This window comes from Drosophila biarmipes, unplaced genomic scaffold (assembly GCF_025231255.1).
Source record: "Drosophila biarmipes strain raj3 unplaced genomic scaffold, RU_DBia_V1.1 ptg000012l, whole genome shotgun sequence".
NCBI classification, from domain to species: domain Eukaryota; kingdom Metazoa; phylum Arthropoda; class Insecta; order Diptera; family Drosophilidae; genus Drosophila; species Drosophila biarmipes.
Window position 1 is genome coordinate 669,809 of NW_026114531.1, and position 71,331 is coordinate 741,139.

A 71,331-nucleotide genomic window follows, 5' to 3' on the forward strand; every position below is an offset into this window, starting at 1 on the left:
AATTTTGGACAGTTGTAAGGCTTTGTTGTAGGATGCATATCATAGCTTTTAGGTAGCTTTTTGGCTGCTCCGGCGATTGATGCCGGTGAGCCGAGTTATGCTCTTGGTATGCTGATTGCAGAAATGATCTTTTTGAGGCAGGGGTAGCTAGTCCTGATTTTAAAAGGGCTTGTGTTTGTCACTATTTTTTCAGAGTTTATGGGTCCTATTAAGAATCTGGCTGCAGTAGAGAATAAGACTTCAGGGATTGATCTGGAGGCTGTCAACTGTTTATTTTGGGTGCGGGCGGTAATTCCTCTCTGGTGTATGCATCTTTTTAGCTCCTCATAAAGTGGGCGCAGTTGCCGCACTTTTTGAGTTGCAGTCATCTTTGCTCGCTGTGCAGTGTATGGAGTCGTGAAGCTCTGCACAAACTACACATACCGGGCGCAGTTGACAGTTGGACGCACACTGTACCGGTCCATTGCGTTTCTGCGGTTCCTCAACTGTAACTGAAGATTGCATATAGGGTGTACTTCGTATTTTTTCAGGGGCTTATTTTGTGGTTCGAGCTCAACCTTAAGGAGTGGTTGCGTCATTCTATCCCTATTAAGGATATTGAAGACTGCCTTTGCGCTTAATCCCTTCTGTTGTAGCGCCTTTGTTATCTGTGCAGGCTTTACTTCGGACGCTATGCCCTGAAGTAAGGTTTGCAGGACCTTGCTGCATTTTAGCTGATACATGTAAAAGTTATTTGTAATTTCTGTAAAACATTTCGATAATACTCTGTAATTATCTTAAGACGTCATTTGGACTTGTGTGCCCTTTACAAGGGGATTATGTAGAAGGTATCCTTGCAAATAAGCTTTTTGACGAACAAATATTGTAATCGATAAGTAGAATAGGTATTGTAAAGAAAATCTAGTATTTGGAAAGCTATTCGATCTCGTACGGATTTCTTAAGCCTTGAAGTGTGTGCCTACTTATATCGGTATAGTGAATGCCGCTTAAAATGTGAATTGTCTTGTGAATTGTAGTAGGCTCACAGCGGTAAGATTAGGTTAGTTTGAAATTATGGGGCTGTTCATAAAATAAAACGGACCGGCCACCGCACCCACATGCTCGTACGCACGCAGACAAAGTTCAATAATTTTGTTGACAAGAACATTGGAACTATGTTCTCTTTCTTAAATAGGCAGAGGCTTTGGTTTCCATTTCTCGACTTCAGTAGATTCGGCTGCCTCAGCCTCATAGGCGTCTGCCAACATTTTAAATTGGTTTGAGTATATGGGCCTTTCTTTTGCAGCTGGGATTTCATTGCCTCGGGCTATTTTGCGTTGTGAATTTATGGGACTCAGCTTCCTTTTGATTTGGATATAGCGATCCATACGAGTCTGCACAGCCAGCTTAATATGTTCATTGTTTTTGTTCTGTTTTTCTGGCAGCGCAGCGGCAAACGTATTAACATTTGCGCTGCTAGCTGATGATATCGTTAAAAGCGCTGTCGATATGGTGGTTTTTGTCACGGTTGACGTTGTCAAAGAAATTGCGGTGCTAGTTACTGCGCTCTTTGGCTGCAGAGACATCGATGGTAGCGAGGGGGAGCAAGAACACGCCTTCTCGCTCTCTACGTTTAAGAGTTCGGTCGAGTGGGGGGTAATTTACCGCTCTTGATCAGAGCTTGCATTATTTTCGGTTGCTTTAAAAGCGAAGTACGCGTTGTTTCTTTGTACTGAGAAACGTCTCTTATCTTGCTCACGTTGAATTGATTTAGTAAGAGATTTAAGTGATATGTTTTATATAAATTAATTAAATAATCAATATAAGCATTAGTAATTTCATCGCAGAGAGCGTCTTTTCGCATTTTTGTAGATTTATTGAACATGCGACGACGGTGGTAAAGGTCAGAATGTCATCAGAAAGATAGAAGAGTCATCATAATGCTTAGGTATATTCATATTTAGTCACCAAACGTTTTGGTATCAGTCTGAGATTTTTTCTGTCGATTTATTATACCCTCGCGAAGAGAATAAAATATAATGTTATCAAGATCGAACGACTATATACTGTCCTCCATAGAAACGATCATAATATCGGTGGAATATGAAAAATATATCCTTTGTGTTTTTTTAACATATTTTTTCATATTATTTTCCTACTAATTTCCCGATTGTTCCTATGACAGCTATATAATATAGTCGTCCGATTATGATAAATATGAATTCGAAATTAATTAATTGTATCAAAATCGGACGACTATATAATATAGCTGCCATAGGAACGATCGGAAAATTAGTAGGAAAACATGAAATAAATATTATATCCTTTGTGTTTTTTAACATATAACCTTATAAGCTTGAAAATAACATTTTTTAATTAGTTCTAATTCTAATTTTCCGATCGCTCATATGGCAGCTATATGATCCGATTTTGATAAAATTTAATTTGAAATTCAGAACTAATTAAGAAATGTTATTAATTATTAATGTTTTAAAACTGAGAGACTTGTTTGCGTAGAAACGGACAGACAGACGGGCGGCTAGATCCACTCGTCTTGTGACGCTGATCAAGAATATATATACTTTATGGTGTCGGAAACGTCTCCTTCACTGCGTTGCAAACTTCTGACTGAAATTATTATACCCTCTGCAATGGTATAAAAATCGGACGATTGTAACATACACGTGTTAAAAAACGGTCAAAGAAATAATATGTAGTAGATTTGTATTCTTTTGATTGTATGTATTTGTAGTTTGAGGTGTTAAAGCTCGGGCAGCAGAGAGGAGTACAGACTCCACTGATTTAACAAAACTTTCTACGTCGGCTTCATCGTTGAGATGAGGACTTAGCTTAATGTGTGAGCTAATATATTTTCTGTACTTAACTTTATTGGATTTCTGTGAGGTCAATATTATTGATTGTTCCAATGTTCCTAGATGCCAATAAGCAATTAAATCTTGGATAGTTGTGCTCATAGGCAACATAAATTCCATAAGGCTTTGTTGTAGGCTGCATAACATAGCTTTAAAGTTGCTTTTTGGCTGCTCTGGCGAATGATGCCGGTGAGCCTAGTTATGTTCTTGGTATGCTGATTGCAGAAATTATCCTTTTGAGGCAGGGGTAGCTAGTCCTGATTTTAAAAGGGCTTGTGTTTGTCCCTATTTTTTCAGAGTTTATGGGTATGAATCTGACTGCAGTCGAGAATAAGACTTCAGGGATTGATCTGGAGGCTGTCAACTGTTTATTTTGGGTGCGGGCAGTAATTCCTCTCTGTTGTATGCGAAGCTCTATAGTTAGCAGTGATTGCCACCGCAGTTGTCGCACTTTTTGAGTTGCAGTCATCTTTGCTCTCCGTGCAGTGTGCGGATTCTTGGCGTAAGCGGCGGGCAATTTTGCCTTTTTGGGTGAACGTAACGTGCGTTGTTCATTCACTTAAATTCGCCAATCTGATAGCCATTTTTCAACATTGTCCAGATAAAGAGCTATCTGCGCAGTTGCTTGCGTCGGGCATTTTGAGAGGGTAAGAATAGTTGTATCATCAGCAACGTAGATGTTGTTAGTCGTGTCCTTGTCGGGATGTCTGCTGTGTAGAGGCTCTATACCGTTGGCCCTAGCACGCTAACAGGAGGAACTCCAACTCCAATAGTGAAATCGACAGATTTAGCAGTATTGCCAGACTTAATAAAATGCTTGAGAAAGATGTTATCCGGTTGATCCGTTCAATTGTTCCGTGCCATTCACGAAACCCAAATTGATGTGACGGGACTCCTTTTTAGAGTCTTAGGTATCTGTTTATCCGAGTTAATACGCATTTTTCAAAGAATTTAGATAAGCAGGAATGTAGGTTTATATTTCTATACGACATGGGGATTGTGTGGTCTTTCCCCGGCTTTTCTATCATTATTATAATTTACTTTTTTCATCTCACTGGATAGTGGCCAAGTTTTGAGATGGCATTGAAAAGCTGGGCGCAAACGCAATATCGTGCTCGCTCTGTCTGCATCACTGCGCGCCCAGCTACCTATGGGATTTCTAATAGGCATCACGGTTCCTCCGAGTTGGGTTTTCTTACTTGACAATTGTTCTATGTAGCGGCGGTGGTCATATGCTTCTTCTTGCTGTAGAGCTTTAGTAAGTTGAGGCATGCCTTAAGCTTTCCTTAGCAAATCGAGATCCGTTGGGCTGCCACTCTCGACGCAAGCGTCGCTATTCGAGGTCGAGCTGTTCGATTTGTAGATTTGTATTCTTTTGATTGCATTGTGTATTTACAGTTTGAGGTGTTGAAGCGTGAGCAACACAGACGAGTACAGACTCCACTGAATAAACAAAGCTTTCTACGTCGGCTTCTTCGTTGAGATGAGGACTAAGCTTAGTGTGTGAGCTAATATATTTTCTGTACCTAACTTTATTGGCTTTCTGTGAGGTCAATATGATGTTCCTGGATGCCAATAAACAATTAAATCTTGGATAAGCAACATAAATTCCGTAAGGCTTTGTTGTAGGCTGCATAACATAGCTTCAAAGTTGCTTTTTGGCTGCTCTGGCGATTGATGCCGGTGAGCCGAGTTATGCTCTTGGTATGCTGATTGCAGAAATGATCCTTTTGAGGCAGGGGTAGCTCGTCCTGATTTTAAAAGGGATTGTGTTTGTCACTATTTTTTCAGAGTTCATGGGTATTTTGCCTGTTTTGGGTGAACGTAACGTGCGTTGTTCGTTCACTTAAATTCGCCAATCTGATAGCCATTTTTCAACATCGTCCAGATAAAGAGCTATCTGCGCAGTTGCTTGCGTCGGGCATTTTGAGAGGGTAAGAATAGTTGTATCATCAGCAACGTAGATGTTGTTAGTCGTGTCCTTGTCGGGATGTCTGCTGTGTAGAGGACATATACCGTTGGCTCTAGCACGCTAACTGGAGGAAATAGTGAAATCGTCAGATTTAGCAGTGTTGCACGTGACAACAAAGTTTCTGTTTGTGGTTTGTTGTAGGTGTTTTAGGGGAGCATTGTCTTGATATTGTACATTATACCTTTTGGCAGACTCAATCAAATGCTTGAGAAAGATGTTATCCGGTTGATCCGTTCAATTGTTCCGTGCTTTTCACGAAACCCAAATTGATGTGACGGGACTCCTTCTTAGAGTCTTAGGTATCTGTTTATCCGAGTCAATACGCATATTTCAAAGAATTTAGATCAGCATAAAAGTAGGCTTATATTTCTATACGACATGGTGATTGTGTGGTCTTTCCCCGGCTTTTCTATCATAATTATAAATTTTTTTTGTCCATCTCACTGGATAGTGGCCAAGTTTTGAGATGGCATTGAAAAGCTGGGCGCAAACGCAATATCGTGCTCGCTCTGTCTGCATCACTGCGCGCCCAGCCACTTATGGGATTTCTAATAGGCATCACGGTTCCTTTCGGTGAGCTCCGAGTTGGGTTTTTTTAATAGAAGTTGACAATTGCTCTATGTAGCGGCGGTGGTCATATGCTTCTTCTTTCTGTAGAGCTTTAGTAAGTAGAGGCATGCCTTTAGCTATCCTCGAAATCGAGATCCGTTGGGCTGCCACTCTCGACGTAAGCGTCGCTATTTGAGGACGAGCTGTTCGATTTGTAGATTTGTATTCTTTTGATTGCATTGTGTATTTATAGTTTGAGGTATAAAAGCTTGAGCAACACAGACGAGTACAGACTCCAGTGAATTAACAAAGCATTCTACGTCGGCTTCATCGTTGAGATGAGGACTTACATTAAGGTGTGAGCTAATACATTTTCTGTACTTAACATAATTGGATTTCTGTGAGGTCAATTTTATTGATTGTTCCAATGTTCTTGGATGCCAATAAACAATTTCATTTTGGACAGTTGTAAGGCTTTGTTGTAGGATGCATATCATAGCTTTTAGGTAGCTTTTTGGCTGCTCCGGCGATTGATGCCGGTGAGCCGAGTTATGCTCTTGGTATGCTGATTGCAGAAATGATCTTTTTGAGGCAGGGGTAGCTAGTCCTGATTTTAAAAGGGCTTGTGTTTGTCACTATTTTTTCAGAGTTTATGGGTCCTATTAAGAATCTGGCTGCAGTAGAGAATAAGACTTCAGGGATTGATCTGGAGGCTGTCAACTGTTTATATTGGGTGCGGGCGGTAATTCCTCTCTGGTGTATGCAACTTTTTAGCTCCTCATAAAGTGGGCGCAGTTGCCGCACTTTTTGAGTTGCAGTCATCTTTGCTCGCTGTGCAGTGTATGGAGTCGTGAAGCTCTGCACAAACTACACATACCGGGCGCAGTTGACAGTTGAACGCACACTGTACCGGTCCATTGCGTTTGTGCGGTTCCTCAACTGTAACTGAAGATTGCATATAGGGTGTACTTCGTATTTTTTCAGGGGCTTATTTTGTGGTTCGAGCACAACCTTAAGGAGTGGTTGCGTCATTCTATCCCTATTAAGGATATTGAAGACTGCCTTTGCGCTTAATCCCTTCTGTTGTAGCGCCTTTGTTATCTGTGCAGGCTTTACTTCGGACGCTATGCCCTGAAGTAAGGTTTGCAGGACCTTGCTGCATTTTAGCTGATACATGTAAAAGTTATTTGTAATTTCTGTAAAACATTTCGATAATACTCTGTAATTATCTTAAGACGTCATTTGGACTTGTGTGCCCTTTAGAAGGGGATTATGTAGAAGGTATCCTTGCCAATAAGCTTTTTGACGAACAAATATTGTAATCGATAAGTAGAATAGGTATTGTAATGAAAATCTAGTATTTGGAAAGCTATTCGATCTCGTACGGATTTCTTAAGCCTTGAAGTGTGTGCCTACTTATATCGGTATAGTGAATGCCGCTTAAAGTGTGAATTGTCTTGTGAATTGTAGTAGGCTCACAGCGGTAAGATTAGGTTAGTTTGAAATTTATGGGGCTGATTTAAATTGTTTATAAAATAAAACGGACCGGTTACCGCACCCACATGCTCGTACGCACGCAGACAAAGTTCAATAATTTTGTTGACAAGAACATTGGAACTATGTTATCTTTCTTAAATAGGCAGAGGCTTTGGTTTCCTTTTCTCGACTTCAGTAGATTCGGCTGCCTCAGCCTCATAGGCGTTTGCCAACATTTTAAATTGGTTTGAGTATATGGGCCTTTCTTTTGCAGCTGGGATTTCATTGCCTCGGGCTATTTTGCGTTGTGAATTTATGGGACTCAGCTTCCTTTTGATTTGGATATAGCGATCCATACGAGTCTGCACAGCCAGCTTAATATGTTAGTGTTAGTTAGAGATTTAAGTGATATGTTTTATATAAATTAATTAAATAATCAATATAAGCATTAGTAATTTCATTGCAGAGAGCGTCTTTTCGCATTTTTGTAGATTTATTGAACCAGTCACTGCACTTTTATGATTTTATTGAATAATATTTCACAGAGCACAATAAGTACACGTTTGCATGCGACGACGGTGGTAAAGGTCAGAATGTCATCAGAAAGTGTAGAAGAGTCATCATAAAGCTTAGGTAGATTCTTATTAAGTCACTAAAGATACATACAAACGATCGGAACATCGGTGGAATATGAAAAATATATCCCTTGTGTTTTTTTAACATATAACCTACTAAGCTTGTAAATAAAGTTTTTCAATTAGTTTAGAATTTCGAATTTAATTTTATCAAAATCGGGAATCGGTCATAGAAACGATCGGAAAATTGGTGGGAAAATAATATGAAACAAATTATAGCTTCTATGTTTTTTTTACAAATTATCTTATACTTTTGAGAATATAATTTTTTGATTTTTAAGAATTTCGAATTAAAAAAAAAAAATCGGACGAATGTAACTTATAGGTGTAAAAAAAACGGTCAGAGAAATAATGAAATATTTTTTTAATATCACTGTAAGGATTTGGTATTTATTTCAAGAAAAAGATGTATTATTATTTGGTGTTTAATTTAAGAAAAATATGTATTATTTTCGGTATTTTGATTCGCCATGAAAAGGAAAGAAATTTCATTTGTAATCAGCTAGCCATATTGGCAATGTGAAGAAAATTGTGGTGAAAAGTAGACGCGCTTAAAAAGCACAAAATTGAAACGCTAAATAAACATTGAAAGCGAGAACTTTTCTGAATTAACTGAACATCTTTCAATTTTGTCTTGTAAATTGTGAAGCCTTCTCAACTTTTTGCCGCGATCTGCCATTTGTGTAAACTGGAAGATCGAAGTATAGCTGTCACGGACCCGGCGCCGCTATTGTCTGTAGGCATACTTTAAACCAATTGTAGAATAAACGCCGATCAACAAATTTGTATGTGTTGCTAGAAGTATAGCTGTCACGGACCCGACACCGTTATTGTCTGTAGGCATATTTTGTACCAAGTTTAGAATATACGCCAATCAACATATTTGTATATGTTGGTAGAACAATTGTTGTCACAGACCCGACACCGTTATTGTCTGTAGGCAATTTATTTATTGTGAAATTCAACAGAAATCTGCGAAAGTGTGCGAAATAGAACGCCAAGTTTGTGTATGTACAAATACGTGTAGACACAGAACCCGTTGTGCATTGGTGTTGGTGCACCAAATTTACCGTACTCAATCACAACTTTCCAAGTTCGTTCGAAAATTGTCTTAGGAAGGGGAGAGCGTATTTAGGTGACTAAAGTTGGCTATGAACAGGGGCATAGCCAGCCGCCAGGGCAAATAAAACACCCCCAACGTGTCGCTAATAGGTCGTAACCCGCTAAATGAGAAAATACAATTTAAGAAGCCAATAAATGAGTTCCTCCGATAAGCAAGATTCTGCTAAATCTGATCAGGAAAATTTGGACGAGACTATACTCAAAAATACACATCAAGATGTAGGAGAGGATGTAAACAACAAAATTACACATCAGAGTATGTATGACATCGCACAACAGAAGAGAAGTTAGAGCGACAACTCAGAAATTGTGGCCATGCTAGCAGCGCTTAGAACGGACATGCAAAGTATTAAATATGATATCAAAAATGCACATTTAGGAATACAGAGTAATCAACGTGAAATTAAATCTTTATCTGGAAGCTGGCGGTTGGAGGCGGCTGCGGGAACAGGCGGGGGCGTGAATTGCTGCGTCGTAGTCGGCTGATGCGCTGGACTTTGGCTGGTAGGGCGGGTTGCTGCTATTCTGTAGGAAATAGACATTCGCTTCGCGAATTGCCAAGGGACCGAAAGAAAAAACCACTTTAAGCTTTGAAACGGAGTCGGGGTAGCGACCGCGGCTTATTCCGTATCAGTACAAAAATCGAACTTACTAAGCCTACAGTCCCGCGCTCCAATGCGCAGTGGAGACTTCACTGTCCGTCATGACAGAATGGACGAAGAAAACAATGCTGACACCAGATGCCATGATCAACCTTTGTACGCCAATGTTCAAAATCCTCAGGGATCCACCGCAGTCTTTCATCCAAGTCTTTCTATCCAAGTTTTCTGAAAGTACTGAGGAATGGCTGCTGTTCAAAAGAAATTTTGATGACTCAACAAATCTTTTTCAGTACAATAACTTGCAGAATCTGATGCGTTTATGAAAATGCTTGGTTGGTGTAGTGTATTCCACTATTGATAAAAAGACACACGGTTCTCCAATTTTCATATTGTTCTAGTTACCTAGTTTCTTTTTCTTCCCTTTTCTTTTGTTCCAATTCAAATAAGCCCGAGTTTCATTCTTCTTGTAATCATGACTTACGATATTGTATATAAGTATCGATAACATAAAATGTCCGTCCTATATTTTGTTTTCCAACTCAAGATTTTAAAGCTAGGGTAATTCAATTCTTAGACTTTAATCTTATAGCATGTGTGCAGAGAATTAAATTGAACATTATTAAAGAAAACTGCATTACATTGAACGAAAGACTTCTTAAGATTATTTATTTCAATATATTTAAAATGATTTTAAAGTGTGTTATTTTGGATATGTGTGTGGCTTGATATTACTCCCACACGAGGTCTTAACTCTCTTCTGGTTGGAGCTATTTCAACATTCTCAGTGGTGTCATTATTATCGTTTGGAAATTCACTAGAATGGTTGCTTATGATGGGAGTGTTATCTTCATTATGTTCTAGTTTCTGAACAATTTTCATGATTTTTTATTTGATCCATGTGACGCTTTATTTCACGGTCATTGTTGGATAAAACACAACTGTAGGATCGAGAGCCTAACTGCTGTTTTACAGTCGCCTGAGTCCAACTTGCCTTGTTAGGATTTGTGTAATCTCTGACTACAACTTTTTGTCCTTGTCTAAAATTTACGTTGCGCTTGCTCTTAAAGTTTACAATTGATTGCTGCTGTCTACTTTCTATGCACTCTGTGACTATGGGTGGTTTCATAAACGAGAATCTGGTTTTTAAAGTTCGACCTAAAAATAACTGTTGAGCAATGAACTGTGTTTCTGTAGTCTATCAAAAATCTGTTCATGTTCGCGTAAAGTCATTTTTTTTAAGTTTTTACGAATAAGAGTCAATGGCTATCAACAAATGAATGTTCTGAATTGGCCCCGCAAAATCTATGTGAATTCAGCTCCAAACTTGACCGTTTGATTTCCAAGGGATTAATAAACCCTTTTCTGGACTGGACTGCAATTGTTGACATGGTTTACACTGTCTGATCAGTTCTTCTATTTGTGTATCCATTCCGGGCCACCAAATATATGAACGTGCTAACATTTTTGTTTAAACAAATTTTAGATGAGATCTGTGCATCTCATATAACACTTATTTTTTAGTTTGGTGGGAACTACTACTCGATATTCCCATAAAATCAGATCAAATTCCACTGACGATTCGCTAGCCCTACATTTAAAACTAGAAAAGTCCTTACTGGTTATTTTATACAAAAAATCATCCTTAAATGCTTCACAAACTTTTGATGGTATAGGATCTCTCCTGGTTTCTCGTGAAATAACTTTAAAATTCATTTTGAAGACGTCATTAGATTGAATGAATTGAACGGCCCACCTTTGCATCCGTGCGGATGCCGTCTGGGGGAATCCTTTTGTTTCTCCAAAAATGGGCAATAGGGGCTTATGGTCTGTCTTTAAAGTAAACCTATTTCCCAAAAGGTATTGTTTAAGTTTGGTAACACAATAAATAATTGATAATTCTTCTTTTTCAAGAGTGCTGTAGTTTTGTTCACTTTTCGACAAAGCTCTAACCACAAATGCTATTAATTTAAGTACGTCATGAAAGCTGTGCGACAAAATGCCACCCACTGCATTGTTACTTGCGTCAGTTGTCAAAACAATAGGTAATTCTAATTTAAAATGGACTTATACCTGGTCTGAAGTTACGTCTCTTTTACCCCTTTACGAAGTAATAAATAAAGTGCGCTCATTTTCTTTGCAAAATTATAGATGAATTTAGAATAGTAATTGACCATTCCAATAAAGGCACGAAACTCCGACACATTGGATGGAACTGGCGCTTGAAAAACACTTGAAATTCTGTCTTTATTCTTGCTAAGACCATTTTTATCAATTATCAAATCATAAATAGTCAATTTTGGACTTGAAAAATTCACATTTTTCTATATTTAGTCGCAATCCAACAAGTTTTAATTTATATAAGACATTTTTCAAATTTTGGACGTGCTCTTAAAGGGGTTTTCCCGTTACAGTTATATGGTCTTGGTAAACAACAACTCCCTTTAAGCCCTGAAACATGACTTTTTGAAAAATGGCTGCGGCTGTTTTTATACCAAAAGGTAATCGTTTGACCTTAAGTAATCCTATATGAGTGCTCCAGGTACACAAGAGTTGGTTCATCTAAGTGAAGCTGATTATAGGCGTTAGATAGATCCAGTTTGGTATATAATGTACCTCCCTCGAGTGCTGCGAAAAATTCGTCTTGTCTTGCAAAGAATACCTAAGATCTTTTAAATGCCGGTTCAAAGTTACTTTGTAATCACCGCAAATTCTAATGTCACCATTTGGCTTTAGTATTGGAACTAAAATTTACACTTCAGCGCCAACTGCTTCAGTCGTGCATACCACTCCGAAACATTTTCACAATCACCCATTGAAGCCATATGAAATTTCTTTCGCTCTCGAAATACGAGCGTTGGTGGTGTATAATGTGTGATTAGAATCAAGTAGATTTCTGCATACGATTTTTGCACAGGTGAATTGGGACTGCAAAAGCTGTGTAAAACATTATATGGTGCAGATGCGATTGATTTCAAAAGCGTTGACTTCTTCGAATTTTCATCTGTTAAGTTGAGTTCACAGAAGTGGATGTGCAATTTTTCCTTCCAGATTTCGAACGACTCGTAGCTTGGAGAAAACTCCGGAATGGCGGATGTCTGATAAAATGTAGGTGTTGAGGTTGGTCTTAGGTTTTTGGTCACCTGCTATTTTAATTTTGTATTTACAAAACTGTGTTTTGGTCTGATTTCGAATTTAAATCCTCGTCGCTAATTTGTAGTGTATTACACTATTGATAAAAGGACACACGGTTCTTCAATTTTCATCATATTCTTTTATTACTTAGTTTCTTTTTCTTCCCTTTTCCTTTTGTTCCTCTTCAAGTAAGCCCAAATTTCATTCTTCTTGTAATCTTGACTTGCGATATTGTATATAAGTATCGATAACATAACAGTTGGTGAAGCCAAAGAAGCAGTGGCATCCCTACTTATATACCCCGACAACGGGGTATTCGCTTGGCCGGAATTACTTATTCGCTCTCAACTAACAATTCAAGAATTCGCAAAAGTGTCATATAACAAGCCTGAACAGATTGTTACTTTCTCAACGAATGTTCGTGGAGTGGTTAACTTTTTATCAGCGTCCAATCACAACGTGCACTTACATAACCCAAACAAAACTGCCAACTCATTTACAGATGGAATGGCTCAAACGCGCAGAGAGTAAAGCCGTGTCTCCCACTATCACCGATTTTTCCTGTTGCTTGAGCTCTACTGTCGTAGACGACACCTAGGAACAACCCGGGAATTTATCCCCAACAGGTTTGGCGGCCAGGCAGGGGTCGGTCGTAGGCGAGGGAGGGGAGGCATCTTTTTCATTTTCCTCTTCCTAAGTCCTCCTCTTCCAGTCGTTGTTTCTTTAGTTGTTGCCAAATTGTCCACTCGAGCTTTTTGTTTCGTAAACACTAAATCAGTGGTAAAAAGCGCTTGTGCGACCAGCTGATCGTAGTGTGCGAAAGGGGCTGCGGGTGACATAGCAGCAAGCTTCGGACAGGGTGCAGGCCAAGCACATAAGTGCGTGCCGTAGCACGTAGGAACACCCTGGTTGGTTTTTGTTCGCGGGAAAATTATAAATAAAAAACTTTTAAATCTTATCACTAAGATTTATTCCTATTTTATTAAATAACTGAGCAAAGTCCGATCGAAGAGAATCAGGTCACTGCGGGTAAAGGCCCAATTTTCGTGCAGTACCGGTGAATTCCCCAGGCGGGGATTTGGAGGGTAGGGGACCGGGGCACAACCCCCTGGCGCAAGCCTAGGAGTTGGGCTGGTGGTGGGCGGTGGTACGTCGGCAAGCAAAGGACTGGCGGCGCCGGCTAATGCGGACGGATTCCATACGCCACTGGCCAGTCTACCTGACTGGGCCAACATGGGCAAGCGACCCATGGGGCAAGAAACTGTGAAAACGATAGCCATGCGAGCAAAAAAGGCGATGCACAAGGCACCGGCAAGCGAAGCTAGCCAAGGGAAAAAAGGGGCAAAATGCTGGGACCGAGAGCACCAGTAAGCCCCAAAAACCCCCACAGGAGTGGAAAAAAGTAGAACAGAAGACGAGGAAAGCAAAGGTACGTCCGCCACGATACTCGTAAGTCGCGATAGTTATCGCAACATCTACTGGAGGGTCCTACGAGACAACGCTGATCATGGTGAAGGACATCGACGAGACCACTGACAAAGCGGATGTCATAAGTGCGGTTAAGTCACAGTTTGATGTGGAACTGCCAGAATCTGCGGTGGTAGAACTACGGGCGGCGTACGGGGCACCCAAACCACCACACTAAGAGTTATGCCCGACATAGGGAGGCGTCTTATGGAGAAGGGAAAACTCAGGTTGGGATGGACCAGGTGCAGAATCCGGTCAAAGATAACACCCAAAAGGTGCTTTTAGTTTATGGAGTTCAATCATATAGCAGAGAACTGCAGATCCCAGGAGGACTGCTCTAAATGCTGCTACAACTGCGGCGCGAAGGAGCATCAAGCCAGAGGCTGCAAAGCAAAGGCCTGCTGTATGCTCTGCAAGCGCAAAAAGGAGAAGGCCACCCAACAATGAGTGGAAAATGTCCGCACTTCAGGAGGGCTATGCAAGAGCTTAGGGGCTATTGAAGATTCTTTAGATAAACCTAAACCACTGCGAGGTTGCCGCACTTGAACTAATACTGCTGAACTCTGGAACAAAACCAACTGGCTTCGGGCTCCAGCTGGGAGGTTAGTGACGCCTATATGGGTAGTGATCAGGCAGCAATAATTTGCACGATTAAGTCCACAAATGGCCCACCACGCGTTCCAAAGACCGTGGTAGGGTACAAAGTAGAAACGCTAGACGTGGAGATGGTGCAGATGTTGTTCGAGGACCTCTCTACAAACGGATCAGCAAACGAAAGGCAATCCGCATTGCAGATTACATCAAGGTAGCCTGTGATGCATCTATGCAGAGGAAGGAAAACCCCATCAAGGAGAAGACCTGCATACTGGTGGAACCAATCCATTGCGGAAGCCAGGAAAGAATGCCATAGAGCAAGACGCGCATACCAACGCTCAAGAGGAAGACTCGAATTCGGAGACCTGCATACTGGTGGAACCAATCCATTGCGGAAGCCAGGAAAGAATGCCATAGAGCAAGACGCGCATACCAACGCTCAAGAGGAAGACTCGAATTCGGGGCTCTCCAGATATACTACAGGGGAAAAATACGAGCCCTGGAAAAATACATAAAAGAAAGCAAATGCAGGTGCTTTAATAATATATGCGAAGAAATAGACTCCAACCCTTCTGGCTTCGCATATAAACTCGTCACATAACGGATTCGGGCATTTAGTAGACCATCGCAGACATGCCCAGTCATCCTAAAAAGGATAGTTGAAACACTATTCCCTGAGCAAGAGAGTGTGGCGCGTACCTTACAGATCGTGAACACAGGGTATAAAGCTCACAAGTCCTGAAGAAGTCATCGAGGTTCTGAAGACAATAAAGGACGACAAAGCACCGGGACCTGATGGAATCCCAAATAAAGTACTAAAAATAGCCATAAAATCAAAACAAAAAGAGTATGTTGACATGTATAACACATGCCTAACAGAAGGTGTGTTACCTAGTCGCTGATAAATTCAGCGGTTGGTACTCATACCAAAGGGGGACAAGCCAGCTGAGGAGCCTTCTTCGTATAGGCCACTTTGTATGCTGGATACGGAGGGTAAAATTCTTGAAAGAATAATCCACTTCCGGCTAGAAGGTGCCCTTGTCGGAACCAACGGCCTTTCTGAGATGCAGTATGGTTTTCGAAAGGGACTATCTACAATCGATGCCATTGGTAAACTGTGCGAAATCGCAGACAAAGCCATTGAGGGAAAATGGTGGTTGTACGGCACTAAGCAGTATTGCATAGCGGCAACATTGGATGTTAAAAACGCCACCGGCTTTCACTCAAAAAGAGCATCTAGCGTACGCTAGTGGCAGGACAGGCAGAACAGCGGCAGCAATTTCGCGAATTATGGCGAACACTCGTGGACCTAGGCAACCAGTACGTAGATTACTGGTTAGCGTTGTCACATCGATGTTAACATGTATGATGCATGCCTAACAGAAGGTGTGTTCCCTAGTCGCTTATAAATTCAGCGGTTGGTACACATACCAAAGGAGGACAAGCGAAGGAGCCTTCTTCGTGTAGGCCACTCTGAATGCTGGACACGGTGGGTAAAATTTTTGAAAGAATAATCCATTCCCGGCTAGAAGGTGTGCTTGTCGGAACCAACGGCCTCTCTGAGATGCAGTATGGTTTGCGAAAGGGACTATCTAGAATAGATGCCATTGGTAAACTGTGCGAAATCGCAGACAAAGCCATTGAGGGAAAATGGTGGTTGTACGGCACTAAGCAGTATTGCATAGCGGCAACATTGGATGTTAAAAACGCCACCGGCTTTCACTCAAAAAGAGCATCTAGCGTACGCTAGTGGCAAGACAGGCAGAACCGCGGCAGCAATTTCGCGAATTATGGGGAACACTCGTGGACCGAGGCAACCAGTACGTAGATTACTGGTTAGCGTTGTCACATCGACGCTGATGTACGTTGCTCCCATATGGACCCGAGCCACATAAAATGCATGGATGGTGATTCCGTACAGAGATGGTGTGTCCTGAGGGTTCACTGTGCGTTCCGCACGGTATCCCATGACGTGGCGCTAGTAATATCAGGAGTAATACCGATGGACCTGCTAGCAGTGGAATCAGCGGGTATCCGCGCAGGTAGCATAGGGGTCGAAACCATCGAATCCCTACGGAAAAGGTGCAGACAACTTACCATTGCAAAGTGGCAGGAGAGGTGGAGATGGTGCAGAGATGGCTGGGAAGGAAGCATGAACATGTGGACTTTTACTTAATGCAACTGTTGACAGGACATGGATGCTTTAAATACTATCCGAATAGGTTAAAGAATGAACGATATCCGCACTGCCCACTCTGCGAGTCGGATAATGAAGACGAAGAGCACGTATATTTGTCTGTCCGAAATTAAAAATTGAACTTAGAGATCTGAGCATAGGGGTTTGGAGGACTCCAGCCGTTTGTAACCTGGTGGAAATTATGCTTGAATCAGAAGTAAATTGGTCCGTTGTATGTAACATGGCCACATAGTTCTAAAAAAACTGCGCATCGCAGAAAGACTGCGAAATTCTAGGGCCATCCATCAAAAAGACAGCAATGCAGAGACATTACACGTACATTTCGTGGAAACTGAGACCAAATGGCAGGATGTAGTTACCGAGTTCATGGGATCTGAAAATTTTGGATTGAATAATTTGCCTCTAATAGAATCCGTTGAAGATAACAAAGCAAAGAAGCTGTTGACCGAAAAAACAATGCGTTTGGGGAAATGTTTTGAAATAGGATTACCATGGAAGGAAAACGCTCGAGAACTTAGTACCTCTGAAATTAGTGACTCTTCCGATCCTGTATGGTAAATACCCCATTTCGCGGTACAATAAGTACACAAACCAGATAAAATGCGAATTGTCTTCGACGCTGCCGAAGGTATGTCACTTAACAAATCGTTAATTAAAGGACCTGACAACTTAAAGTCTTTGGTGGCCAAGAATGGCCAGTTCAGACAAAACAAAATCGGCGTGACGGCAGATATACGGGAAATGTTTTCCCAAATAAAGGTGCACGAAGCTGATCAACACGCACAACGCTTTTTATAGAGGGATGGAGACTCGTCTCAACCAATTTAACATTATGCTATGACTTCCTTAATATTTGGCGCCATATGCTCACCATTTTGCGCCGATTATGTCAAGAATCGTAATGCTGAAGAGTTAAGAGAACAATTTCCAAGGGTAGCAGATGTTATTACTAAACATCATTACGTGGATGATCTTGTCATAAGCTTTACTTCAGAGGAGGAAGGCATCGAAATCTCCAAACAGATTGTGCAGGTTCATGGTTGTGGAGGTTTCGAACTACGAAATTTTTATTCAAATTCCGCCACATTGCAGAGCGTTATGAATGGTAAAAACATCCAAAAGCAGTCAAGTTGTCTACAGAACCAATTAGGCAGTGAAAAGGTCTTGGGCATGTATTGGCATACGCAGCAGGATGTCTTTCAATTCGAAACAAAGTTTCATCGAATACCGAAAGAAGTATTGGATGGAGATCGAGATCCAACTAAGAGAGAGCTACTAGGCATAGTGATGGCAATATTTGACCCATTTGGCTTGATTGCGCATTATCATATATCTGCCAAAATTCTTGTACAGTATCGTAGAGCTATGGTACAACTTGGGATGAGGCTATACCAATAGAGTTACATCAAAATTGGAACTACTGGCTATCATAATTATGTCAAATGCACCATTTCAAAATTCCGCGAGTATACTTTCCCAACTTAAGTTGTTATGAAAAATTGGAAATACATTTTTTTGTCGATACAAGCCAGGCCGCCTTTGCAGCTGTTGCCTATTTACATGTTCTTAGTCCAACCAAAGTTAATGTTGCCTTTGTTATGGGTAAAACGCGTTTAGCTCCGAAGAAACTCCTTTCTATTCCTGGATTGGAACTGCAAGCTGCCATTCTTGGGGTTCAATTAAATCGCCTGATAAATGAACACCTTAAGCTACATATTCAAGACATCATGTTCTGGAGTGATTCCAAAACCGTACTGCAGTGGTTTTTTTGAGAGTAAGAAAGTTTAAACCATTTTTAGGCTACCGAATTGCTGATATCTTAGCCATTACTACGTCAACGCAATGGAACTGGGTACCGTAATCCTTGAACACCGCGGACGCTGCCACTTGTTTGAGTAATTTACCAAAAATATGTAACGACAGTCCTTGGATACTTGGTCCAAGCTTCTTGAAACAGCCACGTTCAGACTGGCCACAGATTATTGACATAACCTCATCGGAACCTTAGAGAAATTTTGCGAACGCAAAATCCTGAGATGTCAGGTAGGAGTCTCAGTAATGGACTTTAATCGATTCTCTTCTTACAGTAATCTGAAGCGCGCTGTGGCCTGCTTAATGCGTGCGAAAAGAATTCGGCTTAAACTTGCATCCAAGGAAGGGTCTTTAACTGCCGACGAATTATCTGATGCGGAACTCGAGATTTATAGACTGGTCCAGCAAGAGGCATACGCAAATGAGATCACGTCATTGCTAAACAACAAAGTGCTGTCAAAGGATAGTGCAATTTATGGGCTTTCGCATTACATAGAGACAGATGGCCTTTTGCACCTAGCGGGTCGAATAGATAAGGATCATATCTATCGAGTTCGAGACAACGACCTTTGGTCCACTAACCGTATCAGTCGATCGCCGCCACGAAAAGCGCTGGGCAGTTATCTTTACTTGCATGACATGCAGAGCAACTCATCTTGAACTAGCTGCAGACCTTTCCACAGATGCATTTATAATATGTCTGTGCAATGTCGTCAACCGTAGGGATACACCTATAATTATTCGAAGCAATAACTGTACAAACTTAATCGATGCTAATAAGGAGCTCATGAGAGTTTATTGGATTTCGGTGCCATAGCGGACGAAGCGCCCCAAAGGGGTATTAATTGGATGAAGCTATTTGCCTAAGGAAGCAGTGGAGCATCGCTCAAGCCCTTAAGGATCGCTTATGGAAGTGGTGGATAGTCGAGTATCTCCCTCAACTCATGTGTAGAACTAAATGGCATCAGAAGACAATTCCATTTCAAGTTGACGACTTCGTACTTGTAATGAACGCCACTGCACCGAGAAGTAGTTGGGAAAAGGAAGAGTCATAAAGGTGCTTAAAGTTAATTAAACTTCAGTTAAGTGGTGAATCCCAAGACGATTCACGGGGAGGGAGGATGTAAGGACTTGGTATTTAATTCAAGAAAAAAATGTATTATTATTTGGTATTTAATTATGAAAAATATGTATTCTTTTCGGTGTTTTGATACGCCATGAAAAGAAAAGAAATTTGATTTGTAATGAGCTGGCCATACTGGCAAAGTGAATAAAATTGTGGTGAAAAGTAGACTTAACGCGTTTACACAAAATTGAAATGCTAAATAAATAAAGAAAACGAGAACTTTGGTGTATTTACTGAACAATCATAGAAGCTTGCAATAATCCTTACAAAGTTAACATGGTGTTACTAAAGTTGATTATTTCCTTTAACTGCAAGATTATACTTCGGCAAGCCGAAGTTAACTTGCTTTCTTGTTTTTTCTTGAAAAAGGGTGGAAATAATGATATAAAAATATTACTTTCTTAAAAAAATTTATACTTCACTTTGTGAACTAGAAATAAAACAAATTCCGTGGTTTTATGTCTAGTAGAAATAAAAAATAATGACATTGTGTTAACTACCGCATTAAAAGAAAATCTTCATATCCCAACATTCATAAGTATTTTGAAAAAACAAAAGTTAAATATACTTATAATTTCAACTTACTTATTGTAAATTTTGACATCAATGTAAAGGTTATTTGAATGGTGTTTGAATGTGAATATTTTCCTTCTCCTATTCATAACGTATTGAAAATTCCGAAATCTACTCTTTAAATTTTTTTTCTCAAAAACTAAACTATTTGTAACTGCAAATATGCCAAAAAAAGTTTACGTATATTGGTAGTTGACATAGATTAGATTAGACTAAAGCTAAAATCACCGTAAGGGGTGTACATTTTTTTTGAATTTGTGGTGAATACCTTTTATACTCTCACAAATTCTATTACAGAATGGTAATCAAATACTTCTAACAGTAGAAATCACACTTTTTGATCAACGAGCCAGGGGGACTCTCTGAAGGTCCATTCTGAGATATTATGAAAAGGTTTTCGCTGAGCTAAGCTCAACGATATCAGATGGGAGCGAAGTTTGCTGCGCTAATTATAGTCGTTGGTCCGGAGTTATCTTCTTTTAAGTTTTGATAATAACAATAAATCAACCGCCTGGTCTGAGTGTCGTTCTGATTGAATTTTTTTATTTTTTTTATTTTATTTTATTTTTTAACTACAAGAGAAGGCTTGCTTTGAAATTGCGGCATCGCCGGTAATTGGTTATTTAATTGATAGTTTTTAATAGGAGCACATTATATAATTAATCTTCCAATTGAACTCCTACTTCTTGATCTGCTAGCAAAATTTGTATTCCTTCCATCATGTCTATATACTAAACAACTCTAATGTTTTTATACTCCTCAACCATTTCTTTAAGAATTTTGTTTTGATAGGACTTCGTAAAGTTCTTATTCTTTGTTTATATTTTCAGTTATTTCATAAAAAACTTACAAGTATTTTATTCTGAAAAATATTGTCTAGTTTTGAATTTCCGCGTAAGAGCTCTAGGTCTTTGCTTATTTTCGCTTCGTCATTGGCGTCCATATTCACTGGAACTATTTTTACAGTGTGGCCTGTTAATAAGTTTCTGAACGTTGGGGGGTAGCGGGGTATGTTGGCGACTCTGGAAGCTGGCGGCTGGAGGCGGCGGCGGGAATTGCTGCGTCGTAGTCGGCTGATGCGCTGGGCTTTGGCTGGTAGGGCGAGTTGCTGCTATTCTGTAGGAAATAGACACTCGCTTCGCGAATTGCCGAAAGACCGGCAAGAAAAAACCACTTTAAACTTTGAAGCGGAGTCGGGGTTGCGACCGCGGCTTATTCCGTATCAGTACAAAAATCGAACCGATCACCGGACAGTGGGCCTAAACATTCCGCCCCAATTGCAATCGCTAGCGTGGCAACGATTTGCCTAGGAGTTGTCTTCTCTGCGTACAGGCGCCGGAGAGAATCCACCTGAACACCGTCTTCTGGGATACCGGCAGTCCCTCGTCGACCATGTGGAAGCCCGGCTGTATGGGAGTGTGGGTGTGCGGATGCACACGTTTGGCTCGATCTTGAGAGCCACTTCCAATTTGATCGCCTCGTCGACTTTCGACCGAATCGTCGCCGTCCAGATTCTCTTCTCTCCCACGTTGGTCGTCGGCAAAAGAAACGCGTCGGCCATGGACGCATCGATTGAGCTCGTCGGTGTAACGGATCGATGAGTGCGGCGGCTCCGAACGTCTTCACCCCGGTCTCTACGATCACCAGCGCAGTTAGAAGGGCGTTAGCGAAGTAGCTAGTGTCGAGGATGCTTAGAGGGCTGTGGCTGGGAGCTGGACTTGTTTCTGGAAGCGCACTCGTGCATGTTAAGCAGCGTGTGGTCGTTTCGATTGCACGTTCTGCACCTGTAACCGCTCATGTGCGAAACAGATTTCGAAGTACTTGGCCGCAGCCGCTTCTCTGCGCTTAGCTTTATGGACCTGTAGCACTTCCAAAGAGGACGAATTCCGCGGCAGACTCGGCATCGGTAGAATTGAATACCTCTAGGTCGTTTGCTATCCAATGTCTATTTTTCTGAATAGCATATTATCATCCTTAGTGACGACCATGTCGCGGACGCGCAGATTTTCGTTGGGAACTTGCCACCTGCTGCGCTTGTGGAGCTCGTTCATCATACTCCAAACTGTTGGAGTCCATTACGCGGCTGCATGCCCTGATTAGCTCCTTATGGTCTAGAAAGGGGTTCGGAGAGACAAATAATCTTCCGCGGGCTTAGGCCGCTTCTGCCTCAAGCAGAGGTATTCTTCAGAAAAATACCTGCGCTGAGTACAAATTGTCAAGAGCTGTTCTGCGGCGGCAACGTAATGAGCCTCTAGGCGGACCCAAAACAGCGGTGATTGCTTACGACATCGCTGGATCAATCGATGGACATACGCGAGGATCCGCAATGCTCCATTTAAACTGGAAAAGCTTTCAAGGAAATCCTCTGTCGGCAAAGACACCACTTGGGCTTTGACGGAACGCATTTCAATCTCGGTCACCGGCAGATCGGTTCCCTGGGTAGGCCAATGATTGCGGCAACGAACGTTGTCCAATGACACACTGTTTTGGCTAACCATACTAGCACGATCGTGGAGTCGGTTCCACACTGGAGTTTTGAAGTCAGTCTCGACATGTTAGGAAAGATAGATTCGGCAATCTCGGAGAAAAGAAGAGCGGCACATAAATCCAGTCTCGGAAGGGAAATCGTTTTGACTGGCGCCACACTCGTCTTGGCCGTGAGTGCACCATCGTCTTATGGAATCGCAGCTCTGTATGCCTTTTGCGAGGCGTCACAGAACTCTACGCGGAACTCTGGACGAAAGGAATCCCATGTTGGTATTCTGACCTAGTATAGGACCGAATAGCTCTGGAGGACGATATGGTATAACTTAGTTTGCTTCCTGTAAACTTTAAGTATCCTTCACATTTGTCCACTTTATGCAACGCCCTACTTGATGTTTTCGATGTTGGTGACTGAAAAAAATTCAGAATTTTAATCAAATATCGTTGCCTGTCTTTTCCAAACATGATCCAACCTTTTGACGTACAACATTAATATTGACCACAATGACTATAATAAAATGTATAGGGACTTTATCAACATTGACACTGCCTTACTTAGTGCTGATTAACACTCAGGTATAAATTTTACAACGCAAAGTGAAAACCCTCTACGGATCTCTTAAAGCGCAAAATGTGTAAACACGTTGCCAAATCGTGGTTTAATTATAAAAATGAATGCGCTACCAGACAGATAATGAATACAATGATTTTAAATAGAATAGAAAATTGGTTAATAAAACTATTGCAGAGGCGAAACGTAATTACTATATACATAAATTCCAACATTAAAAAAACAATATAAAATAAAAAAAGTGCACAACAGCTGTTATACATATCAAGATATTAGACTAAAAATGGATAAATGCAATATTACTTTATTGACGCTTTTAGATTTTTGACACGGTAAACCACGAAATTCTTTTAACTAAGCTAATTCGTCTTTATATTCTTTCAACCTCTGCAATAAGTTTTTGGAAATCCTACTTATCTCAAAGATCACAACTAGTAGCTACACAAGCATCTAAATCATCTATTCCGTCTCTAAAACGTGGTGTACCTGACGGCCGTACATCGTCGATGGCCGTAAGGAATGCGTTCAGCTCCTGCCACATCGGAATCTCGGATTTGTTGTGCAGGTACTGTTCTCACAAGGATAGCGTGAGATTAGGAAGTTTGGAGGACCACATGTACACTAAGTGGTAATCCCAATTTTCGGTTTGAATGCCGGAAATTTCTAACGCCGTTAGTCACCCCTGGATGGTGCGTTGAAATTCAAGGATAGCTGACCCAGATTCCCGATTAACGGACTGCACATTAAAACATATTTTTAATTGGCTATTTACTAACAACCGCTTGTTTTCGATTGGGAGCCTGGATTGGCAGAACACTGGATATTAAATAATTCTCACTGTATGCTTGGCCTATATTTGCACAAGATACTTTTTTTTATTCTTTATTTGCAATGAAAAAAAAGTGGCGATTTACGCGGGCAGTCCGATAAATACTTAGTCTCACCGCCCGATGGGGTCGATGGAGAAATTTACTATCATGCAGTACATTCATTCCAGAAAATCCTCTGTCGGCAAACACACCACTTGGGCTTTGACGGAACGCATTTCAATCTCGGTCACCGGCAGATCGGTTCCCTGGGTAGGCCAATGATTGCGGCAACGAACGTTGTCCAATGACACATGTTAGGAAGGATAGATTCGGCAATCTCGGACAAAAGGAGAGCGGATCATAAATCCAGTCATGGAAGGGAAATCGTTTTGACTGGCGTCACACTCGTCTTGGCCATGAGTGCACCATCGTCTTATGGAATCGCAGCTCTGTATGCCTTTTGCGAGGCGTCACAGAACTCTACGCGGAACTCTGATAAATCGCCGGACGTCGTATGCTGAGAGTTTTGGCTGTGTTCTCAGTTTCGATCTCGAGGAAGTCTGTTGTCAGAAGATGATCGCTTTGGATTCAAGCTAATATTTCTTTGTGGCTGGTGGTCCATTTTCTCAATGAAAAGCCCGCGGAATCTAGAGCACTTTGTAGCTAGCGAACAATAAGGCGGAGCAGCTTTCGAAAGAACATTGTCTACATACATTTAGTTTCGAATGACGCTGCTCGCTCTTGGATGGCTGATGGCGCTGGAATGGCGAATGCTTCGTATCTAAACATATTCTTCGATACATTTTCTCGATATCGGCACTGTAGACGTATCGGAAATATCGCCACTTCAGAATCTGGATCCGATTGTAAGACTGGGCCAGTATAAAGGATATCATTTAATCTTACCCCATTCTCTAATTTCACACGTAGCTTGGTGGTTTTACTTTCCGGCATAATAGTTATGGGTAGAACGGACTTCTCTCATGTGATGGAGGTCGAGATACTCTTAAATCACAGAGTTATATTTGTTCCCTTTTAGTCGTTGCTTGGTTCTTAGGAACTGCGACAGCGCGGAGGATCTGGAGTGACTGAGGGCGGATTTAACGTTTTCGGGATACCGAAACGGAAGACTTACCTGCCACTATCGTCTCTTTCGCATCGGAAGATTCTGCCACTTTTACTGGCAGAAAATTTGCACCTGCCAATATTTTGTGAAAGTCTTATCTAGGGACGTATCAACTGTGTGGGAAATTTTTGTAGAAAAGGTGAAAATTTGATTTTCTCTTAGAGCAGGAACGGGTCCAGTTAGGGTCCACCCGAAAATGGTTTCTTGACCGAGGAGAGAGCCGTAAATATTCGGACGGGTGCAGCTTAGGAGAATGGATGAATGGAAGCACAACGGGCCCGACCAGAATATTTATCTGAGCGCTCTCGTCAAACTTTGAATCCGCTAGTGGCAATTCGGAAAGGTCCCGTAGAAAATGTCGGCTTTTTAGAATCAGCGGATACTGTCTTACTGGTCATACTGGTTTAAGCCTGATACTTGTGCGCGGATTACCTGGTGTAGCGACATAATTAATTTGAACAACCGCTTAGAAATCCTAAATCTATCAGGGCACTAGCTTTAAAATTCGAACCCAGGTGACAGATGTCAATTATGGCGGTGCCCAGCAAGACGGATCTATAGCTCGTCGCAAAGTAATTATTTTGGAATGTAGATTCCGAAGACACGGTAGCGGGCGCAACTGGCGAATTTGGTCTTGGCCTAAGCGAAGGATTTGAAGGCGATACGGTTACTAAAAAGCGTTGGGTCCAAACAAATTATAGATTTACATTGAATTAAAGCAGACACATTAATCGTCTGCTTTAAAATAAACAAAGAAAACAAATGTTTTATTTGAAATTGCAGATATGTGATGTCTGGACAGGCAAGTGGGTGAGCTATCAGAAAAAATATCTGCTCAGGAAAATGCTGATGTCCAGTGTGAAGTCAGATTGCACGGTGTTCCCTACAAAGAGGGCGAATCACTAAAAACTGTTTAATGTACTCTCTTTCTCTATTGGAATCACACTGGCATCAAAACTTTTGGAGATTTTTAGGGTCAAAACACGAAACACGATGAGAACTATTGCTGACCCAATAATAAAACTGAAATTCGAGCACTTCAGGGACAAAATAACGATGTGGCGGCACGCTGCCGAATACAGGCGTACTCACAAGAGCTGGTTCTGGAGCTGTTGGGTTTAAATTCGAATGTGGAAATTTATTTAAATGAACAATTAAGAAAGGAAAACTATAACATTTTTAAAAAGCAATGATAATTAAATTATAATAATAATTAAAACGCTCATATCAACTGTTTTCTCCCGTCGTGGTATTGTTCACGTTAGAGTGCATGGGAGAGAAGATTTTATGTGTCTAGAGACATAACATCATACATAAGCTTTATCAGCTGCAGTTCGAATTGTCTCCAGAACAGCTGTCCGCGTCTAGTTTTACTAGTTTTATTTATTATTATATCTTTAGAAAGTTAATTGTGTGTGTACTTAACTTTGATGGGAGTAAGCTATTTTTATGTATTAAGTATGGTTAGTTCACTCATCTCCAAACAAAAAACAGGCTTAAAAATAACACACTTAAACGAGCAAAGCTTAGCTTAAAAGATTAAGGAATTCCGTTTTTTATTTATACACTCTAACATTGATGTTATCTGTGTATCCGAAACGTGTTTTGTCTCCGATGTTATGTGTGAAAGTTTTAATCTTTTTCGCTCCTATAGTTGTGGTCTTAACGCTAAAAAAAAATATGTGCTCAACCAGAGACGAGTGCGATTGAATATATATTTCTAAGTATCTTTAACAAAAGAGAAAACACAAAAAACAACAGAAAACTCTGAGCTTATTGATTGAACAACAGAATACTCTCAGCTTATTGTTTATCTTGTACTATGCACACATATAAAATATATATCGACCACCCACTGTACCAAGAGTACCACTTTGTCGCAGGTTTTATACAATTGAGAGTCTCGGTCATCAACCTAAGTGCCCGACGTACGAACCGCTCGCTGCACCTTGGCCCACACGCTGAAAGTGCAAGTGTCAACATAATTGCAACACGAGAGGACCTCATGTATGTGCATATACCTCCGCGCTCCAGACTAAGTAAACTTAGCTTTATATACTTCAGAATACATAGGGCATCTCTCCGCTGCCGCTGTTGGCAGCGCCGCTACGAGACTTAGACCTCTTTAGCTCCTAAGCAAATTGGGGCTTAACATGAACCTCCTTCGAGCTCGGAGCGGCAATAACGGCTGCTCCGAAACAATCAATAAATTTGTACAAAACCAAATATAAAATAAATGATAAATTTAAATAAAGAACGAAAACAAGAAAACGCTATGAACCTATCTTCTTCATTGGCGGAGCGGGATCATTACAATCTACACTCTCTTTGAAGTACTCCGATGTCATTCTTGCAGGCGATTTCAACAGTAATATTTTAATTGAAAAACATTTGTCAAACGATATGGAATAACTTAGTTTGCTTCTTGTAAACTTTAAATATCCTACACATTTGTCCACTACATGCAACACCCTACTTGATGTATTCGATGTTAGTGACTGAAAAAAAATGCAGAATTTTAACCAAATATCGTTGCCTGTCTTTTCCAAACATGATCCAACCCTTTTACGTACAACATTAATATTGACCACAATGACTATAATAAAATGTATAGGGACTTTATCAACATTGACACTGCCTTACTTAGTGCTGATTCAGACTCTTACGACTAGAATACTTAATATTACACTGCTGAGGTTAACACTCAGCTAGAAATTTTACAACGCAAAGTGAAAATCCTCTACGGATCTCTTAAAGCGCAAAATGTGTAAACACGTTGCCAAATCGTGGTTTAATTATAAAAATGAATGCGCTACCAGACAGATAATGAATACAATGATTTTAAATCGAATAGAAAATTCGTTAATAAAGCTATTGCAGAGGCGAAACGAAATTACTATATACATAAATTCCAACATTAAAAAAACAATATAAAATAAAAAAAAAGTGCACAACAGCTGTTATACATATCAAGATATTAGACTAAAAATGGATAAATGCAATATTACTTTATTGACGCATTTAGATTTTTGACACGGTAAACCACGAAATTCTTTTAACTAAGCTAATTCGTCTTTATATTTTTTCAACCTCTGCAATAAGTTTTTGAAAATCCTACTTATCTCAAAGATCACAACTAGTAGCTACACAAGCATCTAAATCATCTATTCCGTCTCTAAAACGTGGTGTACCTGACGGCCGTACATCGTCGATGGCCGTAAGGAATGCGTTCAGCTCCTGCCACGTCGGAATCTCGCATTTGTTGTGCAGGTACTGTTCTCGCAGGGATAGCGTGAGATTAGGAAGTTTAGAGGACCACATGTACACTAAGTGGTAATCCCAATTTTCGGTTTGAATGCCGAAAATTTCTAACGCCGTTAGTCACCCCTGGATGATGCGTTGAAATTCAAGGATAGCTGACCCAGATTCCCGATTTACGGACTGCACATTAAAACATATTTCTAATTGGCTATTTACTAACATCCGCTTGTTTTCGATTGGGAGCCTGGATTGGCAGAACACTGGATATTAAATAATTCTCACTGTATGCTTGGCCTATATTTGCACAAGATACTTTTCTTTATTCTTTATTTGCAATAAAATAAAGTGGCGATTTACGCGGGCAGTCCGATAAATACTTAGAAATTTACTATCATGCAGTACATTCATTCCAGAAAATCCTCTGTCGGCAAACACACCACTTGGGCTTTGACGGAACGCATTTCAATCTCGGTCACCGGCAGATCGGTTCCCTGGGTAGGCCAATGATTGCGGCAACGAACGTTGTCCAATGACACATGTTAGGAAGGATAGATTCGGCAATCTCGGACAAAAGGAGAGCGGCACATAAATCCAGTCTCGGAAGGGAAATCGTTTTGACTAGCGTCACACTCGTCTTGGCCGTGAGTGCACCATCGTCTTATGGAATCGCAGCTCTGTATGCCTTTTGCGAGGCGTCACAGAACTCTACGCGGAACTCTGGACGAATGAAATCCCATGTTGGTATTCTGACCTGGTATAGGACCGAATAGCTCTGGAGGAAGCTGTTTCACCTTTGGCACAGCCAAAGCCAAATCTCTTGCATAAAGATTTTGGAACACACAACAAATGGAGCGCGCCAGCCTGCGAGATCGAACAACTTGACAATTTGGGAAAGGACTTCGCGTTTCGCGGGGGAGATTTCCGTTGCTAGATCTGGTGGGACGAAGAAGAACTCGCCGGACGTCGCTTTCCATCGTATGCCGAGAGTTTTGGCTGTGTTCTCAGTTTCGATCTCGAGAAAGTCTGTTGTCAGAAGATGATCGCTTTGGATTCAAGCTAATATTTCTTTGTGGTTGGTGGTCCATTGTCTCAATGAAAAGCCCGCGGAATCTAGAGCACTTTGTAGCTAGCGAACAATAAGGCGGAGCAGCTTTCGAAAGAACATTGTCTACATACATTTAGTTTCGAATGACGCTGCTCGCTCTTGGATGGCTGATGGCGCTGGAATGGCGAATGCTTCGTATCTAAACATATTCTTCGATACATTTTCTCGATATCGGCACTGTAGACGTATCGGAAATATCGCCACTTCAGAATCTGGATCCGATTGTAAGACTGGGCCAGTATAAAGGATATCATTTAATCTCACCCCATTTTCTAATTTCACACGTAGCTTGGTGGTTTTACTTTCCGGCATAATAATTATGGGTAGAACGGACTTCTCTCATGTGATGGAGGTCGAGATACTCTTAACTCACAGAGTTATATTTGTTCCCTTTTAGTCGTTGCTTGGAAACGGAAGACTTACCTGCCACTATCGTCTCTTTCGCATCGGAAGATTCTGCCACTTTTACTGGCAGAAAATTTGCACCTGCCAATATTTTGTGAAAGTCTTATCTAGGGACGTGTCAACTGTGTGGGAAATTTTTGTAGAAAAGGTGAAAATTTGATTTTCCCTTAGAGCAGGAACGGGTCCAGTTAGGGTCCACCCGAAAATGGTTTCTTGACCGAGGAGAGAGCCGTAAATATTCGGACGGGTGCAGCTTAGGAGAAAGGATGAATGGAAGCACAACGGGCCCGACCAGAATATTTATCTGAGCGCTCTCGTCAAACTTTGAATCCGCTAGTGGCAATTCGGAAAGGTCCCGTAGAAAATGTCGGCTTTTTAGAATCAGCGGATACTGTCTTACTGGTCATACTGGTTTAAGCCTGATACTTGTGCGCGGATTACCTGGTGTAGCGACATAATTAATTTGAGCAACCGCTCAGAAATCCTAATTCTATCAGGGCACTAGCTTTAAAATTCGAACCCAGGTGACAGATGTCAATTATCGCGGTGCCCAGCAAGACGGATCTATAGCTCGTCGCAAAGTAATTATTATGGAATGTAGAGTCCGAAGACACGGTAGCGGGCGCAACTGGCGAATTTGATCTTGGCCTAAGCGAAGGATTTGAAGGCGATGGTACAAACGATACGGTTACTAAAAAGCGTTGGGTCCAAACAAATTATAGATTTACATTGAATTAAAGCAGACGATTAATGTGTCTGACAGACACATTAATCGTCTGCTTTAAAATAAACAAAGAAAACAAATGTTTTATTTGAAATTGCAGATATGTGAAGTCTGGACAGGCAAGTGGGTGAGTTATCAGAAAAAATATCTGCTCAGGAAAATGCTGATGTCCAGTGTGAACTCAGATTGCACGGTGTGCCCTACAAAGAGGGCGAATCACTAAAAACTGTTTAATGTACTCTCTTTCTCTATTGGAATCACACTGGCATCAAAACATTTGGAGATTTTTAGGGTCAAAACACGAAACACGATGAGAAGAATAATAAAACTGAAATTCGAGCACTTCAGGGACAAAATAACGATGTGGCGGCACGCTGCCGAATACAGGCGTACTCACAAGAGCTGGTTCTGGAGCTGTTGGGTTTAAATTCGAATGTGGAAATTTATTTAAATGAACAATTAAGAAAGGAAAACTATAACATTTTTAAAAAGCAATGATAATTAAAAATTAAAACGCTCATATCAGCTGTTTTCTCCCGTCGTGGTATTGTTCACGTTGGAGTGCATGGAAAAGAAGATTTTATGTGTCTAGAGACATAACATCATACATAAACTTAATCAGCTGCAGTTCGAATTGTCTCCAGAACAGCTGTCCGCGTCTAGTTTTACTAGTTTTATTTATTATTATATCTTTAGAAAGTTAATTGTGTGTGTACTTAACTTTGATGGGAGTAAGCTATTTTTATGTATTAAGTATGGTTAGTTCACTCATCTCCAAACGAAAATCAGGCTTAAAAATAACACACTTAAACGAGCAAAGCTTAGCTTAAAAGATTAAGGAATTCCGTTTTTTATTTATACACTTGTGAGGAGTTGAATAACTCCCCATAAATCCCAGCAGCAGATGGCCGGCCGCTCACCAGGTACGCGGCGAATTCGCGTAGTGGCGGCGCGGCGAAGAGAGAGGACGGAGAACGAGAGAGTTTGGAGATCGAGGACGGAGAACGAGAGAGATTGGAGATCGAGGACGGAGAACGAGAGAGTTTGGAGATCGAGGACGGAGAACGAGAGAGTTTGGAGATCGAGGACGGAGAACAGAAGTTTGGAGAGGAAGAGAGTTTGGAGAGAAAGAGAGTTTGAGAGAAAGAGAGTTTGGAGAAAAGGGAATTTGGAGAGCGAGAGAGACCAAGAGAGTTTGGAGACCAACAATGGAGACGGAGAGAGCGGAGACTTGGCGGGCGGAGCGAGAGTGCCGTGTGCAAAAAGGAGTAACGGGACGCCGCCGGACTTTGGACTTTGGAAAGAGGGTGCCACATCTCAGCAGCGGTGCGGCACACAACCATGTCGCATGCGTCCCCGGGATCAGCGGGACGGCAGCATCAGGCTGGACGGCGGCGGGAAGCAGTGCGTCAAGGACAAGAGGCTCAAACAGGGACCATGGACTTTGGACCCGATGTGGAGAGTTTTGGCGTGCCGTGTGCAAAAGGGAAATAACGGTTCCCAGAGGCCCTATATAAGCCCGCAGGGCGCTGGCAGCGAGATCAGTCAGTCAAGAGCAGTCATCAGTCAGTCAAGAGCAGTCATCGAGAGGAGTCAGTCAAGAGCAGTCATCGAGATCAGTCAGGCAAGATCAATCGATCGGGATCGGTCGTTGAGATCAGTCGGTCAAGAGCAGTCATTGAGAACAAGGAGTCGTCGGAAGCAGCGCCGTGGGAGCCTACGAGGAGCAAGATCGTCACGTCGAGACGTTCGGGATTGGGATTACTAGGAATCTCCGAACTGAGACACAGGTGGCTGAGGTCTAAGGAGGCGCCACACGGCCAAGTTCTGTTCTGTCCTGCCGACGAAGTCCTGGCGGTACGCCTGGAGGGTCTACTAGACTGAGATTTGAAATCGAGAGTAGCAAGCCAGAAGGGAGAGAAGTCCCGGAGCGGCGTAACAGAACCCTTAGAGTAGCGAGCCAGAAGGGAGAGAAGTCCCGGAGCGGCGCAACGGAACCCCTAGAGTAGCGGGCCAGAAGGGAGAGAAGTCCCGGATCGGCGTATACCCTCGAACACAGCACAGAAGTCAAGACCTACAGCCACCTGTCAGGAGTAGTTCGCAGGACATCGCCACCAGCAAGCAGGACACCACACCGCAACGGCCACGCAAGGAGGATCGAGCCCGCAGAAACGGCACGGACAGTACGCGGAAGGGTGAGGCTAGGGTGGAACGTTCGTTTACACGAGGTACGGGAGCGAAGTGAAAAGCGAGGCAGCTTCCTGGCGTTCTGCCTTGACTGTCCGCACGATCTGAGCGGAAGCCCGTGGGACCATCCGGGACAGAGCAAGGGACAGGTGGTCGGGTATCGAGAGGAGTGATCCTGGAGAGCTCGTCAGTCTGTTCACCCTAGTCTGAGAACGGTGACGCTTCCCTAAGCCCGCACGTCTGACCCCATAGCGAGTCTGAACCGTGGCCGAGCAGTCACCGAGCCAGCGACGTCAGGAGCAATCAGCGGTCGAGGATCTTCGAAGAGCGACAAGACAACCAGCCACGTCAGGAGCAATCAGCGGTCAAGGATCTTCGAGGAGCGACGAGACGACCCACACCGTCGGAGACAGCGAGACGAGCAAGTTATAAAGCCGACTCCAGTTATTCCCGCAATAAACCCACTCCGAACCCGAGAATTCTGTGCTTTTACACTGAACTACTGGGCGGTCACGTTTATATAAATTTGGTGGGACGAACACACACAATCTACTGAGCTAGCCGCACGAATACCGTAGCGAGCAGAAACCAAACAAATCAGTTCGTTACATCTGGCGCCCAAAACGTGATTGTCCCAGCGGTGAAAGCAACATAAACAGAATGGGAAAGAATGGGATCTACCGCCTTAAAAAAAGAGAGGACTATCCATGTGAGCGAGCTGAAACAACAACAAACACAGAACACATACGAGCAGCTACAAACAGATACGGTAGACAAAAGGCAAGGATAGCTCCAAGGATACCCGAAAGACACGAGAAAAAGGGTCCAAGGAGAGCTCCAAGGATACCCAAAGGACACGAGGAAAGGGGTCCAAGGATATCTCCAAGGATACCCGAAGGACACGAGGAAAGGGGTCCAAGGATATCTCCAAGGATACCCGAAGGACACAAGGAAAGGGGTCCAAGGATAGCTCTAAGGATACCCGGAGGACACAAGGAAAGGGGTCCAAGGATAGCTCCAAGGATACCCAAAGGACGCGAGGAAAGGGATCCAAGGATAGCTCCAAGGATACCCAAAGGACGCGAGGAAAGGGGTCCAAGGATAGCTCCAAGGACGCGAGGAGAAGGTCTACAAGGATCTGATTAGGACTGGCAGCAGCAGTCTGCCGAAGGAAGGGGGAAGTCGGCACCGCTGAGAGAGCTGTACCGAAAGAGGCCAAGCATCACGGAGAAGGACATCATGCCCAGACGAGGAGACGGGATCGCGGGCCGGAGCGGGGTCCAAACCAGGAAGCACAGCTGCTGGAGTCTGAAAGGGCACTCGTGGTCAACAAAGGCAACCTGCCAAAAGAAAGGAAGCTGATGAGCACATACAAGGAGTCGGGTGTGTGATCAGAATACTTACGCAGTGGCAAGGACAAATGGAAACGCCGGGCTGAGGGGTAAAAAAAAACTAAACTTCTGCCGACCGGTGCACGGGCATAAACAATTTGCAAAATCACCATTCAACAGGGAAGGGGGCGCCCCGATAGGCGGTCGATTGGCACTGGACGATAGTGCGATCGATGGGCACAAGAAAATGGAAATATCGGTGATGATGAACATCGCGGCTCGCAAGTGGCAACGCCGCACCTGCGATATCAATATCGTGAGCAGGCCCTCTGGGTATCGATAGCTGATTAATATCGGTGCCCAGTGGGAACAGATGGAGGATCGGCGCGGGAGATTCGAAATTGCTATACGGAGGACGACCGGCGCTGTGGAAAGGAAATAAGATGGAAAACGTCGAGGGAACGTCGAGGGAGTAACGAGGGAGCACCGAGGGAACCGGAACGAGATGCGCCCTGACTCAATGGCTAGGATATACAAGGGAACGCCGGAGAGTGGGAGCGCTGAGTTTCTTAATCTTTCCCGAAGTAAGGGGGGAATGTGAGGAGTTGAATAACTCCCCACAAATCCCGGCAGCAGATGGCCGGCCGCTCACCAGGTACGCGGCGAATTCGCGTAGTGGCGGCGCGGCGGAGATCGAAGACGGAGAACGAGAGAGTTTGGAGATCGAGGACGGAGAACGAGAGAGTTTGGAGATCGAGGACGGAGAACGAGAGAGTTTGGAGATCGAGGACGGAAAACGTGAGAGTTTGGAGAACGTGAGAGTTTGGAGAGGAAGAGAGTTTGGAGAGAAAGAGAGTTTGAGAGAAAGAGAGTTTGGAGACAAGGGAATTTGGAGAGCGAGAGAGTTTGGAGAACACGAGGGTTCGGAGACCAAGAGAGTTTGGAGACCAACAATGGAGACGGAGAGAGCGGAGACTTGGCGGGCGGAGCGAGAGTGCCGTGTGCAAAAAGGAGTAACGGGACGCCGCCGGACTTTGGACTTTGGCCGAGCAGTCACCGAGCCAGCGACGTCAGGAGCAATCAGCGGTCGAGGATCTTCGAGGAGCGACAAGACAACCAGCCACGTCAGGAGCAATCAGCGGTCAAGGATCTTCGAGGAGCGACGAGACGACCCACACCGTCGGAGACAGCGAGACGAGCAAGTTATAAAGCCGACTCCAGTTATTCCCGCAATAAACCCACTCCGAACCCGAGAATTCTGTGCTTTTTCACTGAACTACTGGGAGGTCACGTTTATATAAATTTGGTGGGACGAACACACACAATCTACTGAGCTAGCCGCACGAATACCGTAGCGAGCAGAAACCAAACAAATCAGTTCGTTACACACTCTAACATTGATGTTATCTGTGTATCCGAAACGTGTTTTGTCTCCGATGTTATGTGTAAAAGTTTAAATCTTTTTCGCTCCGATAGTTGTGGTCTTAACGCTAAAAAAAATATGTGTTCCACCAGAGACGAGTGCGATTGAATATATATTTCTAAGTATCTTTAACAAAAGAGAAAACACAAAAAACAAAAGAAAACTCTGAGCTTATTAATTGAACAACAGAATACTCTCAGCTTATTGTTTATCTTGTACTATGCACACATATAAAATATATATCGACCACCCACTGTACCAAGAGTACCACTTTGTCGCAGGTTTTGTACAATTGAGAGTCTCGGTCATCAACCTAAGTGCCCGACGTACGAACCTCTCGCTGCACCTTGGCCCACACGCTGAAAGTGCAAGTGTCAACATAATTGCAACACGAGAGGACCTCATGTATGTGCATATACCTCCGCGCTCCAGACTAAGTAAGCTTAGCTTTATATACTTCAGAATACATAGGGCATCTCTCCGCTGCCGCTGTTGGCAGCGCCGCTACGAGACTTAGACCTCTTTAGCTCCTAAGCAAATTGGGGCTTAACATGAACCTCCTTCGAGCTCGGAGCGGCAATAACGGCTGCTCCGAAACAATCAATAAATTTGTACAAAACCAAATATAAAATAAATGATAAATTTAAATAAAGAACGAAAACAAGAAAACGCTATGAACCTATCTTCTTCATTGGCGGAGCGGGATCATTACAATCTACACTCTCTTTAAAGTACTCCGATGTCATTCTTGCAGGCGATTTCAACAGTAATATTTTAATTGTCATTTGTCAAACGATATGGAATAACTTAGTTTGCTTCTTGTAAACTTTAAATATCCTACACATTTGTCCACTACATGCAACACCCTACTTGATGTATTTGATGTTAGTGACTGAAAAAAAATTCAGAATTTTAACCAAATATCGTTCCCTGTCTTTTCCAAACATGATCCAACCCTTTTACGTACAACATTAATATTGACCACAATGACTATAATAAAATGTATAGGGACTTTATCAACATTGACACTGCCTTACTTAGTGCTGATTCAGACTCTTACGACTAAAATTCTTAATATTACACTGCTGAGGTTAACACTCAGCTAGAAATTTTACAACGCAAAGTGAAAATCCTCTACGGATCTCTTAAAGCGCAAAATGTGTAAACACGTTGCCAAATCGTGGTTTAATTATAAAAATGAATGCGCTACCAGACAGATAATGAATACAATGATTTTAAATCGAATAGAAAATTGGTTAATAAAACTATTGCAGAGGCGAAACGAAATTATTATATACATAAATTCCAACATTAAAAAAACAATATAAAATAAAAAAAGTGCACAACAGCTGTTATACATATCAAGATATTAGACTAAAAATGGATAAATGCAATATTACTTAATTGACGCTTTTAGATTTTTGACACGGTAAGCCACGAAATTCTTTTAACTAAGCTAATTCGTCTTTATATTTTTTCAACCTCTGCAATAAGTTTTTGGAAATCCTACTTATCACAAAGATCACAACTAGTAGCTACACAAGCATCTAAATCATCTATTCCGTCTCTAAAACGTGGTGTACCTGACGGCCGTACATCGTCGATGGCCGTAAGGAATGCGTTCAGCTCCTGCCACGTCGGAATCTCGGATTTGTTGTGCAGGTACTGTTCTCGCAGGGATAGCGTGAGATTAGGAAGTATGGAGGACCACATGTACACTAAGTGGTAATCCCAATTTTCGGTTTGAATGCCGAAAATTTCTAACGCCGTTAGTCACCCCTGGATGGTGCGTTGAAATTCAAGGATAGCTGACCCAGATTCCCGATTAACGGACTGCACATTAAAACATATTTCTAATTGGCTATTTACTAACAACCGCTTGTTTTCGATTGGGAGCCTGGATTGGCAGAACACTGGATATTAAATAATCCTCACTGTATGCTTGGCCTATATTTGCACTAGATACTTTTCTTTATTCTTTATTTGCAATGAAAAAAAAGTGGCGATTTACGCGGGCAGTCCGATAAATACTTAGTCTCACCGCCCGATGGGGTTGATGGAGAAATTTACTATCATGCAGTACATTCATTCCAGAAAATCCTCTGTCGGCAAACACACCACTTGGGCTTTGACGGAACGCATTTCAATCTCGGTCACCGGCAGATCGGTTCCCTGGGTAGGCCAATGATTGCGGCAACGAACGTTGTCCAATGACACATGTTAGGAAGGATAGATTCGGCAATCTCGGACAAAAGAAGAGCGGCACATAAATCCAGTCTCGGAAGGGAAATCGTTTTGACTGGCGTCACACTCATCTTGGCCGTGAGTGCACCATCGTCTTATGGAATCGCAGCTCTGTATGCCTTTTGAGAGGCGTCACAGAACTATACGCGGAACTCTGGACGAATGAAATCCCATGTTGGTATTCTGACCTGGTATAGGACCGAATAGCTCTGGAGGAAGCTGTTTCACCTTTGGCACAGCCAAAGCCAAATCTCTTGCATAAAGATTGTGGAACACATAACAAATGGAGCGAGCCAGCCTGCGAGATCGAACAACTTGACAATTTGGGAAAGGACTTCGCGTTTCGCGGGGGAGATTTCCGTTGCTAGATCTGGTGGGACGAAAAAGAAATCGCCGGACGTCGCTTTCCATCGTATGCCGAGAGTATTGGCTGTGTTCTCAGTTTCGATCTCGACAAAGTCTGTTGTCAGAAGATGATCGCTTTGGATTCAAGCTAATATTTCTTTGTGGTTGGTGGTCCATTTTCTCAATGAAAAGCCGGCGGAATCTAGAGCACTTTGTAGCTAGCGAACAATAAGGCGGAGCAGCTTTCGAAAGAACACTGTCTACATACATTTAGTTTCAAATGACGCTGCTCGCTCTTGGATGGCTGATGGCGCTGGAATGGCGAATGCTTCGTTATGGGTAGAACGGACTTCTCTCATGTGATGGAGGTCGAGATACTCTTAAATCACAGAGTTATATTTGTTCCCTTTTAGTCGTTGCTTGGTTCTTAGGAACTGCGACAGCGCGGAGGATCTGGAGTGACTGAGGGCGGATTTAACGTTTTCCGGATACCGAAACGGAAGACTTACCTGCCACTATCGTCTCTTTCGCATCGGAAGATTCTGCCACTTTTACTGGCAGAAAATTTGCACCTGCCAATATTTTGTGAAAGTCTTATCTAGGGACGTGTCAACTGTGTGGGAAATTTTTGTAGAAAAGGTGAAAATTTGATTTTCCCTTAGAGCAGGAACGGGTCCAGTTAGGTCCACCCGAAAATGGTTTCTTGACCGAGGAGAGAGCCGTAAATATTCGGACGGGTGCAGCTTAGGAGAATGGATGAATGGAAGCACAACGGGCCCGACCAGAATATTTATCTGAGCGCTCTCGTCAAACTTTGAATCCGCTAGTGGCAATTCGGAAAGGTCCCGTAGAAAATGTTGGCTTTTTAGAATCAGCGGATACTGTCTTACTGGTCATACTGGTTTAAGCCTGATACTTGTGCGCGGATTACCTGGTGTAGCGACATAATTAATTTGAACAACCGCTCAGAAATCCTAAATCTATCAGGGCACTAGCTTTAAAATTCGAACCCAGGTGACAGATGTCAATTATGGCGGTGTCCAGCAAGACGGATCTATAGCCCGTCGCGAAGTAATTATTTTGGAATGTAGAGTCCGAAGCACGGTAGCGGGCGCAACTGGCAAATTTGGTCTTGGCCTAAGCGAAGGATTTGAAGGCGATGGTACAAACGATACGGTTACTAAAAAGCGTTGGGTCCAAACAAATTATAGATTAACATTGAATTAAAGCAGACACATTAATCGTCTGCTTTAAAATAAACAAAGAAAACAAATGTTTTATTTGAAATTTCAGATATGTGAAGTCTGGACAGGCAAGTGGGTGAGCTATCAGAAAAAATATCTGCTCAGGAAAATGCTGATGTCCAGTGTGAAGTCAGATTGCACGATGTGCCCTACAAAGAGGGCGAATCACTAAAAACTGTTTAATGTACTCTCTTTCTCTATTGGAATCACACTGGCATCAAAACTTTTGGAGATTTTTAGGGTCAAAACACGAAACACGATGAGAACTATTGCTGACCCAATAATAAAACTGAAATTCGAGCACTTCAGGGACAAAATACCGATGTGGCGGCACGCTGCCGAATACAGGCGTACTCACAAGAGCTGGTTCTGGAGCTGTTGGGTTTAAATTCGAATGTGGAAATTTATTTAAATGAACAATTAAGAAAGGAAAACTATAACATTTTTAAAAAGCAATGATAATTAAAAATTAAAACGCTCATATCAGCTGTTTTCTCCCGTCGTGGTATTGTTCACGTTAGAGTGCATGGGAGAGAAGATTTTATGTGTCTAGAGACATAACATCATACATAAACTTAATCAGCTGCAGTTCGAATTGTCTCCAGAACAGCTGTCCGCGTCTAGTTTTACTAGTTTTATTCATTATTATATCTTTAGAAAGTTAATTGTGTGTGTACATAACTTTGATGGGAGTAAGCTATTTTTATGTATTAAGTATGGTTAGTTCACTCATCTCCAAACAAAAAACAGGCTTAAAAATAATACACTTGAACGAAAAAGATTAAAGAATTCCGTTTTTTATTTATACACTCTAACATTGATGTTATCTGTGTATCCGAAACGTGTTTTGTCTCCGATGTTATGTGTGAAAGTTTTAATCTTTTTCGCTCCGATAGTTGTGGTCTTAACGCTAAAAAATATATGTGTTTAACCAGAGACGAGTGCGATTGAATATATATTTCTAAGTATCTTTAACAAAAGAGAAAACACATAAATTTTAATTGGCTGTATCAACAGACCACAAAAAACAACAGAAAACTCTGAACTTATTGATTGAACAACAGAATACTTTCAGCTTATTGTTTATCTTGTACTATGCACACATATAAAATATATATATCGACCACCCACTGTACCAAGAGTACCACTTTGTCGCAGGTTTTATACAATTGAGAGTCTCGGTCATCAACCTAAGTGCCCGACGTACGAACCGCTCGCTGCACCTTGGCCCACACGCTGAAAGTGCAAGTGTCAACATAATTGCAACACGAGCGGACCTCATATATGTGCATATACCTCCGCGCTCCAGACTAAGTAAGCTTAGCTTTATATACTTCAGAATACATAGGGCATCTCTCCGCTGCCGCTGTTGGCAGCGCCGCTACGAGACTTAGACCTCTTTAGTTCCTAAGCAAATTGGGGCTTAACATGAACCTCCTTCGAGCTCGGAGCGGCAATAACGGCTGCTCCGAAACAATCAATAAATTTGTACAAAACCAAATATAAAATAAATGATAAATTTAAATAAAGAACGAAAACAAGAAAACGCTATGAACCTATCTTCTTCATTGGCGGAGCGGGATCATTACAATCTACACTCTCTTTGAAGTACTCCGATGTCATTCTTGCAGGCGATTTCAACAGTAATATTTTAATTGAAAAGCATTTGTCAAACGATATGGAATAACTTAGTTTGCTTCTTGTAAACTTTAAATATCCTACATATTTGTCCACTACATGCAACACCCTACTTGATGTATTCGATGTTAGTGACTGAAAAAAAATGCAGAATTTTAACCAAATATCGTTGCCTGTCTTTTCCAAACATGATCCAACCCTTTTACGTACAACATTAATATTGACCACAATGACTATAATAAAATGTATAGGGACTTTATCAACATTGACACTGCCTTACTTAGTGCTGATTCAGACTCTTACGACTAGAATACTTAATATTACACTGCTGAGGTTAACACTCAGCTAGAAATTTTACAACGCAAAGTGAAAATCCTCTACGGATCTCTTAAAGCGCAAAATGTGTAAGCACGTTAAATTATAAAAATGAAAGCCCTACCAGACAGATAATGAATACAATGATTTTAAATCGAATAGAAAATTGGTTAATTGGTTGCAGAGGCGAAACGAAATTACTATATACATAAATTCCAACATTAAAAAAACAATATAAAATAAAAAAAAAGTGCACAACAGCTGTTATAGATATCAAGATATTAGACTAAAAATGGATAAAAGCAATATTACTTAATTGACGCTTTTAGATTTTTGACACGGTAAACCACGAAATTCTTTTAACTAAGCTAATTCGTCTTTATATTTTTTCAACCTCTGCAATAAGTTTTTGGAAATCCTACTTATCTCAAAGATCACAACTAGTAGCTACACAAGCATCTAAATCATCTATTCCGTCTCTAAAACGTGGTGTACCTGACGGCCGTACATCGTCGATGGCCGTAAGGAATGCGTTCAGCTCCTGCCACGTCGGAATCTCGGATTTGTTGTGCAGGTACTGTTCTCACAAGGATAGCGTGAGAAGTTTGGAGGACCATATGTACACTAAGTGGTAATCCCAATTTTCGGTTTGAATGCCGGAAATTTCTAACGCCGTTAGTCACCCCTGGATGGTGCGTTGAAATTCAAGGATAGCTGACCCAGATTCCCGATTAACGGACTGCACATTAAAACATATTTCTAATTGGCTATTTACTAACAACCGCTTGTTTTCGATTGGGAGCCTGGATTGGCAGAACACTGGATATTAAATAATTCTCACTGTATGCTTGGCCTATATTTGCACAAGATACTTTTCTTTATTCTTTATTTGCAATGAAAAAAAAGTGGCGATTTACGCGGGCAGTCCGATAAATACTTAGTCTCACCGCCCGATGGGGTCGATGGAGAAATTTACTATCATGCAGTACATTTATTCCAGAAAATCCTCTGTCGGCAAACACACCACTTGGGCTTTGACGGAACGCATTTCAATCTCGGTCACCGGCAGATCGGTTCCCTGGGTAGGCCAATGATTGCGGCAACGAACGTTGTCCAATGACACATGTTAGGAAGGATAGATTCGGCAATCTCGGACAAAAGGAGAGCGGCACATAAATCCAGTCTCGGAAGGGAAATCGTTTTGACTAGCGTCACACTCGTCTTGGCCGTGAGTGCACCATCGTCTTATGGAATCGCAGCTCTGTATGCCTTTTGCGAGGCGTCACAGAACTCTACGCGGAACTCTGGACGAATGAAATCCCATGTTGGTATTCTGACCTGGTATAGGACCGAATAGCTCTGGAGGAAGCTGTTTCACCTTTGGCACAGCCAAAGCCAAATCTCTTGCATAAAGATTTTGGAACACACAACAAATGGAGCGAGCCAGCCTGCGAGATCGAACAACTTGACAATTTGGGAAAGGACTTCGCGTTTCGCGGGGGAGATTTCCGTTGCTAGATCTGGTGGAACGAAGAAGAACTCGCCGGACGTCGCTTTCCATCGTATGCCGAGAGTTTTGGCTGTGTTCTCAGTTTCGATCTCGACAAAGTCTGTTGTCAGAAGATGATCGCTTTGGATTCAAGCTAATATTTCTTTGTGGTTGGTGGTCCATTGTCTCAATGAAAGGCCCGCGGAATCTAGAGCACTTTGTAGCTAGCGAACAATAAGGCGGAGCAGCTTTCGAAAGAACATTGTCTACATACATTTAGTTTCGAATGACGCTGCTCGCTCTTGGATGGCTGATGGCGCTGGAATGGCGAATGCTTCGTATCTAAACATATTTTTCGATATATTTTCTCGATATCGGCACTGTAGACGTATCGGAAATATCGCCACTTCAGAATCTGGATCCGATTGTAAGACTGGGCCAGTATAAAGGATATCATTTAATCTTACCCCATTCTCTAATTTCACACGTAGCTTGGTGGTTTTACTTTCCGGCATAATAGTTATGGGTAGAACGGACTTCTCTCATGTGATGGAGGTCGAGATACTCTTAAATCACAGAGTTATATTTGTTCCCTTTTAGTCGTTGGTTGGTTCTTAGGAACTGCGACAGCGCGGAGGATCTGGAGTGACTGAGGGCGGATTTAACGTTTTCCGGATACCGAAACGGAAGACTTACCTGCCACTATCGTCTCTTTCGCATCGGAAGATTCTGCCACTTTTACTGGCAGAAAATTTGCACCTGCCAGTATTTTGTGAAAGTCTTATCTAGGGACGTGTCAACTGTGTGGGAAAAGGTGAAAATTTGATTTTCCCTTAGAGCAGGAACGGGTCCAGTTAGGGTCCACCCGAAAATGGTTTCTTGACCGAGGAGAGAGCCGTAAATATTCGGACGGGTGCAGCTTAGGAGAATGGATGAATGGAAGCACAACGGGCCCGACCAGAATATTTATCTGAGCGCTCTCGTCAAACTTTGAATCCGCTAGTGGCAATTCGGAAAGGTCCCGTAGAAAATGTTGGCTTTTTAGAATCAGCGGATACTGTCTTACTGGTCATACTGGTTTAAGCCTGATACTTGTGCGCGGATTACCTGGTGTAGCGACATAATTAATTTGAACAACCGCTCAGAAATCCTAAATCTATCAGGGCACTAGCTTTAAAATTCGAACCCAGGTGACAGATGTCAATTATGGCGGTGTCCAGCAAGACGGATCTATAGCCCGTCGCGAAGTAATTATTTTGGAATGTAGAGTCCGAAGCACGGTAGCGGGCGCAACTGGCGAATTTGGTCTTGGCCTAAGCGAAGGATTTGAAGGCGATGGTACAAACGATACGGTTACTAAAAAGCGTTGGGTCCAAACAAATTATAGATTAACATTGAATTAAAGCAGACACATTAATCGTCTGCTTTAAAATAAACAAAGAAAACAAATGTTTTATTTGAAATTTCAGATATGTGAAGTCTGGACAGGCAAGTGGGTGAGCTATAAGAAAAAATATCTGCTCAGGAAAATGCTGATGTCCAGTGTGAAGTCAGATTGCACGATGTGCCCTACAAAGAGGGCGAATCACTAAAAACTGTTTAATGTACTCTCTTTCTCTATTGGAATCACACTGGCATCAAAACTTTTGGAGATTTTTAGGGTCAAAACACGAAACACGATGAGAACTATTGCTGACCCAATAATAAAACTGAAATTCGAGCACTTCAGGGACAAAATAACGATGTGGCGGCACGCTGCCGAATACAGGCGTACTCACAAGAGCTGGTTCTGGAGCTGTTGGGTTTAAATTCGAATGTGGAAATTTATTTAAATGAACAATTAAGAAAGGAAAACTATAACATTTTTAAAAAGCAATGATAATTAAAAATTAAAACGCTCATATCAGCTGTTTTCTCCCGTCGTGGTATTGTTCACGTTAGAGTGCATGGGAGAGAAGATTTTATGTGTCTAGAGACATAACATCATACATAAACTTAATCAGCTGCAGTTCGAATTGTCTCCAGAACAGCTGTCCGCGTCTAGTTTTACTAGTTTTATTCATTATTATATCTTTAGAAAGTTAATTGTGTGTGTACATAACTTTGATGGGAGTAAGCTATTTTTATGTATTAAGTATGGTTAGTTCACTCATCTCCAAACAAAAAACAGGCTTAAAAATAATACACTTGAACGAAAAAGATTAAAGAATTCCGTTTTTTATTTATACACTCTAACATTGATGTTATCTGTGTATCCGAAACGTGTTTTGTCTCCGATGTTATGTGTGAAAGTTTTAATCTTTTTCGCTCCGATAGTTGTGGTCTTAACGCTAAAAAATATATGTGTTTAACCAGAGACGAGTGCGATTGAATATATATTTCTAAGTATCTTTAACAAAAGAGAAAACACATAAATTTTAATTGGCTGTATCTACAGACCACAAAAAACAACAGAAAACTCTGAACTTATTGATTGAACAACAGAATACTTTCAGCTTATTGTTTATCTTGTACTATGCACACATATAAAATATATATATCGACCACCCACTGTACCAAGAGTACCACTTTGTCGCAGGTTTTATACAATTGAGAGTCTCGGTCATCAACCTAAGTGCCCGACGTACGAACCGCTCGCTGCACCTTGGCCCACACGCTGAAAGTGCAAGTGTCAACATAATTGCAACACGAGCGGACCTCATATATGTGCATATACCTCCGCGCTCCAGACTAAGTAAGCTTAGCTTTATATACTTCAGAATACATAGGGCATCTCTCCGCTGCCGCTGTTGGCAGCGCCGCTACGAGACTTAGACCTCTTTAGCTCCTAAGCAAATTGGGGCTTAACATGAACCTCCTTCGAGCTCGGAGCGGCAATAACGGCTGCTCCGAAACAATCAATAAATTTGTACAAAACCAAATATAAAATAAATGATAAATTTAAATAAAGAACGAAAACAAGAAAACGCTATGAACCTATCTTCTTCATTGGCGGAGCGGGATCATTACAATCTACACTCTCTTTGAAGTACTCCGATGTCATTCTTGCAGGCGATTTCAACAGTAATATTTTAATTGAAAAGCATTTGTCAAACGATATGGAATAACTTAGTTTGCTTCTTGTAAACTTTAAATATCCTACATATTTGTCCACTACATGCAACACCCTACTTGATGTATTCGATGTTAGTGACTGAAAAAAAATGCAGAATTTTAACCAAATATCGTTGCCTGTCTTTTCCAAACATGATCCAACCCTTTTACGTACAACATTAATATTGACCACAATGACTATAATAAAATGTATAGGGACTTTATCAACATTGACACTGCCTTACTTAGTGCTGATTCAGACTCTTACGACTAGAATACTTAATATTACACTGCTGAGGTTAACACTCAGCTAGAAATTTTACAACGCAAAGTGAAAATCCTCTACGGATCTCTTAAAGCGCAAAATGTGTAAGCACGTTGCCAAATCGTGGTTTAATTATAAAAATGAAAGCCCTACCAGACAGATAATGAATACAATGATTTTAAATCGAATAGAAAATTGGTTAATTGGTTGCAGAGGCGAAACGAAATTACTATATACATAAATTCCAACATTAAAAAAACAATATAAAATAAAAAAAAAGTGCACAACAGCTGTTATAGATATCAAGATATTAGACTAAAAATGGATAAAAGCAATATTACTTAATTGACGCTTTTAGATTTTTGACACGGTAAACCACGAAATTCTTTTAACTAAGCTAATTCGTCTTTATATTTTTTCAACCTCTGCAATAAGTTTTTGGAAATCCTACTTATCTCAAAGATCACAACTAGTAGCTACACAAGCATCTAAATCATCTATTCCGTCTCTAAAACGTGGTGTACCTGACGGCCGTACATCGTCGATGGCCGTAAGGAATGCGTTCAGCTCCTGCCACGTCGGAATCTCGGATTTGTTGTGCAGGTACTGTTCTCACAAGGATAGCGTGAGAAGTTTGGAGGACCATATGTACACTAAGTGGTAATCCCAATTTTCGGTTTGAATGCCGGAAATTTCTAACGCCGTTAGTCACCCCTGGATGGTGCGTTGAAATTCAAGGATAGCTGACCCAGATTCCCGATTAACGGACTGCACATTAAAACATATTTCTAATTGGCTATTTACTAACAACCGCTTGTTTTCGATTGGGAGCCTGGATTGGCAGAACACTGGATATTAAATAATTCTCACTGTATGCTTGGCCTATATTTGCACAAGATACTTTTCTTTATTCTTTATTTGCAATGAAAAAAAAGTGGCGATTTACGCGGGCAGTCCGATAAATACTTAGTCTCACCGCCCGATGGGGTCGATGGAGAAATTTACTATCATGCAGTACATTTATTCCAGAAAATCCTCTGTCGGCAAACACACCACTTGGGCTTTGACGGAACGCATTTCAATCTCGGTCACCGGCAGATCGGTTCCCTGGGTAGGCCAATGATTGCGGCAACGAACGTTGTCCAATGACACATGTTAGGAAGGATAGATTCGGCAATCTCGGACAAAAGGAGAGCGGCACATAAATCCAGTCTCGGAAGGGAAATCGTTTTGACTAGCGTCACACTCGTCTTGGCCGTGAGTGCACCATCGTCTTATGGAATCGCAGCTCTGTATGCCTTTTGCGAGGCGTCACAGAACTCTACGCGGAACTCTGGACGAATGAAATCCCATGTTGGTATTCTGACCTGGTATAGGACCGAATAGCTCTGGAGGAAGCTGTTTCACCTTTGGCACAGCCAAAGCCAAATCTCTTGCATAAAGATTTTGGAACACACAACAAATGGAGCGAGCCAGCCTGCGAGATCGAACAACTTGACAATTTGGGAAAGGACTTCGCGTTTCGCGGGGGAGATTTCCGTTGCTAGATCTGGTGGAACGAAGAAGAACTCGCCGGACGTCGCTTTCCATCGTATGCCGAGAGTTTTGGCTGTGTTCTCAGTTTCGATCTCGACAAAGTCTGTTGTCAGAAGATGATCGCTTTGGATTCAAGCTAATATTTCTTTGTGGTTGGTGGTCCATTGTCTCAATGAAAGGCCCGCGGAATCTAGAGCACTTTGTAGCTAGCGAACAATAAGGCGGAGCAGCTTTCGAAAGAACATTGTCTACATACATTTAGTTTCGAATGACGCTGCTCGCTCTTGGATGGCTGATGGCGCTGGAATGGCGAATGCTTCGTATCTAAACATATTTTTCGATATATTTTCTCGATATCGGCACTGTAGACGTATCGGAAATATCGCCACTTCAGAATCTGGATCCGATTGTAAGACTGGGCCAGTATAAAGGATATCATTTAATCTTACCCCATTCTCTAATTTCACACGTAGCTTGGTGGTTTTACTTTCCGGCATAATAGTTATGGGTAGAACGGACTTCTCTCATGTGATGGAGGTCGAGATACTCTTAAATCACAGAGTTATATTTGTTCCCTTTTAGTCGTTGGTTGGTTCTTAGGAACTGCGACAGCGCGGAGGATCTGGAGTGACTGAGGGCGGATTTAACGTTTTCCGGATACCGAAACGGAAGACTTACCTGCCACTATCGTCTCTTTCGCATCGGAAGATTCTGCCACTTTTACTGGCAGAAAATTTGCACCTGCCAGTATTTTGTGAAAGTCTTATCTAGGGACGTGTCAACTGTGTGGGAAAAGGTGAAAATTTGATTTTCCCTTAGAGCAGGAACGGGTCCAGTTAGGGTCCACCCGAAAATGGTTTCTTGACCGAGGAGAGAGCCGTAAATATTCGGACGGGTGCAGCTTAGGAGAATGGATGAATGGAAGCACAACGGGCCCGACCAGAATATTTATCTGAGCGCTCTCGTCAAACTTTGAATCCGCTAGTGGCAATTCGGAAAGGTCCCGTAGAAAATGTTGGCTTTTTAGAATCAGCGGATACTGTCTTACTGGTCATACTGGTTTAAGCCTGATACTTGTGCGCGGATTACCTGGTGTAGCGACATAATTAATTTGAACAACCGCTCAGAAATCCTAAATCTATCAGGGCACTAGCTTTAAAATTCGAACCCAGGTGACAGATGTCAATTATGGCGGTGTCCAGCAAGACGGATCTATAGCCCGTCGCGAAGTAATTATTTTGGAATGTAGAGTCCGAAGACACGGTAGCGGGCGCAACTGGTGAATTTGGTCTTGGCCTAAGCGAAGGATTTGAAGGCGATGGTACAAACGATACGGTTACTAAAAAGCGTTGGGTCCAAACAAATTATAGATTTACATTGAATTAAAGCAGACGATTAATGTGTCTGACAGACACATTAATCGTCTGCTTTAAAATAAACAAAGAAAACAAATGTTTTATTTGAAATTGCAGATATGTGAAGTCTGGACAGGCAAGTGGGTGAGTTATCAGAAAAAATATCTGCTCAGGAAAATGCTGATGTCCAGTGTGAACTCAGATTGCACGGTGTGCCCTACAAAGAGGGCGAATCACTAAAAACTGTTTAATGTACTCTCTTTCTCTATTGGAATCACACTGGCATCAAAACATTTGGAGATTTTTAGGGTCAAAATACGAAACACGATGAGAAGAATAATAAAACTGAAATTCGAGCACTTCAGGGACAAAATAACGATGTGGCGGCACGCTGCCGAATACAGGCGTACTCACAAGAGCTGGTTCTGGAGCTGTTGGGTTTAAATTCGAATGTGGAAATTTATTTAAATGAACAATTAAGAAAGGAAAACTATAACATTTTTAAAAAGCAATGATAATTAAAAATTAAAACGCTCATATCAGCTGTTTTCTCCCGTCGTGGTATTGTTCACGTTGGAGTGCATGGGAGAGAAGATTTTATGTGTCTAGAGACATAAGATCATACATAAACTTAATCAGCTGCAGTTCGAATTGTCTCCAGAACAGCTGTCCGCGTCTAGTTTTACTAGTTTTATTCATTATTATATCTTTAGAAAGTTAATTGTGTGTGTACTTAACTTTGATGGGAGTAAGCTATTTTTATGTATTAAGTATGGTTAGTTCACTCATCTCCAAACGAAAATCAGGCTTAAAAATAATACACTTGAACGAAAAAGATTAAAGAATTCCGTTTTTTATTTATACACTCTAACATTGATGTTATCTGTGTATCAGAAACGTGTTTTGTCTCCGATGTTATGTGTGAAAGTTTTAATCTTTTTCGCTCCGATAGTTGTGGTCTTAACGCTAACAAAAATATATGTTTAACCAGAGACGAGTGCCATTGAATATATATTTCTAAGTATCTTTAACAAAAGAGAAAAAACAAAAAACAACAGAAAACTCTGAGCTTATTGATTGAACAACAGAATACTCTCAGCTTATTGTTTATCTTGTACTATGCACACATATAAAATATATATATCGACCACCCACTGTACCATGAGTACCACTTTGTCGCAGGTTTTATACAATTGAGAGTCTCGGTCATCAACCTAAGTGCCCGACGTACGAACCGCTCGCTGCACCTTGGCCCACACGCTGAAAGTGCAAGTGTCAACATAATTGCAACACGAGAGGACCTCATGTATGTGCATATACCTCCGCGCTCCAGACTAAGTAAGCTTAGCTTTATATACTTCAGAATACATAGGGCATCTCTCCGCTGCCGCTGTTGGCAGCGCCGCTACGAGACTTAGACCTCTTTAGCTCCTAAGCAAATTGGGGCTTAACATGAACCTCCTTCGAGCTCGGAGCGGCAATAACGGCTGCTCCGAAACAATCAATAAATTTGTACAAAACCAAATATAAAATAAATGATAAATTTAAATAAAGAACGAAAACAAGAAAACGCTATGAACCTATCTTCTTCATTGGCGGAGCGGGATCATTACAATCTACACTCTCTTTGAAGTACTCCGATGTCATTCTTGCAGGCGATTTCAACAGTAATATTTTAATTGAAAAGCATTTGTCAAACGATATGGAATAACTTAGTTTGCTTCTTGTAAACTTTAAATATCCTACATATTTGTCCACTACATGCAACACCCTACTTGATGTATTCGATGTTAGTGACTGAAAAAAAATGCAGAATTTTAACCAAATATCGTTGCCTGTCTTTTCCAAACATGATCCAACCCTTTTACGTACAACATTAATATTGACCACAATGACTATAATAAAATGTATAGGGACTTTATCAACATTGACACTGCCTTACTTAGTGCTGATTAACACTCAGGTATAAATTTTACAACGCAAAGTGAAAACCCTCTACGGATCTCTTAAAGCGCAAAATGTGTAAACACGTTGCCAAATCGTTGTTTAATTATAAAAATGAATGCGCTACCAGACAGATAATGAATACAATGATTTTAAATAGAATAGAAAATTTGTTAATAAAACTATTGCAGAGGCGAAACGTAATTACTATATACATAAATTCCAACATTAAAAAAACAATATAAAATAAAAAAAGTGCACAACAGCTGTTATAGATATCAAGATATTAGACTAAAAATTGATAAATGCAATATTACTTTATTGACGCTTTTAGATTTTTGACACGGTAAACCACGAAATTCTTTTAACTAAGCTAATTCGTCTTTATATTCTTTCAACCTCTGCAATAAGTTTTTGGAAATCCTACTTATCTCAAAGATCACAACTAGTAGCTACACAAGCATCTAAATCATCTATTCCGTCTCTAAAACGTGGTGTACCTGACGGCCGTACATCGTCGATGGCCGTAAGGAATGCGTTCAGCTCCTGCCACATCGGAATCTCGGATTTGTTGTGCAGGTACTGTTCTCGCAGGGATAGCGTGAGATTAGGAAGAGGACCACATGTACACTAAGTGGTAATCCCAATTTTCGGTTTGAATGCCGGAAATTTCTAACGCCGTTAGTCACCCCTGGATGGTGCGTTGAAATTCAAGGATAGCTGACCCAGATTCCCGATTAACGGACTGCACATTAAAACATATTTCTAATTGGCTATTTACTAACAACCGCTTGTTTTCGATTGGGAGCCTGGATTGGCAGAACACTGGATATTAAATAATTCTCACTGTATGCTTGGCCTATATTTGCACAAGATACTTTTCTTTATTCTTTATTTGCAATAAAAAAAAAGTGGCGATTTACGCGGGCAGTCCGATAAATACTTAGTCTCACCGCCCGATGGGGTCGATGGAGAAATTTACTATCATGCAGTACATTTATTCCAGAAAATCCTCTGTCGGCAAACACACCACTTGGGCTTTGACGGAACGCATTTCAATCTCGGTCACCGGCAGATCGGTTCCCTGGGTAGGCCAATGATTGCGGCAACGAACGTTGTCCAATGACACATGTTAGGAAGGATAGATTCGGCAATCTCGGACAAAAGGAGAGCGGCACATAAATCCAGTCTCGGAAGGGAAATCGTTTTGACTAGCGTCACACTCGTCTTGGCCGTGAGTGCACCATCGTCTTATGGAATCGCAGCTCTGTATGCCTTTTGCGAGGCGTCACAGAACTCTACGCGGAACTCTGGACGAATGAAATCCCATGTTGGTATTCTGACCTGGTATAGGACCGAATAGCTCTGGAGGAAGCTGTTTCACCTTTGGCACAGCCAAAGCCAAATCTCTTGCATAAAGATTTTGGAACACACAACAAATGGAGCGAGCCAGCCTGCGAGATCGAACAACTTGACAATTTGGGAAAGGACTTCGCGTTTCGCGGGGGAGATTTCCGTTGCTAGATCTGGTGGGACGAAGAAGAACTCGCCGGACGTCGCTTTCCATCGTATGCCGAGAGTTTTGGCTGTGTTCTCAGTTTCGATCTCGAGAAAGTCTGTTGTCAGAAGATGATCGCTTTGGATTCAAGCTAATATTTCTTTGTGGTTGGTGGTCCATTGTCTCAATGAAAAGCCCGCGGAATCTAGAGCACTTTGTAGCTAGCGAACAATAAGGCGGAGCAGCTTTCGAAAGAACATTGTCTACATACATTTAGTTTCGAATGACGCTGCTCGCTCTTGGATGGCTGATGGCGCTGGAATGGCGAATGCTTCGTATCTAAACATATTTTTCGATACATTTTCTCGATATCGGCACTGTAGACGTATCGGAAATATCGCCACTTCAGAATCTGGATCCGATTGTAAGACTGGGCCAGTATAAAGGATATCATTTAATCTTACCCCATTCTCTAATTTCACACGTAGCTTGGTGGTTTTACTTTCCGGCATAATAGTTATGGGTAGAACGGACTTCTCTCATGTGATGGAGGTCGAGATACTCTTAAATCACAGAGTTATATTTGTTCCCTTTTAGTCGTTGGTTGGTTCTTAGGAACTGCGACAGCGCGGAGGATCTGGAGTGACTGAGGGCGGATTTAACGTTTTCCGGATACCGAAACGGAATTACCTGCCACTATCGTCTCTTTCGCATCGGAAGATTCTGCCACTTTTACTGGCAGAAAATTTGCACCTGCCAGTATTTTGTGAAAGTCTTATCTAGGGACGTGTCAACTGTGTGGGAAAAGGTGAAAATTTGATTTTCCCTTAGAGCAGGAACGGGTCCAGTTAGGGTCCACCCGAAAATGGTTTCTTGACCGAGGAGAGAGCCGTAAATATTCGGACGGGTGCAGCTTAGGAGAATGGATGAATGGAAGCACAACGGGCCCGACCAGAATATTTATCTGAGCGCTCTCGTCAAACTTTGAATCCGCTAGTGGCAATTCGGAAAGGTCCCGTAGAAAATGTCGGCTTTTTAGAATCAGCGGATACTGTCTTACTGGTCATACTGGTTTAAGCCTGATACTTGTGCGCGGATTACCTGGTGTAGCGACATAATTAATTTGAACAACCGCTCAGAAATCCTAAATCTATCAGGGCACTAGCTTTAAAATTCGAACCCAGGTGACAGATGTCAATTATGGCGGTGTCCAGCAAGACGGATCTATAGCCCGTCGCGAAGTAATTATTTTGGAATGTAGAGTCCGAAGACACGGTAGCGGGCGCAACTGGTGAATTTGGTCTTGGCCTAAGCGAAGGATTTGAAGGCGATGGTACAAACGATACGGTTACTAAAAAGCGTTGGGTCCAAACAAATTATAGATTTACATTGAATTAAAGCAGACGATTAATGTGTCTGACAGACACATTAATCGTCTGCTTTAAAATAAACAAAGAAAACAAATGTTTTATTTGAAATTGCAGATATGTGAAGTCTGGACAGGCAAGTGGGTGAGTTATCAGAAAAAATATCTGCTCAGGAAAATGCTGATGTCCAGTGTGAAGTCAGATTGCACGATGTGCCCTACAAAGAGGGCGAATCACTAAAAACTGTTTAATGTACTCTCTTTCTCTATTGGAATCACACTGGCATCAAAACATTTGGAGATTTTTAGGGTCAAAATACGAAACACGATGAGAAGAATAATAAAACTGAAATTCGAGCACTTCAGGGACAAAATAACGATGTGGCGGCACGCTGCCGAATACAGGCGTACTCACAAGAGCTGGTTCTGGAGCTGTTGGGTTTAAATTCGAATGTGGAAATTTATTTAAATGAACAATTAAGAAAGGAAAACTATAACATTTTTAAAAAGCAATGATAATTAAAAATTAAAACGCTCATATCAGCTGTTTTCTCCCGTCGTGGTATTGTTCACGTTGGAGTGCATGGGAGAGAAGATTTTATGTGTCTAGAGACATAACATCATACATAAACTTAATCAGCTGCAGTTCGAATTGTCTCCAGAACAGCTGTCCGCGTCTAGTTTTACTAGTTTTATTCATTATTATATCTTTAGAAAGTTAATTGTGTGTGTACTTAACTTTGATGGGAGTAAGCTATTTTTATGTATTAAGTATGGTTAGTTCACTCATCTCCAAACGAAAATCAGGCTTAAAAATAATACACTTGAACGAAAAAGATTAAAGAATTCCGTTTTTTATTTATACACTCTAACATTGATGTTATCTGTGTATCAGAAACGTGTTTTGTCTCCGATGTTATGTGTGAAAGTTTTAATCTTTTTCGCTCCGATAGTTGTGGTCTTAACGCTAACAAAAATATATGTTTAACCAGAGACGAGTGCCATTGAATATATATTTCTAAGTATCTTTAACAAAAGAGAAAAAACAAAAAACAACAGAAAACTCTGAGCTTATTGATTGAACAACAGAATACTCTCAGCTTATTGTTTATCTTGTACTATGCACACATATAAAATATATATATCGACCACCCACTGTACCATGAGTACCACTTTGTCGCAGGTTTTATACAATTGAGAGTCTCGGTCATCAACCTAAGTGCCCGACGTACGAACCGCTCGCTGCACCTTGGCCCACACGCTGAAAGTGCAAGTGTCAACATAATTGCAACACGAGAGGACCTCATGTATGTGCATATACCTCCGCGCTCCAGACTAAGTAAGCTTAGCTTTATATACTTCAGAATACATAGGGCATCTCTCCGCTGCCGCTGTTGGCAGCGCCGCTACGAGACTTAGACCTCTTTAGCTCCTAAGCAAATTGGGGCTTAACATGAACCTCCTTCGAGCTCGGAGCGGCAATAACGGCTGCTCCGAAACAATCAATAAATTTGTACAAAACCAAATATAAAATAAATGATAAATTTAAATAAAGAACGAAAACAAGAAAACGCTATGAACCTATCTTCTTCATTGGCGGAGCGGGATCATTACAATCTACACTCTCTTTGAAGTACTCCGATGTCATTCTTGCAGGCGATTTCAACAGTAATATTTTAATTGAAAAGCATTTGTCAAACGATATGGAATAACTTAGTTTGCTTCTTGTAAACTTTAAATATCCTACATATTTGTCCACTACATGCAACACCCTACTTGATGTATTCGATGTTAGTGACTGAAAAAAAATGCAGAATTTTAACCAAATATCGTTGCCTGTCTTTTCCAAACATGATCCAACCCTTTTACGTACAACATTAATATTGACCACAATGACTATAATAAAATGTATAGGGACTTTATCAACATTGACACTGCCTTACTTAGTGCTGATTAACACTCAGGTATAAATTTTACAACGCAAAGTGAAAACCCTCTACGGATCTCTTAAAGCGCAAAATGTGTAAACACGTTGCCAAATCGTGGTTTCATTATAAAAATGAATGCGCTACCAGACAGATAATGAATACAATGATTTTAAATAGAATAGAAAATTTGTTAATAAAACTATTGCAGAGGCGAAACGTAATTACTATATACATAAATTCCAACATTAAAAAAACAATATAAAATAAAAAAGTGCACAACAGCTGTTATACATATCAAGATATTAGACTAAAAATGGATAAATGCAATATTACTTAATTGACGCTTTTAGATTTTTGACACGGTAAGCCACGAAATTCTTTTAACTAAGCTAATTCGTCTTTATATTCTTTCAACCTCTGCAATAAGTTTTTGGAAATCCTACTTATCTCAAAGATCACAACTAGTAGCTACACAAGCATCTAAATCATCTATTCCGTCTCTAAAACGTGGTGTACCTGACGGCCGTACATCGTCGATGGCCGTAAGGAATGCGTTCAGCTCCTGCCACGTCGGAATCTCGGATTTGTTGTGCAGGTACTGTTCTCACAAGGATAGCGTGAGAAGTTTGGAGGACCACATGTACACTAAGTGGTAATCCCAATTTTCGGTTTGAATGCCGGAAATTTCTAACGCCGTTAGTCACCCCTGGATGGTGCGTTGAAATTCAAGGATAGCTGACCCAGATTCCCGATTAACGGACTGCACATTAAAACATATTTCTAATTGGCTATTTACTAACAACCGCTTGTTTTCGATTGGGAGCCTGGATTGGCAGAACACTGGATATTAAATAATTCTCACTGTATGCTTGGCCTATATTTGCACAAGATACTTTTCTTTATTCTTTATTTGCAATGAAAAAAAAGTGGCGATTTACGCGGGCAGTCCGATAAATACTTAGTCTCACCGCCCGATGGGGTCGATGGAGAAATTTACTATCATGCAGTACATTTATTCCAGAAAATCCTCTGTCGGCAAACACACCACTTGGGCTTTGACGGAACGCATTTCAATCTCGGTCACCAGCAGATCGGTTCCCTGGGTAGGCCAATGATTGCGGCAACGAACGTTGTCCAATGACACATGTTAGGAAGGATAGATTCGGCAATCTCGGACAAAAGGAGAGCGGCACATAAATCCAGTCTCGGAAGGGAAATCGTTTTGACTAGCGTCACACTCGTCTTGGCCGTGAGTGCACCATCGTCTTATGGAATCGCAGCTCTGTATGCCTTTTGCGAGGCGTCACAGAACTCTACGCGGAACTCTGGACGAAAGGAATCCCATGTTGGTATTCTGACCTAGTATAGGACCGAATAGCTCTGGAGGACGATATGGTATAACTTAGTTTGCTTCCTGTAAACTTTAAGTATCCTTCACATTTGTCCACTTTATGCAACGCCCTACTTGATGTTTTCGATGTTAGTGACTGAAAAAAATTCAGAATTTTAACCAAATATCGTTGCCTGTCTTTTCCAAACATGATCCAACCTTTTGACGTACAACATTAATATTGACCACAATGACTATAATAAAATGTATAGGGACTTTATCAACATTGACACTGCCTTACTTAGTGCTGATTAACACTCAGGTATAAATTTTACAACGCAAAGTGAAAACCCTCTACGGATCTCTTAAAGCGCAAAATGTGTAAACACGTTGCCAAATCGTGGTTTAATTATAAAAATGAATGCGCTACCAGACAGATAATGAATACAATGATTTTAAATAGAATAGAAAATTTGTTAATAAAACTATTGCAGAGGCGAAACGTAATTACTATATACATAAATTCCAACATTAAAAAAACAATATAAAATAAAAAAAGTGCACAACAGCTGTTATAGATATCAAGATATTAGACTAAAAATGGATAAATGCAATATTACTTTATTGACGCTTTTAGATTTTTGACACGGTAAACCACGAAATTCTTTTAACTAAGCTAATTCGTCTTTATATTCTTTCAACCTCTGCAATAAGTTTTTGGAAATCCTACTTATCTCAAAGATCACAACTAGTAGCTACACAAGCATCTAAATCATCTATTCCGTCTCTAAAACGTGGTGTACCTGACGGCCGTACATCGTCGATGGCCGTAAGGAATGCGTTCAGCTCCTGCCACATCGGAATCTCGGATTTGTTGTGCAGGTACTGTTCTCGCAGGGATAGCGTGAGATTAGGAAGAGGACCACATGTACACTAAGTGGTAATCCCAATTTTCGTTTTGAATGCCGGAAATTTCTAACGCCGTTAGTCACCCCTGGATGGTGCGTTGAAATTCAAGGATAGCTGACCCAGATTCCCGATTAACGGACTGCACATTAAAACATATTTCTAATTGGCTATTTACTAACAACCGCTTGTTTTCGATTGGGAGCCTGGATTGGCAGAACACTGGATATTAAATAATTCTCACTGTATGCTTGGCCTATATTTGCACAAGATACTTTTCTTTATTCTTTATTTGCAATGAAAAAAAAGTGGCGATTTACGCGGGCAGTCCGATAAATACTTAGTCTCACCGCCCGATGGGGTCGATGGAGAAATTTACTATCATGCAGTACATTTATTCCAGAAAATCCTCTGTCGGCAAACACACCACTTGGGCTTTGACGGAACGCATTTCAATCTCGGTCACCGGCAGATCGGTTCCCTGGGTAGGCCAATGATTGCGGCAACGAACGTTGTCCAATGACACATGTTAGGAAGGATAGATTCGGCAATCTCGGACAAAAGGAGAGCGGCACATAAATCCAGTCTCGGAAGGGAAATTGTTTTGACTAGCGTCACACTCGTCTTGGCCGTGAGTGCACCATCGTCTTATGGAATCGCAGCTCTGTATGCCTTTTGCGAGGCGTCACAGAACTCTACGCGGAACTCTGGACGAAAGAAATCCCATGTTGGTATTCTGACCTGGTATAGGACCGAATAGCTCTGGAGGAAGCTGTTTCACCTTTGGCACAGCCAAAGCCAAATCTCTTGCATAAAGATTTTGGAACACACAACAAATGGAGCGAGCCAGCCTGCGAGATCGAACAACTTGACAATTTGGGAAAGGACTTCGCGTTTCGCGGGAGAGATTTCCGTTGCTAGATCTGGTGGGACGAAGAAGAACTCGCCGGACGTCGCTTTCCATCGTATGCCGAGAGTTTTGGCTGTGTTCTCAGTTTCGATCTCGACAAAGTCTGTTGTCAGAAGATGATCGCTTTGGATTCAAGCTAATATTTCTTTGTGGTTGGTGGTCCATTGTCTCAATGAAAAGCCCGCGGAATCTAGAGCACTTTGTAGCTAGCGAACAATAAGGCGGAGCAGCTTTCGAAAGAACATTGTCTACATACATTTAGTTTCGAATGACGCTGCTCGCTCTTGGATGGCTGGTGGCGCTGGAATGGCGAATGCTTCGTATCTAAACATATTCTTCGATACATTTTCTCGATATCGGCACTGTAGACGTATCGGAAATATCGCCACTTCAGAATCTGGATCCGATTGTAAGACTGGGCCAGTATAAAGGATATCATTTAATCTTACCCCATTCTCTAATTTCACACGTAGCTTGGTGGTTTTACTTTCCGGCATAATAGTTATGGGTAGAACGGACTTCTCTCATGTGATGGAGGTACTCTTAAATCACAGAGTTATATTTGTTCCCTTTTAGTCGTTGCTTGGTTCTTAGAAACTGCGACAGCGCGGAGGATCTGGAGTGACTGAGGGCGGATTTAACGTTTTCCGGATACCGAAACGGAAGACTTACCTGCCACTATCGTTTCTTTCGCATCGGAAGATTCTGCCACTTTTACTGGCAGAAAATTTGCACCTGCCAATATTTTGTGAAAGTCTTATCTAGGGACGTGTCAACTGTGTGGGAAATTTTTGTAGAAAAGGTGAAAATTTGATTTTTCCTTAGAGCAGGAACGGGTCCAGTTAGGGTCCACCCGAAAATGGTTTCTTGACCGAGGAGAGAGCCGTAAATATTCGGACGGGTGCAGCTTAGGAGAATGGATGAATGGAAGCACAACGGGCCCGACCAGAATATTTATCTGAGCGCTCTCGTCAAACTTGGAATCCGCTAGTGGCAATTCGGAAAGGTCCCGTAGAAAATGTCGGCTTTTTAGAATCAGCGGATACTGTCTTACTGGTCATACTGGTTTAAGCCTGATACTTGTGCGCGGATTACCTGGTGTAGCGACATAATTAATTTGAACAACCGCTCAGAAATCCTAAATCTATCAGGGCACTAGCTTTAAAATTCGAACCCAGGTGACAGATGTCAATTATGGCGGTGCCCAGCAAGACGGATCTATAGCCCGTCGCGAAGTAATTATTTTGGAATGTAGAGTCCGAAGACACGGTAGCGGGCGCAACTGGCGAATTTGGTCTTGGCCTAAGCGAAGGATTTGAAGGCGATGGTACAAACGATACGGTTACTAAAAAGCGTTGGGTCCAAACAAATTATAGATTTACATTGAATTAAAGCAGACACATTAAAATAAATGTTTTCTTTGAAATTGCAGATATGTGATGTCTGGACAGGCAAGTGGGTGAGCTATCAGAAAAAATATCTGCTCAGGAAAATGCTGATGTCCAGTGTGAAGTCAGATTGCACGGTGTGCCCTAAAAAGAGGGCGAATCACTAAAAACTGTTTAATGTACTCTCTTTCTCTATAGGAATCACACTGGCATCAAAACTTTTGGAGATTTTTAGGGTCAAAACACGAAACACGATGAGAACTATTGCTGACCCAATAATAAAACTGAAATTCGAGCACTTCAGGGGCAAAATAACGATGTGGCGGCACGCTGCCGAATACAGGCGTACTCACAAGAGCTGGTTCTGGAGCTGTTGGGTTTAAATTCGAATGTGGAAATTTATTTAAATGAACAATTAAGAAAGGAAAACTATAACATTTTTAAAAAGCAATGATAATTAAAAATTAAAACGCTCATATCAGCTGTTTTCTCCCGTAGTGGTATTGTTCACGTTAGAGTGCATGGGAGAGAAGATTTTATGTGTCTAGAGACATAACATCATACATAAACTTAATCAGCTGCAGTTCGAATTGTCTCCAGAACAGCTGTCCGCGTCTAGTTTTACTAGTTTTATTCATTATTATATCTTTAGAAAGTTAATTGTGTGTGTACTTAACTTTGATGGGAGTAAGCTATTTTTATGTATTAAGTATGGTTAGTTCACTCATCTCCAAACAAAAAACAGGCTTAAAAATAATACACTTGAACGAGCAAAGCTTAGGTTAAAAGATTAAGGAATTCCGTTTTTTATTTATACACTCTAACATTGATGTTATCTGTGTATCCGAAACGTGTTTTGTCTCCGATGTTATGTGTGAAAGTTTTAATCTTTTTCGCTCCTATAGTTGTGGTCTTAACGCTAAAAAAAATATGTGTTCAACCAGAGACGAGTGCGATTGAATATATATTTCTAAGTATCTTTAACAAAAGAGAAAACATAAATTTTAATTGGCTGTATCTACAGACCACAAAAAACAACAGAAAACTCTGAACTTATTGATTGAACAACAGAATACTTTCAGCTTATGGTTTATCTTTCACTATGCACACATATAAAATATATATATCGACCACCCACTGTACCAAGAGTACCACTTTGTCGCAGGTTTTATACAATTGAGAGTCTCGGTCATCAACCTAAGTGCCCGACGTACGAACCGCTCGCTGCACCTTGGCCCACACGCTGAAAGTGCAAGTGTCAACATAATTGAAACACGAGCGGACCTCATATATGTGCATATACCTCCGCGCTCCAGACTAAGTAAGCTTAGCTTTATATACTTCAGAATACATAGGGCATCTCTCCGCTGCCGCTGTTGGCAGCGCCGCTACGAGACTTAGACCTCTTTAGCTCCTAAGCAAATTGGGGCTTAACATGAACCTCCTTCGAGCTCGGAGCGGCAATAACGGCTGCTCCGAAACAATCAATAAATTTGTACAAAACCAAATATAAAATAAATGATAAATGTAAATAAAGAACGAAAACAAGAAAACGCTATGAAGCTATCTTCTTCATTGGCGGAGCGGGATCATTACAATCTACACTCTCTTTGAAGTACTCCGATGTCATTCTTGCAGGCGATTTCAACAGTAATATTTTAATTGAAAAGCATTTGTCAAACGATATGGAATAACTTAGTTTGCTTCTTGTAAACTTTAAATATCCTACACATTTGTCCACTACATGCAACACACTACTTGATGTATTCGATGTTAGTGACTGAAAAAAAATTCAGAATTTTAACCAAACATCCTTGCCTGTCTTTTCCAAACATGATCCAACCCTTTTACGTACAACATTAATATTGACCACAATGACTATAATAAAATGTATAGGCACTTTATCAACATTGACACTGCCTTACTTAGTGCTGATTCAGACTCTTACGACTAGAATTCTTAATATTACACTGCTGAGGTTAACACTCAGCTAGAAATTTTACAACCCAAAGTGAAAATCCTCTACGGATCTCTTAAAGCGCAAAATGTGTAAACACGTTGCCAAATCGTGGTTTAATTATAAAAATGAATGAGCTACCAGACAGATAATGAATACAATGATTTTAAATCGAATAGAAAATTGGTTAATAAAACTATTGCAGAGGCGAAACGAAATTACTATATACATAAATTCCAACATTAAAAAAACAATATAAAATAAAAAAAAAGTGCACAACAGCTGTTATAGATATCAAGATATTAGACTAAAAATGGATAAATGCAATATTACTTAATTGACGCTTTTAGATTTTTGACACGATAAACCACGAAATTCCTTTAACTAAGCTAATTCGTCTTTATATTTTTTCAACCTCTGCAATAAGTTTTTGGAAATCCTACTTATCTCAAAGATCACAACTAGTAGCTACACAAGCATCTAAATCATCTATTCCGTCTCTAAAACGTGGTGTACCTGACAGCCGTACATTGTCGATGGCCGTAAGGAATGCGTTCAGCTCCTGCCACGTCGGAATCTCGGATTTGTTGTGCAGGTACTGTTCTCACAAGGATAGCGTGAGAAGTTTGGAGGACCACATGTACACTAAGTGGTAATCCCAATTTTCGGTTTGAATGCCGGAAATTTCTAACGCCGTTAGTCACCCCTGGATGGTGCGTTGAAATTCAAGGATAGCTGACCCAGATTCCCGATTAACGGACTGCACATTAAAACATATTTCTAATTGGCTATTTACTAACAACCGCTTGTTTTCGATTGGGAGCCTGGATTGGCAGAACACTGGATATTAAATAATTCTCACTGTATGCTTGGCCTATATTTGCACAAGATACTTTTCTTTATTCTTTATTTGCAATGAAAAAAAAGTGGCGATTTACGCGGGCAGTCCGATAAATACTTAGTCTCACCGCCCGATGGGGTCGATGGAGAAATTTACTATCATGCAGTACATTTATTCCAGAAAATCCTCTGTCGGCAAACACACCACTTGGGCTTTGACGGAACGCATTTCAATCTCGGTCACCGGCAGATCGGTTCCCTGGGTAGGCCAATGATTGCGGCAACGAACGTTGTCCAATGACACATGTTAGGAAGGATAGATTCGGCAATCTCGGACAAAAGGAGAGCGGCACATAAATCCAGTCTCGGAAGGGAAATCGTTTTGACTAGCGTCACACTCGTCTTGGCCGTGAGTGCACCATCGTCTTATGGAATCGCAGCTCTGTATGCCTTTTGCGAGGCGTCACAGAACTCTACGCGGAACTCTGGACGAAAGAAATCCCATGTTGGTATTCTGACCTGGTATAGGACCGAATAGCTCTGGAGGAAGCTGTTTCACCTTTGGCACAGCCAAAGCCAAATCTCTTGCATAAAGATTTTGGAACACACAACAAATGTAGCGAGCCAGCCTGCGAGATCGAACAACTTGACAATTTGGGAAAGGACTTCGCGTTTCTCGGGGGAGATTTACGTTGCTAGATCTGGTGGGACGAAGAAGAACTCGCCAGACATCGCTTTCCATCGTATGCCGAGAGTTTTGGCTGTGTTCTCAGTTTCGATCTCGAGAAAGTCTGTTGTCAGAAGATGATCGCTTTGGATTCAAGCTAATATTTCTTTGTGGTTGGTGGTCCATTGTCTCAATGAAAAGCCCGCGGAATCTAGAGCACTTTGTAGCTAGCGAACAATAAGGCGGAGCAGCTTTCGAAAGAACATTGTCTACATACATTTAGTTTCGAATGACGCTGCTCGCTCTTGGATGTAAGTAAGCTATTTTTATGTATTAAGTATGGTTAGTTCACTCATCTCCAAACAAAAAACAGGCTTAAAAATAATACACTTGAACGAGCAAAGCTTAGCTTAAAAGATTAAGGAATTCCGTTTTTTATTTATACACTCTAACATTGATGTTATCTGTGTATCCGAAACGTGTTTTGTCTCCGATGTTATGTGTGAAAGTTTTAATCTTTTTCGCTCCGATAGTTGTGGTCTTAACGCTAAAAAAAAATATGTGTTCAACCAGAGACGAGTGCGATTGAATATATATTTCTAAGTATCTTTAACAAAAGAGAAAACACATAAATTTTAATTTTAAGTGCCCGACGTACGAACCGCTCGCTGCACCTTGGCCCACACGCTGAAAGTGCAAGTGTCAACATAATTGCAACACGAGCGGACCTCATATATGTGCATATACCTCCGCGCTCCAGACTAAGTAAGCTTAGCTTTATATACTTCAGAATACATAGGGCATCTCTCCGCTGCCGCTGTTGGCAGCGCCGCTACGAGACTTAGACCTCTTTAGCTCCTAAGCAAATTGGGGCTTAACATGAACCTCCTTCGAGCTCGGAGCGGCAATAACGGCTGCTCCGAAACAATCAATAAATTTGTACAAAACCAAATATAAAATAAATGATAAATTTAAATAAAGAACGAAAACAAGAAAACGCTATGAACCTATCTTCTTCATTGGCGGAGCGGGATCATTACAATCTACACTCTCTTTGAAGTACTCCGATGTCATTCTTGCAGGCGATTTCAACAGTAATATTTTAATTGAAAAGCATTTGTCAAACGATATGGAATAACTTAGTTTGCTTCTTGTAAACTTTAAATATCCTACACATTTGTCCACTACATGCAACACACTACTTGATGTATTCGATGTTAGTGACTGAAAAAAAATTCAGAATTTTAACCAAACATCGTTGCCTGTCTTTTCCAAACATGATCCAACCCTTTTACGTACAACATTAATATTGACCACAATGACTATAATAAAATGTATAGGGACTTTATCAACATTGACACTGCCTTACTTAGTGCTGATTCAGACTCTTACGACTAGAATACTTAATATTACACTGCTGAGGTTAACACTCAGCTAGAAATTTTACAACCCAAAGTGAAAATCCTCTACGGATCTCTTAAAGCGCAAAATGTGTAAACACGTTGCCAAATCGTGGTTTAATTATAAAAATGAATGCGCTACCAGACAGATAATGAATACAATGATTTTAAATCGAATAGAAAATTGGTTAATAAAACTATTGCAGAGGCGAAACGAAATTACTATATACATAAATTCCAACATTAAAAAAACAATATAAAATAAAAAAAAAGTGCACAACAGCTGTTATAGATATCAAGATATTAGACTAAAAATGGATAAATGCAATATTACTTTATTGACGCTTTTAGATTTTTGACACGATAAACCACGAAATTCCTTTAACTAAGCTAATTCGTCTTTATATTTTTTCAACCTCTGCAATAAGTTTTTGGAAATCCTACTTATCTCAAAGATCACAACTAGTAGCTACACAAGCATCTAAATCATCTATTCCGTCTCTAAAACGTGGTGTACCTGACGGCCGTACATCGTCAATGGCCGTAAGGAATGCGTTCAGCTCCTGCCACGTCGGAATCTCGGATTTGTTGTGCAGGTACTGTTCTCACAAGGATAGCGTGAGAAGTTTGGAGGACCACATGTACACTAAGTGGTAATCCCAATTTTCGGTTTGAATGCCGGAAATTTCTAACGCCGTTAGTCACCCCTGGATGGTGCGTTGAAATTCACGGATAGCTGACCCAGATTCCCGAACCCGGACTGCACATTAAAACATATTACTAATTGGCTATTTACTAACATCTGCTTGTTTTCGATTGGGACCCTGGATTGGCAGAACACTGGATATTAAATAATTCTCACTGTATGCTTGGCCTATATTTGCACAAGATGTTTTCCTTTATTCTTTATTTGCAAAGAAAAAAAGTGGCGATTTACGCGGGCAGTCCGATAAATACTTAGTCTCACCGCCCGATGGGGTCGATGGAGAAATTTACTATCATGCAGTACATTCATTCCAGAAAATCCTCTGTCGGCAAACACACCACTTGGGCTTTGAAGGAACGCATTTCAATCTCGGTCACCGGCAGATCGGTTCCCTGGGTAGGCCAATGATTGCGGCAACGAACGTTGTCCAATGACACATGTTAGGAAGGATAGATTCGGCAATCTCGGACAAAAGAAGAGCGGCACATAAATCCAGTCTCGGAAGGGAAATCGTTTTGACTGGCGTCACACTCGTCTTGGCCGTGAGTGCACCATCGTCTTATGGAATCGCAGCTCTGTATGCCTTTTGCGAGGCGTCACAGAACTCTACGCGGAACTCTGGACGAAAGAAATCCCATGTTGGTATTCTGACCTGGTATAGGACCGAATAGCTCTGGAGGAAGCTGTTTCACCTTTGGCACAGCCAAAGCCAAATCTCTTGCATAAAGATTTTGGAACACACAACAAATGGAGCGAGCCAGCCTGCGAGATCGAACAACTTGACAATTTGGGAAAGGACTTCGCGTTTCGCGGGGGAGATTTCCGTTGCTAGATCTGGTGGGACGAAAAGGAAATCGCCGGACGTCGCTTTCCATCGTATGCCGAGAGTTTTGGCTGTGTTCTCAGTTTCGATCTCGACAAAGTCTGTTGTCAGAAGATGATCGCTTTGGATTCAAGCTAATATTTCTTTGTGGTTGGTGGTCCATTTTCTCAATGAAAAGCCCACGGAATCTAGAGCACTTTGTAGCTAGCGAACAATAAGGCGGAGCAGCTTTCGAAAGAACATACATTTAGTTTCGAATGACGCTGCTCGCTCTTGGATGGCTGGTGGCGCTGGAATGGCGAATGCTTCGTATCTAAACATATTCTTCGATACATTTTCTCGATATCGGCACTGTAGACGTATCGGAAATATCGCCACTTCAGAATCTGGATCCGATTGTAAGACTGGGCCAGTATAAAGGATATCATTTAATCTTACCCCATTCTCTAATTTCACACGTAGCTTGGTGGTTTTACTTTCCGGCATAATAATTATGGGTAGAACGGACTTCTCTCATGTGATGGAGGTCGAGATACTCTTAAATCACAGAGTTATATTTGTTCCCTTTTAGTCGTTGCTTGGTTCTTAGGAACTGCGACAGCGCGGAGGATCTGGAGTGACTGAGGGCGGATTTAACGTTTTCCGGATACCGAAACGGAAGACTTACCTGCCACTATCGTCTCTTTCGCATCGGAAGATTCTGCCACTTTTACTGGCAGAAAATTTGCACCTGCCAATATTTTGTGAAAGTCTTATCTAGGGACGTGTCAACTGTGTGGGAAATTTTTTTAGAAAAGGTGAAAATTTGATTTTCCCTTAGAGCAGGAACGGGTCCAGTTAGGGTCCACCCGAAAATGGTTTCTTGACCGAAAAGAGAGCCGTAAATATTCGGACGGGTGAAGCTTAGGAGAATGGATGAATGGAAGCACAACGGGCCCGACCAGAATATTTATCTGAGCGCTCTCGTCAAACTTTGAATCCGCTAGTGGCAATTCGGAAAGGTCCCGTAGAAAATGTCGGCTTTTTAGAATCAGCGGATACTGTCTTACTGGTCATACTGGTTTAAGCCTGATACTTGTGCGCGGATTACCTGGTGTAGCGACATAATTAATTTGAACAACCGCTCAGGGCACTAGCTTTAAAATTCGAACCCAGGTGACAGATGTCAATTATGGCGGTGTCCAGCAAGACGGATCTATAGCCCGTCGCGAAGTAATTATTTTGGAATGTAGAGTCCGAAGACACGGTAGCGGGCGCAACTGGCGAATTTGGTCTTGGCCTAAGCGAAGGATTTGAAGGCGATGGTACAAACGATACGGTTACTAAAAAGCGTTGGGTCCAAACAAATTATAGATTTACATTGAATTAAAGCAGACACATTAAAATAAATGTTTTCTTTGAAATTGCAGATATGTGATGTCTGGACAGGCAAGTGGGTGAGCTATCAGAAAAAATATCTGCTCAGGAAAATGCTGATGTCCAGTGTGAAGTCAGATTGCACGGTGTGCCCTACAAAGAGGGCGAATCACTAAAAACTGTTTAATGTACTCTCTTTCTCTATTAGAATCACACTGGCATCAAAACTTTTGGAGATTTTTAGGGTCAAAACACGAAACACGATGAGAACTATTGCTGACCCAATAATAAAACTGAAATTCGAGCACTTCAGGGACAAAATTACGATGTGGCGGCACGCTGCCGAATACAGGCGTACTCACAAGAGCTGGTTCTGGAGCTGTTGGGTTAAATTCGAATGTGGAAATTTATTTAAATGAACAATTAAGAAAGGAAAACTATAACATTTTTAAAAAGCAATGATAATTAAAAATTAAAACGCTCATATCAGCTGTTTTCTCCCGTAGTGGTATTGTTCACGTTAGAGTGCATGGGAGAGAAGATTTTATGTGTCTAGAGACATAACATCATACATAAACTTAATCAGCTGCAGTTCGAATTGTCTCCAGAACAGCTGTCCGCGTCTAGTTTTACTAGTTTTATTCATTATTATATCTTTAGAAAGTTAATTGTGTGTGTACTTAACTTTGATGGGAGTAAGCTATTTTTATGTATTAAGTATGGTTAGTTCACTCATCTCCAAACAAAAAACAGGCTTAAAAATAATACACTTGAACGAGCAAAGCTTAGGTTAAAAGATTAAGGAATTCCGTTTTTTATTTATACACTCTAACATTGATGTTATCTGTGTATCCGAAACGTGTTTTGTTATGTGTGAAAGTTTTAATCTTTTTCGCTCCGATAGTTGTGGTCTTAACGCTAAAAAAATATGTGTTCAACCAGAGACGAGTGCGATTGAATATATATTTCTAAGTATCTTCAACAAAAGAGAAAACACATAAATTTTAATTGCCTGTATCTACAGACCACAAAAAACAACAGAAAACTCTGAGCTTATTGATTGAACAACAGAATACTCTCAGCTTATTGATTATCTTGTACTATGCACACATATAAAATATATATATCGACCACCCACTGTACCAAGAGTACTACTTTGTCGCAGGTTTTATACAATTGAGAGTCTCGGTCATCAACCTAAGTGCCCGACGTACGAACCGCGTGTCAACATAATTGCAACACGAGCGGACCTCATGTATGTGCATATACCTCCGCGCTCCAGATTAAGTAAGCTTAGCTTTATATACTTCAGAATACATAGTGCATCTCTCCGCTGCCGCTGTTGGTAGCGCCGCTACGAGACTTAGACCTCTTTAGATCCTACGCAAATTGGGGCTTAACATGAACCTCCTTCGAGCCCGGAGCGGCAATAACGGATGCCCCGAAACAATTAATAAATTTGTACAAAACCAAATATAAAAAAAATGATAAATTTAAATAAAGAACGAAAACAAGAAAACGCTATGAACCTATCTTCTTCATTGGCGGAGCGGGATCATTACAATCTACACTCTCTTTGAAGTACTCCGATGTCATTCTGGCAGGCGATTTCAACAGTAATATTTTAATTGAAAAGCATTAGACAAACGATATGGAATAACTTAGTTTGCTTCTTGTAAACTTTAAATATCCTACACATTTGTCCACTACATGCAACACCCTACTTGATGTATTCGATGTTAGTGACTGAAAAAAAATTCAGAATTTTAACCAAATATCGTTGCCTGTCTTTTCCAAACATGATCCAACCCTTTTACGTACAACATTAATATTGACCATTAATAAAATGTATAGGGACTTTATCAACATTGACACTGCCTTACTTAGTGCTGATTCAGACTCTTACGACTAAAATTCTTAATATTACACTGCTGAGGTTAACACTCAGCTAGAAATTTTACAACGCAAAGTGAAAATCCTCTACGGATCTCTTAAAGCGCAAAATGTGTAAGCACATTGCCAAATCGTGGTTTAATTATAAAAATGAAAGCCCTACCAGACAGATAATGAATACAATGATTTTAAATCGAATAGAAAATTGGTTAATAAAACTATTGCAGAGGCGAAACGAAATTACTATATACATAAATTCCAACATTAAAAAAACAATATAAAATAAAAAAAAAAAGTGCACAACAGCTGTTATACATATCAAGATATTAGACTAAAAATGGATAAAAGCAATATTACTTAATTGACGCTTTTAGATTTTTGACACGGTAAACCACGAAATTCCTTTAACTTAGCTAATTCGTCTTTATATTTTTTCAACCTCTGCAATAAGTTTTTGGAAATCCTACTTATCTCAAAGATCACAACTAGTAGCTACACAAGCATCTAAATCATCTATTCCGTCTCTAAAACACTGGATATTAAATAATTCTCATTGTATGCTTGACCTATATTTGGACAAGATACTTTTCTTTATTCTTGCTACTCACCGCCCGATGGGTTCGATGGAGAAATTTACTATCATGCAGTACATTCTCGTAGACGGCTACTGTGTAAATTTTAGCCGAATCGGACGTCGCACGGAGGATAACGTGACAAAAATCCACGATCTCGTATTGGCGAACCGCTGATTAAAGATACGCGAGATAGCTGAGATGGTGCGAATGTCAAAAGAACGCGTAGGTCACACAGTGAGACCACTTCAGAGCAGTGTCTGACGCTGTTTAAGTGCAATCCGAAGGAGTTTCTGCGTCGTTTTGTGACCGTAAAATGCCGAATTATTAAATACGGCCCCATTTGGCGAAGAAAAAGTGCTCTTCCATCAAGACAACGCACCGGCTCAAACTTCCGCCCGAATTGGGTTACAAACTGCTACCCCATCAACCATATTCTTCAGATTTGTCTCCGTGTGATTTCTTTTTGTTTCCAAACTTGAAAAAGTCACTCGCTGGACAGAAATTTGCGTCGAATGAGGAGGTCGTCGCCGCCACCGAGGCCTATTTTGCAGACCTCGAGAAAACATATTTTTCAGACGGGTTAAAGAAGTTTGAGCATCGCTGAGTCAAGGGTATCGAGCTAAAAGGAGATTATGTTGAGAAATAAATCGAAATTTTCGGTTTTATTTTTTTATATTATATTATATTATATTATATTATATATTGTATTATATTATATTATATTATATTATATTATATTATATTATATTATATTATATTATATTTATTATATTATATTATATTAT

At 41.2% G+C, this 71,331-nt stretch overlaps 1 long non-coding RNA gene across 2 annotated transcripts; it reads left to right on the forward strand.

Moving 5' to 3' along the window:
* The first annotated feature begins 29,757 nt into the window (after nucleotides 1-29,757).
* Nucleotides 29,758-60,294, forward strand: LOC127011821 (uncharacterized). 2 transcript variants are annotated; one of them, XR_007765207.1, is made up of 4 exons: nucleotides 29,758-29,817; nucleotides 38,493-38,763; nucleotides 43,625-43,828; nucleotides 59,948-60,294. It is a non-coding gene; the product is annotated as an uncharacterized LOC127011821 (long non-coding RNA). The 2 variants fall into 2 exon arrangements; XR_007765206.1 differs by lacking the exon at nucleotides 43,625-43,828 and adding an exon at nucleotides 48,501-48,704.
* The last annotated feature ends 11,037 nt before the right edge of the window (nucleotides 60,295-71,331 follow it).